This window comes from Tripterygium wilfordii, chromosome 15 (assembly GCF_013401445.1).
Source record: "Tripterygium wilfordii isolate XIE 37 chromosome 15, ASM1340144v1, whole genome shotgun sequence".
Taxonomy (NCBI): domain Eukaryota; kingdom Viridiplantae; phylum Streptophyta; class Magnoliopsida; order Celastrales; family Celastraceae; genus Tripterygium; species Tripterygium wilfordii.
In genome coordinates, this window is record NC_052246.1 from 7,493,564 (window position 1) to 7,565,652 (window position 72,089).

Genomic DNA, 72,089 nt, shown 5'->3' on the forward strand with positions numbered 1-72,089 from the left:
GCTTGGTTTTCAAGATCTCTTCGAGATTGAGGTAGGATTTCCATGGATTTCAAGCTAGGGTTTATGGGTTTTGTGGGATTTCGTGAAATTGGAGGTTTTGGGGTAAAAGTTTGTTGTTTAATCAAAATTTATGGATATTGATACTAGATTTGAGCTTGGATTGAAGTGTGGAGGTAGGAGGAGAAGGGATTGAGCAAGGGTTTGAAGAATTGACTAAGGTAAGTGTCTTTATTGTGAATGTATGTGTTGAAATTGATATTGATGGAAGGGAAATGATTGTAAATGTTATAAATTAGGTTACTTGAACTTGGAGAAGTGGTTGCTAGAGTTGTAGTGAGGTTTTTGCTCAAACGAGGTAGGGATTTTCTTATCCTCAATTTCGAACACTTCGGCTACCCGAATTATGGTTAATTTCATTAGTTTCCATCTTTTTGTTCAAGGGGAAACAAACCTTGGATTGTGTGCTATTGAGAACTCAAATTGCTATATTGTGTGTTCAATGTTGAATGCATTACCCGTGGACACTCGGTCATCTATCGAGTAGTCGATACTCTTGAGCACATGTTTTAGTGAATTTGCGCGGAAATAAATTTAATTGCATAACATTAATGTGTGATGTTGCATTGTGCGTGGTGAAAATGGAGAATTGGATTGTGGCATGTACGTCAACGTGTCCTAGTGGTTCCGGTTATTTGGCTTTAGTGACACGGTTGATGGTACTTGTACGAACATGCACTAGTGGTTCCGGTTAATTGGCTCTAGTGGCATGGTATGGAGTAATTGTGAGAGCATGTGCTAGTGGTTCCGGCTAATTGGCTCTAGCGACATGTCTCGGTTAGATGTAAGAATTGCATTTGTTTGATGACATGGCATTTTGTTGCATTGTGTTACTTTTTAAAGGATTTCGGCCTTATTCCTTATTTTATGCTCCTATTCGATATCCCTACTGAGCCTCCTGCTCACCGTTTTACTTTTCCCCTCCTCAGGTGATATAGGAACTAGCGCTAGTGCTCCGACTACGGATCAGCAGGGAGGAGCGTGACGCGGATGGCCTGGACTTGGGGTGGTTTGTGGTTTTATTTTGTGTGGTGCTTGATTAGTCTTTGGCTTAAGTGTATATTGGGATATATACGTAATGTGTGGGATGAATGATGATTTTGGATGGTTAGGCTTGATGCCTTGATATGTATGTGTGTATGATGATTTATGTTGGGATGATATGGCCGGAGGCCCTGGATATTTAGTTTGGTGTTATGGGAATTGTGTGTTTTAAATTGCTATGTTTTATGCAGGAGGCATTCTCCGATATACGGGGAGGTGCTGCAGAATTTTTGTTTAAAATTTGTGTTGGTATAATGGTGAGCTAATGGTATTGGGTCCTTGTTTTAGGTGGCGGCACGTGGGTGCACACACGTGTTGCCAATAAGTCACGTTCCTGGGACGGGGCGTGGCAGGAGCAATTCAGGTACCATATGAATGTTCTACTACTGCTTTAGTTTTGCCAGTTGTTTGGCAGGCTAAAAAGCACATAAAGGAAAATCAAATGCTAAAGCTTGACCGGCTAGGGAAGGGCGATCAACCTTTCAGTTTAGTGACGGTGTAGATAGTGGATGAAGAAACCCCCAAAACGGTTATCTTGGAGAAACCTTCAATCCAAATGTCACAGCACATCAAGCCACTGTATGTCAGAGCAAGGATGAATGGCAAAATGAATGACAGAGTCTTAGTGGACAACGATTCTGCAGTCAATACCATCCCACGATCAGTTCTCAGGCTACTAGGTAAGAAAGAAGATGATTTAATTCCAACTGAATTGACTATGACAGGCTTTACAGGTGAAGTTACTAAGGCAGTTCGTATACTGCCAGTGGAGCTGACTGTCGGGCAAAACTCTTCCATGACTGCCTTCTTTGTCATTGACAGTCAGGCCAAATATCAAGCTTTATTAGGAAGAGATTGGATTCATTCCAATTGGTGCATTCCATCTTCACTACATCAGCTTTTGGTGTGCTGGAGAGGAAACGATGTGGAAATCATTTGGGCGGACAACCAGCCATTCAAGACTACATCAGACCAGGTGGAAGCTCACTATTACCATGCCCAATGTGGACCAATCCAGTTCGAAACCAAGAAAGAACAGATGCAGAAAATTGCAAGACAATTATTGCAACCAACGACCATTGTTCCTTATAGGCCGAGGACGTCAGAACAAATCATTGAAGAAGTCCCATGATGTGGTCGAAGGATGAAGAGAGGATAGTGTCGGCTGCAATAAATAAGATTGTAGTACAAGCTGCCATTGACAGAGTTGTAACAGAAGAAATTAGTGAAAAAGATATGATAATAGAAGATGATGACTGTTTAGCCACTAATAATAAAGAGGAGTTGAATTGGAATGATTTGCAAATAGCACCGGCCAAATTCGATGATTTGAAGGCCGAAACCCAAGATCCTTTGGAAGAAGTGAACTTAGGGGGCCAAGAAGAGTCCAGAGTTACCTCCATAAGTTCTACCTTGGATTCATCTATCAAGGTAAAACTAATAGCTTTACTTCACGAGTTTCGTGATTGTTTTGCTTGGGATTACCAGGAAATGACAGGATTCAATAGAAAGGTGGTAGAACACAGACTGCCTATCAAGCCGGGATACAAACCATACCAGCAACCATCTAGAAGAATGTCTTCAGAGGTGGAGTTTCGTGTGAAAGAAGAAATACAGAAGTTGGTTAAGGCCTGCTTCATACGACTAACCAGGTATGCTGAATGGTTATCCAATATTGTACCGATAGTTAAGAAAAATGGCAAAATTCGTATCTGTGTTGATTTTCATGATTTAAACACTGCTACACCTAAAGATGTGTATGTTATGCCAATTGCTGATATGTGGATAGATAGTGTGTCTCAACATGAGTTACTATCTATGATGGATGGTTACTCTGGATACAACCAGATATTTATTGCAGAAGAAGATGTTTCAAAAATGGCATTTCGATGTCCAGGAGCATTAGGGACATATGAATGGGTAATGATGCCCTTTGGCCTAAAAAATGCCGGAGCCACTTACCAATGAGCAATGAATGCTATCTTTCATGAGATGGTAGGCAGGAAACTGGAAGTTTATATTGATGATATCACTGTCAAGTCAGTCAAGGCCAATGACCATGTGGCGATCTCAGACTTGCATTTGAAAGGATAAGGCAGTACCAACTAAAGCTCAATCCTTTGAAATGCGCATTTAGAGTTAAAGCTGGAAATTTCCTGGGGTTTTTGGTTCACCAAAGAGGCATGGAGGTTGACCAAAACAAAGCTAAAGCCATATGTCAAGCTCAACCACCGAAGAACTAACAACAACTCCAAAGCTTCCTTGGTCAGGTAAATTACCTTAGAAGATTTATTTCTAATCTTGCAGGTAATACCAAGGTGTTCTCAGAATTATTGAAGTTAAAGAAGGAGGAGGCATTCAGATGGGAGTCAAGACATGAAGAGGCCTTTCAAACCATCAAGGCCTACCTAAGCAAACCTCCAGTTCTCATGCCACCTACCAGGCATAAACCATTGAAGTTGTATATATCAGCAACTGATGATTCCATTGGGTGCCTACTAGCCCAGGATGACGATGTTGGAAGAGAAATAGCAGTCTACTACCTGAGCAGATTGTTGACAAATACTGAAAGATGATATTCTGCGGTGGAGAAGCTCCGCCTTGCATTATATTTTGCATGTACCAAGTTGAGGCACTACTTGCTTCAAACTAAGGTGTACGTGATCTCAAAGATGGATTTGATCAAGCATATGTTGACCAAGCCATTGCTAATAGAAAGGATAGGTCAATGGTCATTGGCCTTGATAGAATTCAACCTCAAATGAAGACCACAACAGGTAGTCAAAGGGCAAGCACTTGTTGATTTCCTTGCTGACCACCCATGTCTGGAAATTCCTGAGACCTTACAAGGCATGATAGATACGCACACTACACCAACCTTTGAAGATGAAGGTGAATGGGTGCTAAAATTCGATGGGTCTAGCACTGAGATGGCTGCTGGAGCTATAGTAGTCATTCAATCCCCAAGAGGTACAAAGACCACCTTAGCTTTTAATTTGGATTTTGATTGTACTAACAACTAGGCAGAATATGAATCACTCATCATTGGCTTGGAGATTTTGCTTGAATTAAAAGCCAAAAATATTCTGGTGGTTGGAGACTCTCAATTGGTGCTAAAACAACTGGCTGGAGAATACAAATGTGTTAGTTTTACATTGGCACCATACTATACTACAGCCTTGCAATTGCTTGATGATTTTCAGGAGGTAGAGTTGAAGTACATTCCACGAGATCAAAATCATGAGGCCAACGGATTGGCCTAATTACCTTCTGGTTTAATACTTCCAGAAAGTTTGATACAACAAATCATCACGGTGGAAGGCGATCTCATCCATCTATCAGGGAAAGAGGCATGGCACTTGAATGCCTAGCTCTTGACAATCAGATGGAAGATTGGAGGAGAGATATCATTAACCATCTGTCATATCCCAATAATCCAACATCCAGGAAGATCAAAGTGATGGCAAAAAACTATGTAATGATCGAGGATGAACTCTTCAGAAAAGGAATTGATGGTTCGTTACTTCGATGTCCTAGTTTTATTGAAAGTATGAAAATAATGCAACAGGTACATGAAGGTATCTGTGGTGCACATCAAGCCAGTCCGAAGATGAGATGGTTGATAAGAAGACACGGTTATTATTGGCTGAATATCCTGAAGGATTGCATTAAATATGCAAAAGGCTATCAACAATGCCAGAAGTTTGGCAACATTCAAAAAGCACCAGCAACAAACATGCAGCCTATCATTAAACCATGGCCATTCAGAGGGTGGGCGCTTGATATCATTGGAAAGATCTTTCCTGTCTCATCTAAAGGTCATCATTTTATTATGGTGGCTACTGACTATTTTACAAAATGGGTAGAGGCAATACCCCTTAAGAAGGTCGAACAAGCAGAGGTGGTAGATTTCATCAAAGAACAACTCATTTTTAGATTTGGCATTCCAGAAATCATCACAACTGACCAGGGGACAATGTTCACTGGATGGGAGGTCAAAGCATTTCTGGAAGATTATGGAGTCAAATTACTCACATCTACTCTATACTATGCTTAGGCCAATGGGCAGGCAGAGGCTTCAAATAAGGTAATCATTTCTATTTTACAGAAAACTATCGAGGATAATCCTAGAGCATGGCACAAGATACTACAAGAGACATTATGGGCTTACCGCATATCCAAAAGAACAACTACTACAACTAGTCCTTTTGCTCTCACTTATGGGCATGATGCAGTACTACCTATGGAGTTGGTAGTTCCATCTTTGAGGATCATGAAACAATATGTTCTATCTACTGGAGAATATTCAGAAGCCATGAACATGGAGCTGGAACAGTTGGATGAAAGAAGGATGAAGGCTCTGAACAGAATGATAGTCCAAAAGAAGAAGATTGCAAAGGCCTACAACAAGAAAGTGAAGATGAAAGTATTCCATGAAGACCAAATGGTGTGGAAGGTGATCCTACCACCAGGAATCAAGGATAGAGAGTTGGGTAAATGGTCTCCAAATTGGGAAGGACCCTTCAAGGTGCATAGAATCCTCGAAGGCAATGCATACTGGTTGGCAGACCTAGATGGTCAACCACATAAGAGATTTATCAATGGTAAATACTTACAGCCATATTTCCCAAGCATTTGGGAATCTATATATGTAATGGCATAAAGAATGTAGAAGCAGGCCATTTAGCCGCAGTCATGAGTTGGCCTTAGCGGCCGCATATTATAAATAAAAATATTAGATGGCCATAGGCCACACAAAAGAAAATGTGGGAGCTTTCTCAAACTACTGTAGGAATGAAAAAGCGTGCGGGAATGGGAGAAGCCCTGGAAGAAGCAGCTGATCAAATTAAGTGAGGTAAGAGAAGAGTTTGAATTTTAAATGGATTTTATTTGGTGGTAACTGACATTTGAGATGGAGGCACGACAAATAAGCTTGAAATCCAACTTTGAACAGTTGAAATTCAAGCTGGGGGGCAATTGTTGGCACCAAAAATATGTTGAGCCTAATGGGTTTAGAACATGTGCAAGGCCCATTGTGCTACCTATTATGATTTGGATTGTTATGGCTCATAAGCCCATATTATTGAGGAAGAGAAGCCCAATTGTAGTAACTGCCCAGGTGCAGTTGTGCTGAGAGTGGTCCACGAAAAGTGTAGGAAGTTATGACAGTTACCACAAGGTGGTCCAGGTGGCAGTACATGAGAGAAATGAGGAAAATTGTTGTAAGAAGATGGCAGCAACTTCCAACTTACAGAACATGGAGTAAATCAAAGATAACTGCAGTAGGATCATGGTTTATGGAGGAGATTTTCGTGCAAGACAGGAGGTATATAAGATGGTAGACAGACAAACGGAAGACACACACAACCAATCAAATAGACAAACTACTCAAGCCCAAAGGCAATTTCAACTTTCAAGCTTCCTAGCATCTTAGCATTTCAATTACATTCACAAATTCATGTCAATTTTGAGCAAACATTATGTCGTTCATTCCAAATTTTCTTGTATTTATTTCCTGTCAAGTTTCAATGCCAACCATCGTTGTGTACATTGTTCTTGGTGTCTGTTTATGTTTCTTCATTCTCATTTTCAATAAAGCGCACTTCAGTGGAGTTGGGGAACCTAGAGCTATTGAGGTCCCAAGATAGTTCGTTCAATCGTCTAGATAGAAGTCATATTTACATTTGGTGCATTTTATTCATATTAGTATTGGAAACTATAATCCTTGGCACACCCGCAAATCATCATCACCTTGGGCCACATTTTGGTGACAACAGGTCCAAAGATAGCTCTTGGTGTGTTTGGTGTTTCAGTGCTCTAGTAAACCTTACCACAAAGTCCATGAGGGTATTTTTCTTTGACATATATGATTTGAAAAATGAATGACAATTTTCAGTTCTTTGACTACTTGATATACCTGAATTAATAAAATATGTAAAGGCACTAATAATGTATTAAGACAACAACAAATATCTATTTAAGAAAGATAGAATACCTACAGAAAACGTATCATTAACAAACGCATGAATCCACTTGAAACGGACGTCGTATATTGATTTTAACCACTCATTTGTAGACAATCCACTATGCTCGATAACCTCAGCCCATGTAACCTCAAACTCTTCTGGACCTTATGAATTCCATATGCATTTTTGGGATTGCGGATAATGATCTCTCCACTTGATTGTATCTAACTTCTCTGAAAATTTATTCATGACATGCCACATGCAATATCTATGCACACTATTTGGAAAGCATGCAACTATAGCTTTGGCCATTGCAGGATCTTGATAAGTGATAATCATATTGGGTGGACCTAATGGCATAGCCGACAAAAACTATTTCAAAAGCCCGACGAACGAATCACTCGTCTCATCGCTTAAGAATGCACAACCAAATAGGGTAGTTTGATAATCATGGTTGACTCCGACAAATGGTGCAAAGATCATACTATAACGATTCGTGTTAGACGTGGTATCAAATACTACTACATCCCCAAAAGCTTCATATGCTTTTCTACGTTCTACATCCAGAAGCAATGGGTAATCCTGTTCTCTGTGTCCATTTCAATTGCAAAATAGAATTCCAGACTTTTTTTTCTTTTTCAACTTGAAAGTACTCATACAACATTTGTGCATCATGTTCAGTATACAATCTAATCTCATCTTGGCGAGCATTATAGAAAGATGAACATTATTTGTACCCCGTTTTTTACTAAGTATACCCCATTAACCTTTTAAAAACACACTAGAATGGGGTGTACTCAGTAAAAAATGGGGTGTAAATAATGTTCATCTATAGAAATCCTTCTCTATACACCCAATATTTTTTAGTCCCTCTACTCCTAACTCCATAATACTAATTTGCTGGTGAATTGGCACATTAGCTGAACTAAGTTGTTGTGTCAATGACTTCTTCGCCGAAGACATTGAACGGTGAGACCGTAGCAAATGTACCTTTCTTGGTGTTGTAAGAACATGATTATCTGCTTCGTAAAAATTCAACACAATGAAACTATTTTTTTCACTCTTTGTAAGAGCTATCTTTGCCCTACATCCTTCTCTAGTAAGACCACGTTTTCGAGCAGGAACATAATTTAATTTATCCGCATCTCGGATCCCTTGTTTGTAGCAAACAAATTCCTTCCTAATAATTTCCTTGCTCGTGTTTTGTTTAGCACTCCACATTCAAATACTAAACCCAGCAGCCCGTGCATATTCATTGTAAAAATTATGGGCTTCAACTAATGAATCAAACTCTTGCCCAATTTTCGGAACTAGTTCAACCCTTACTTGAGGAACATAGTTAAAGTCATTAGACGACGACGAACCCATATCCGTTTGTGATTCTGCATTACATCCAGCACTAATACCATCCATAATTGGACAAAAAATCAACAACAAGTAGCACAACATCACAATAAGAATAAGAAAATCATGTCAATAAACATAAATCCCCAACTTTCACATATTGAAATCATCAACAGTCCAATATAATGGTTGTAAACATGATTGCCAACACGAATTCCCAACATCAATTCCCAAAATTAATCCCTAACTCAATCATTATTTGTTCATAACCTAACATCCAATTTTTGCCCAAAATCCATTTATTTTTTCAAAGATTCGTATTAGATATACAAAATAATAAGATGCATAGGATTCATGATTACCTTTAGACAACTTGAAGATGAGAGAGTGTGAGCCTATTGTTCCGCGTCGACGGTTTTGTCAGTTCGAGCAAGACAGGTTTCTCTCTGGCTGGGTCTTTGAGTGAGAGAAGCAAGAGATCGCCTGGGTGATTTCTAGAAGAATTATGGTTAATTTCGGGAAGAGAAGGACTGGAAAGGCCAACTGTCCCAGGCTGGTCTCGCGACAGAGAGAGAACGAGAGATTCACGACAGAGAGAGAGAGAACGAGAGAAGAAGACGCGCATGGGAGTGAATGAATAGGGTTTAATCTTGAGATATAATATGGTCTTTTGGTTTGATCCAATGGGTATTAAGCTTGTACTTATTTTGAGTCCTTGTAAGAGAAAACATATATATATATATATCTCACAAGAAGTTCTGAACGGATCTGTTGATGATTGCTCATTATTTGGTGCGTCAAAACTGCTGTCCGTTGTTAGTTTCACTGCACCAAACAAGTTATAAATGTTTTCTTTTTATGCGATTTGCGTAAAATTTAAAATCATAAACGAAAAAAAGATTACACCATAGAGTTTTAGTGTACTATAGCCCCTCCTATTTTAATCAATTCTCCAAAAAGCCCATTAAAAATTGTCATACAAACTTGTATATTAGGATATTTCTAGCCTTGAAAATTTTATAAAGTTGACTTGGCCATTTGGAATTTGAATCTATACCATAGGAAAAAAAAACACAAAAATCTACTGTAGAGGAATATTTTGGTCAATAGATGTACGACGGCAACTCAAAATATAGCCGTTGCATTATTGCGTACCATAATCCAAACCATAGGAAGAAAAAATAGAGGGACATTTTGGTCAATCAGATGTACAACGGCTACTCCGAAATATAGCCGTTGTGTACCCAGATTTGTACAAAACAAAAATTCCTTTTTTACATACAGAATTATAAAGACCGCACCAATTCGTCTCTACAATCACCAATCAGCTCTCTCGAACATCAACAACGAAACCCTAGAACGCGCTCTCTCTCTCTCTGCCTTTCGCTCTCTCTGCTCCGACTCTCTAATTTCGTTTTGCAGTTTTGGTCTATTCTGTTTTATTACTCTGTTTCTGCAGGATCGTAGTTAATTCTACTTATTGTGAAGGTTTTCTTTTCCTTATATATTTTTGCATATAGTGTCTATATTTGTTTTCTTGTTTGTTTCTGTTTGGTATATAACGATGGATGCAGGGTCATCGAGTTCTTCATCAAATTTGAAGGGACAATCTCGTTGCCCTCTCCAAGAACAGTTCCTTCAGAAGAGGAATTCTAAAGAGAACGTAAGTGCCTTGGACTTGGAAATTTATTTTCTGTTTTTTTTTAAGAATTTTATGTTGTGATTTGAGTCCCTCCGAATTCTCCTTCATCTTTGTTTTTGTTTTTTTGAAAAAAAACATTTATGTGCTAAATTTGCTTTGGGTTTCTGTACTGCTTCTTCGATTGGGGCTTTTATTCCGTTTTTAGGGTTTCTGTTGATCCATTCGGCTAAGTTATTTTGATTGATGAAAATTTGGGGCTTTTGGTTTTGTTGCCGTTTGTGGGAAAGATGAAAATTGCTTCAGATCTGATTTTTTTTCCCTTTCAAGAACTTAAAAACATTTTTTTATTTCAAGCTGGGTTTTGCTCTTGTCTGTTCTTCTGAATGCATCATATGTGTATACCGATTTCTTGATTGAAGTTTATTTCCTGGCTGCAGTTGGATAGGTTTATACCAAACCGTTCGGCAATGGACTTCGACTATGCTCATTACATGTTAACCGAAGGCAGAAAAGGTAAGGAGAACCCGGCAGTGAGCTCGCCATCCAGAGACGCCTACAGGAAGCAACTTGCGGAGACTTTCAACATGAACCGGACTCGGATCCTAGCTTTCAAGAACAAGCCACCCACCCCTGTTGAGTTGATCCCGCATGAGATTTCCACTTCTGCTCACCACCAAGCCAAACCCACTAAACCACGCAGACACATCTCTCAGGTGGGTAATCAAAAACATAATTTACCTGTAACAATGATTTTGTATATCAGATTGTGTTTGGTCCTTATCTAATTTTTTTTCATTTGTTTATGCTAGACTTCCGAAAGGACATTAGATGCCCCTGACATTGTGGATGATTTCTACCTTAATCTACTGGACTGGGGAAGTGCCAATGTCCTTGCAATTGCTCTTGAAAACACAGTGTACTTGTGGGATGCATCGACTGGTTCTACCTCCGAACTAGCCACAATTGATGATGAAAATGGCCCTGTAACCAGCGTTAATTGGGCTCCTGACGGAAGGCACATTGCTATTGGCTTAAACAATTCTGAAGTGCAATTGTGGGATTCTGCCTCTAACCGACTGGTTTGTCACATCTCATCCTTTGTTTTTTGGGTTGTTTTTATTAGCTGGCCAGTTCGCTTATGATGTTTTATCTTTCTGCAGTTGCGAACTTTGAAAGGTGGCCACCGATCACGAGTTGGATCCTTGGCATGGAACAATCATGTCCTCACAACTGGAGGAATGGATGGCCTGATTGTTAACAATGATGTAAGAATAAGATCTCATATCGTTGAAACCTACAGAGGGCACCAACAAGAGGTTTGTGGGCTAAAATGGTCAGGTTCTGGCCAGCAATTAGCAAGTGGAGGGAATGATAATCTTCTTCACATATGGGATAGATCCATGGCGTCTTCGAATTCTGCAACACAGTGGCTTCACAGGCTTGAGGACCATACTTCTGCAGTGAAAGCTCTTGCCTGGTGTCCTTTCCAGAGCAATCTGCTGGCTTCTGGAGGAGGCGGAGGGGACAGATGCATAAAGTTTTGGAACACTCACACAGGCAGCTGCTTGAACTCTGTAGACACAGGCTCTCAGGTCTGCTCTTTGCTCTGGAACAAGAATGAACGAGAACTACTTAGTTCTCATGGTTTTACTCAGAATCAGCTCACTCTTTGGAAATACCCATCAATGGTGAAGATGGCAGAGCTCACAGGTCACACCTCCAGAGTTCTCTTCATGGCTCAGGTACTGATGTCAACAAATTAACCCCTAAAAAGTAGATATACCATATTTTCATTTGGAAGCTTCTTTAAGGGTAAGGGTTTGTTGCTAAATATCCTGAAAATCCCCTGCTTTCCTTTTTCAGAGTCCAGATGGTTGCACAGTGGCGTCTGCAGCAGGTGATGAGACATTGAGATTTTGGAATGTCTTTGGGGTTCCAGAGGTAGCTAAACCTGCTCCAAAGACCAACCCAGAACCATTTGCTCAGTTGAATCGCATCCGTTAATGATGATTTGAAGGAAGTATGGATTTGATTTGAAGTTTCGCATTAGGAGAAGGCAGAAGTTGAAACAACGGCTTGTTGTGTCGGTTGCTGTTCTCTCTGTCTCAGAATGTATGTTTTATGCGATTACAAAGGTGTGATGTGTGTAATATGTTGAAAATAAGGAAGAATAGACCACTCGCTCCTATGGTCGTAGGCAAATTGCCGAACCACGTAAACCTTTGTGTTGAGTTCTCTTACACTTACTTACTCACTTGTTATCATCATATCACAAGAACAACACTAACACAAGTAGGCAAATTGCCGAACCACGTAAACCTTTGTGTTGAGTTCTCTTACACTTACTCACTCAAGAACAACACTAACACAAGTAGCTTATTATGTTTGCTGGAGGAATAAATACTACTGCATTCTTTTTTGTTTCTGGAACTTGCGCTCATCAAAAGCATGCCAGTGTCATTACATTTGTAACTTAAATTTAACTCTGCAAGGTTAACCGCCTTTGAAGACTACAGCAGCTTGAATTAGGGATCTGAAATCTCTTCCTCTTGCTGGAAGAATTTCATAGAAAAAAGACCGTCGATTGTGTGCGAGCTTGAGTACTTAGGGATCTGCCTGCAATCTCTTCGGCTTGCTGGACGGAGTGGAAAAGAGCGAAAGAAGAGTCAAGAAGTTCAATATTGTTCTCATGGAAAAAAAAAAAAAGCATAGTAAAGTACTTTGTGCCCCCAATTTTCCTACCGTCATTTTAACCCTCATTCATTCGTAAAATGGTGTGCAATTTTTAAAACTCTGTAGAAATTTTCCAAGAACATATATATATATTGCAGGATTTAGTCATAGTAAGAAATATCTACACTTTTTTCTCCAAGCATGAGGGGCATATATATATTGCAGGATTTAGTCATAGTAAGAAATATCTACACTTTTTTCTCCAAGCATGAGGGGCTCTGTAACGGTTTCGATTGCTCAGGTGCAGAAATTGTTTGAATTTCTCACTTCACTGTCAATGTGCAAAAGAAATGAACTTTTGTAAGATAACATTTTCGAATGATTATGACTTCGAACTGGACTTAGAACAGGGAAACGAGATATATAAACCAAGTAGCAACACTTGCCTGAATGAGGCAGCAGTTCTACCAAAAACAGATAAAGTGTATATTCTGGATACTGTCTTCATTACTCTTATCTTCCTTTTCTCTTCTTCTGGTTTTTTCAATTCCATTGCCTTTGGATGTATGTTGGCTTACTCAATTGAGTGCCCTGTTATGTATATATATGTATATATGAGAGATGTACACTTATGTATTTACGTGTATGTCTTTCATAGCAAACTGCTTGGATAAAGTAGCAACAAAGGTGTGGAGAACTGTAGAGTGACAATAAGAATGTCATTGACATACAACAATAATGGGTCCGTTTGGGAATGTTTTGTATTTTGATGTTTTGTGGTGTTGTGAGGTGAGTTCTGCTAACAAAAAACCTTTCGTGTGTCACAAAAAAATTGTAGTGAAGTGAGTTGATGTCTACTTTAACGTTTGGATGTTCAAAATTGTGGTGAGGTAAAGTGGATTGTTAACTGAATTTTGTCTAATTTTAATTGTAACATATCCTAATAAATTATTTTAAATATTATTTAAATTTATTATTTTATATTTTATGGTGAATAAATTATTTTATATTGACAGAGTGAATATTAATTTCTTTAAATCTGATATTAAAAAAATAAATTTGTTAGGAAAGCTATGAGATTTGTGGGGTTTTATTTGGAAGGTTTTGTTTTTAGGAGTTGATGAGAAGAAGCTCATTCTGGCAATTACATGGCGATAGCATGATGGATCGACGGAGAGGAGGGCCAGAGGCGAGGGGGGGGATGTGTGTGTGCGATCTAGGGATTTCTCTCAATTCATGCGATATGAGGCGAAATCAATCTAAGGATTTCTGGAATTGGGATCAATCTAGGGATTTTTGGTGAAGAAGATAACAGAATGATAACGAAAATGAGTGAGATTAGAGTGCAAATCCTACCTGAGTCTTCCACCAGAGAGAAGCAGCGCAGTGAGAGTTTTTGAGAAGGACAAAGTTGGTATTAATTAAAAAATTTGAGGGTAAGTGGGTAAATAAACCACGTGCGTATATTTACGGAACAGAGTTTGGACGAACTGCTTTCAACGACGAAGTAGCTCTCCTCTGCTTTCACTTGCACCGGGATTTGTTGTGGAGTGACCCCACCGAGACGGACAACCAAACAGATAAACGGACAATGCGTCGGGATAATTGGAGACGCGGCATGAACTTTTGGTCCCAAACGGAGAGCCAAACATATAGGACTTGTGTTGAGCATGAGGGACCAGGTCAGTTGGGGGGGTTAGCTTGGGATTGTATTGGACGTGTCTTGGGCATGTGTTGAACATGAGGGTACACAACTCGTTTGGGGAGTGGCTTGGGATATGTGTTGAACATGGTGGATCACAAGTGTAGACGTGAATGTTAGTGGAATTGGTGGAAGGGAAAGAAAGCTGAATGAAGGTATGAGATGCGGGTTAGTACCATATTGAGGAGATAACGATTGTGGGTATCCAAGGGATATGGTAGTAAGATGATGAGCTGAGATAGGTAAAGAGGGGATCATTGGCTAAGGAAGCAGCAGTAGAGCCGTCGGTGGCTGTGATATATAATATCATATATATATATATCATATGAGAGACATGTACATTTATGTATTTACATATGTCCCTTGGTATACATATACACTAATAGGACATCTGAAACAATATGGGGTATGACTTCGTGCAACCGCCATCACAAAATCGCACAGTAACACAAATGAGGACATCTACCAAAAATCCAGTGTCTCCTTCGTCTCGTCTTACTACTCCAGTTGGCCGTGTGAATATGATGCTCCTGCGACGGTTGCACAATCTCCTAAAGAGGTTACTAATCTTTCGCTTGGTGGTTGCAACCGCCATTTACATATGGTTACTCACACTATTGCAGTTTATGGTGTAAGTAACTACTCAAAGGAGGTTAAATCAAATGGAGTTTATGGTGTCGACAGACAATTGCAGTCCAAGTAGTTTTATCTTGATGGTTGACTATGTTTAATTGTGCTGTTTTATGTGGTCTTATAATCTCTTTAGAGAATGGTGAGTGCTATTAGTGAACAAGCTGTGTTCACTAGGCACATTGTAATGGATTATTCCTGGTTCAATTAGGGTCCATACCCCTTTCAAAAAAAAAAAAAAAACTTACACACTAATAGGGACAACAATGGATGAGTTTGGCCATTCTATTCCCTAAAAAGAAAAAAAAAATTAGGAAAAAAGAAACTAAACATTCTCTCAATTAGGGCATTGAAAATTCACTTGCACAAGGTTATAGGCATAGTATGAGGCATGTTAAATTAGCAAATGTGCTATAAAAATCAGACACTAAAAAACCAAAAGTTTTGTAAATAGCATTCTCAAGGATTTGATATATCAGAGAAATAACTTTGAACCTTCTTCCCAAGATATAGTTATTTCTTCTTAACCATGCTGGTAAAGCAACTGGAATGGTATAATCATTGAAGTTTTAAACTCTATAAACACCAAATGCTTTCAAATGCGTTAAATAATCTGTGTTTTTTGTGAGAAAAATTAAAATCTTTTATACATGCCAATGATGATGATTTAGTTACTCTGCCCTGCCAATTTTGGTAATTTATTCTTGTGCATCAAGAATGACAATACTTTTAACCGGATCATTAAAAATTGTTGGACAACATCTGATCAGAAACACGAGCTCGTATGGTACTTACAATTTCTTCAAGACTCAGAGTAGCATCGACCTTAAAAATCCCTTCAGAATCATCTATCTGAAGCAAGTTTATCTGAGACTGCAAAAGTGTTGCTGACATGAAATGATTCCCTTCTGCGGCTCTTTTCTCTAAGCGAGCAGCAATTACCTCAGCAGCAGCATCCAACAAAACAAACTTTAATGCACTGTCATAGCTCCCCAGCTTGTAGTTAGGATCTGCACATCTTAGGATTTCTCTGTATCGCTTTTGCAGAGAGGAACATCCGAGTACCGCAATTTTCCCATTGATTAAGCTCTCTCTAAGAGTATCACGTAGAACTTCCAGCCAAGGAATTCGGTCTTCTTCTGAAAGAGGAACTCCTCGAGTCATCTTTTCTGCAGATTTGACCAACAGCAATTTTCAAAGAAATGAAATATTCATGCTCATCATGGATGCTCATTTTTCTTGTGGAATTTCGAATCCCATATGTAAATGAAATAAATTTACCTTTGTTTGATTGAGGATGGAAATCATCGGCATCAAGAAAGGTACAACTCAAAACTTTAGCCAGCATCTTCCCTATTGTCCTATTGCATCACATATTCAAGATTTGTAAGAACAGGTAATCAAGAACTGAGATGTTACCTAGAAAGAAGATGGAAATGCAAAAATAGCACAAGTAGACCATAGCAGCAGAATCAAAGTCAGGATTTGTGCTTGATACCATGTTAAATCGCCATTTCATGTCAACAGGTTAAACTGTTGGATGAGGATTGATTCAATACTTTTGGACATATTCCAACAAGTACAAGTGAACCAAATTGTCTGTCCAAGCCAAAGTAAAGAGACCCTTTTTGCAGGTGGCTACATAACTACCTATTATTGTACAAGGTGCTAACCTCTTATTTATGTTGCTGAAGGATAACAGACGCTTGCTTGATACAGAAGTCAGGGGATTAAGGTCGCCTAGAATATATCCATATTACTATCTCCACAGAATGGTGTAGTAAGAAACGTAGAGACTCAATTGTGGCCTGCACTCCTGTTTCTCGAGGAGTACATCCATATCAAGGTTCCAGTTATTTATCAGATCCTGCATCTAAACGGATCCCTATCAAAAGTTTCAAACCATGATCAATATCAAATTTTCATTTAGCCAACAAACCAGCATTCTCTTGGACTCCTGCCTATCACTTTAATCTATCTATTATGCAGGCTTGACTCCCAAGGCTTAGAAAGGTGATGAGCCACCTTAATATATGAAGAGTTTTTCGTATCTTGAAGGTTTTGGCAGTTGTCTAAACTGGAGAGTGGACTCTGTTATTTGGGATATGAACCAATCCACGAGCTTAGGGGGTCTGCTTCTATACTGTCAAAGAGCATCAATGGAACCTCTAGCTTGATTGCCTCAAGCAGAACATTCCCATTGTGTTCTCTACCTTAGAAAGGGATCTTATTGGCAAATATACTCGTTTTATGCAGATCATTCTCTGTCATCACTGCCATCTCAAATCCAGTTTCTTTCTATCGTGTCCACTTCTTTCAAACTACGTTATATCCCTTCCTGCTCAAGCCTCAAATCATTTAAGACAGTTCCTTAAGAAGAAGTAATAGGAAACATTGGTTCACTGCCTACTGTAATATCCTACAGTGATAACAACTTATATTCTGTTAAACAGTTCCTTAAGAAGAAGTAATAGGAAACATTTGTTCTACTCACTATGACTGTACAACATATGTCTAGCACCTTCCTATTGTTTTTAGCTTTACTTCTCTTTTACATTATAATTCCACTGCTTTTTGTTGCTTCCTTCATCTTATTCAGGTATGGAGTACTAGAGTAGAAACCGTATAGGGAGTAAAGGACTCCGGATCTAAGTTCACAACTGTAATTCACTTTGTTGCTTCACTGAAATTCAGAGATCAAATAAGTAGGAAGGTATGGTAAAAGCTGAAGATTTCCATTCTCAAAATGTATCCTTTCTAATGGAACCCAAAGAGATGAGACATCAAAAATCCCAGTGCTAGGGAGGAACCTGGGGCAAGGGAAAAACAGAAGAAAACAAGACTTTAGATCACCACCAATACAGTCTTCGTAAATGGCTAATGCACTGTTCTAAAGTAATGGCATCCGATTTCTTCATATTTGTGAACTATTAACATTTGAAATTTACAGAAGTAGCAACCTGCCAACTTCCATAGTACGTGATATACTGCTTCAGCACCCACGATAAAAAGAATTCCACCAGGACAATGCTGTATATATGCACAGCAGGCATAGCTATTACTATTTCAAGAAGAAATTAAGAACAGAACCAAGAGCAATGATAAGGACCAGGTATGTATAGCACTCTCTAAGTAAGCATGTAGGTAGCTGCAGAAATCATCCATTCATTGCTTTTTTCCCCTATGTATGGCTGCGAGACCTCCATCTATGTTGCAGCCATCAGTTTTCCTTAGCTGCAGTTTTCAAATGAAGATCACAGTGTGGGAGAATTAGGTGAGGGCAGTAAGGATAATCAAATGAACTGAAACTATATTCTATGTTTCAGTAAGGTATTTGGCAAGATTGTTTTGTCAAAAGTGAACTGCTCTTCAACAAGATGGATCAGAAAACCCAAAATGTTGGAGTCAGTTGAGCCACAAACTACCCTCAAGTGCCCTAGAAATTCTGAAGCTTCTTAAGAAAAAGGATGACCGGAAATTCTGGTTATAGGGATCAGCCAGTATAGCTGATAATTTTTGCCATAAAACTTCAAGCTCCCATCGATATGATTGCTGTTTAGCAATCTTATTCTTAAGATTGTAATGCAGCTTTCGGGATTCCAACCTTAATTGGGAGACGCTTCAATGTTGATATAGTTTAATGGATTTTTCTTACCTTCAGCCCTAATAGGAGAAGAAGAACAGAAATTAATCATGAACAAAAAAAAAACCCTTTTATATTGTAGACTTCCCTTGATGTGCTAGATATTAGAAGAATAACATCGAACAACAATAATGACATATAATAAAGTGTTGGATGAGTTTCAATGGCTTGTAGATTCTTAGCACAGCAAAAAAGCGGAGGATGAAAGTTAAAACTTACGATTTTCCAGCACCACTAACACCCATTAGTACAATAGCTCTCCCTGTGAAGAGAAATATATGTAAAAAAAAAAAATAAAATCAGATACTTGAAATAAGAAAATTGATGACAATAAGCCACAGAGTAGCACAGAATTAGGAAAAAAAGGGGGGGGGGGGGGGGGGGGGGAATGTTAGTTTGTCTCAGACACACTAGTGAATCTCAACTCGAATGCGGACATAAAGGATGAAACAGACAAGTGATTAGTTTACCTCTTTGATCGGAAGCCATTTTTGGTCAAATTTCAGGTAATCCAATGAAGCCTCACCCAAAACAAGATCAATGCCTCTGCAATTCAACCCCACAAGAAAATTTTACAACTAACACCAAATTCGAGCTGAAGCAACACTAGGCATCAAAAGATTAGCTGTTGCTGCACCCACAAAACAATCATCAAAGTTGCTGACACTGCTTATAACTAATATATATATATATATATATATATATATATGATGATCCAATTGACACCAAGATGAACATAACCCATATTAATAAAGAATCAAATCTGTCGATTCATAAGCTTACTTACGCAGATAGATGATATTGAGATTCATATGATTTTGATCCACTGTATAAAATATACCAAATCAATCAAAAACCGAAACAAACATCAAGCGTACCAGTATCAGCAGATTCTGAGTTGCACAGCAAAAGCAGGCCAATTCCAAACACAAAATAGTCGTCCACATTTGTGGCTTTTTCCATCTGTAACCGAAAGCCTTGTGCATTACACGGCGAGTATGACGGCTGTAGCATAGCTAAGTCAATCACGCAATTTAAAATCATGAGAAGATAAATTTCACTATGCCCCCTAAAATATTGTTTATTTTCACTTCATCGCCCCTATATTTTTTTTAATGAATAATGAATGGTTGGAAATGAGGTTTTAAATATGGGTGGCCCATGAGGGTTTGACTCAATCCAACCCATATTAGATGGGTTGTTGAGTAGTTGTCTTCAAGACAACTACTGGTAACCTACGTCAGTTACGAAGATGTAATTGACGTTGAGAACACTGTACAGAGATATAACTCTCTGTCAAATTTTTCATACATTTTGATTTTGGAGAACTAAAAGCTCACAAGCAAACAAAGGTATTCGTACTGTGGAATCATTCGTGGTTCTAACAATCAAGTTAGAAACCGATCTTTGTTTACTCGTACCAATAAAGAAATTAGTAAGTTTTCGATTTCTCCTTTGATACACTATATTGGTATCGGAGCATAGGTTGTTTCTATAATGTTGAATCTGATTTGCATGATTAGAACATATATATATATATATCCAGTTGACTTTGCCCAGTCAACTGATCGGGTCAAATAGTTGGTCGGACAGACGGGTTACGGATCGGGTTTGACCCGCGATCCATAACAGTGTTGCTATAATATTGAATATGATTTGCATGATTAAAACATATATACATGGCTGAAAATTGTGTAAATTAGGTTTATGTTTTTCAAAATTCATGAATAGAACCGAAACTTTGAGTTCAAAATCGAGTATCATATATAATTTTGCTATGAACGAGTTTGATATGGTTGGAAAGCTCTTGAAACAAGCTTTCTAACGGATATTTTTGTGAAATGTTTGGAGAACAATGTGAATTAATATGATTTTTCAAAGATTAAAATCAAAACTGGTTTCAATTTTCTGGTTTTAAGTTCTTAATAATGAATTACCGTCGCAAGTTTAGAGTTTGAATGTCAAACACAAATTTAAAAGACTCTAATGGTAAATCTAAGACTGAAAATGATATCGGGAGGTCCAAATGGCTCTGATCGGGAAATTTTTTCACCCAAAAACGCTGCCAAAGGCAGCGCGTGTGGCTTATGCGCCTGGCGGAGCTCTGATGCGTTGGTGTTCTACCCAATCGATTGACCGAGTCAAATAGAGGATGTGGGTCGAGCGGATATGGGTCAGGTTTGACCCGCGTCCTATAACAGATTATGCTGCATCTGTTTCACGCGCGCCAGTGGCACGTGTAATGCACCTCCGATCATCAGACCATTCAACTTGTGGTGGCGGGTGAGAGCGCGTGCACCGTCCAATTTTCATTCTATTTTTTTCCAGATTAATTAAAATAATAATTTATATTTTTGTATTATTTTTCTGGATTTTTTTGGTAACCGGAAAATCATTACATATGATAATTAAATAGATAAAAGTTTAATTGTTAATGTGATTTAATTATTTGTGTTTGTAGTGGCTACAAGAGCACAAATAATACATTTATTGGGATATAGAAAAAAAAATCCTAGTCACACCATGCATCTACACATATATCATATGTATAATTGGATGAAAATTTTGTGGATTCGGGATGCTCATGAGTTCTACATCAAGCAACAAATTCAGATTATTCTTGATTCTCTACCGGAAGAGTGGAACATGGTTTGAGACTCATTGAAGCAAAGGTCGAGTACGTTGAGTTTTGAAACTCTTGCGGATGAGCTGCTGCTAGAGAGGGAACGTCAGTATGCTAATATGGGTATACGACGCACTGGTCGTAGCGCAAATCATTTGGATTCTGATGCTCAATTTGTTCCATGGTATGAGAAGTACGAACTTGGTGGACATAACGAAGAAGATGAAGATGACATGAAAAAGGATCCTGATTATGTTTCTAAAATGTGATTTATGTTGTATTTATTTTATTTGTACATCTTTCTTATGTATATACATATTTATGTATTTGATGTACATATTGGATATTTTCATTAATGACATGTTTATTTTCTGTAATTTCTTTGTTTAATTACAATAAATGCGCATGAATAGAAATGTCATTAAATATTGAGAGTTATTAGATGAACTAATAACTAGAATATTTTGCACTTGTTTGAATCAAAAATACTAATTGGACTATGCTAATGGGAATTGATTGAATGTTTACATTGTTATTCGTTTCTGTGGCATACGTTAGATTAATATTATTGATTTGAAACGAAAATGTCAGCAATTTTGTCTGTATAGTTGAAATGGCTGCAACAAAAAGCATTGTCATTGACTTGAACCAAGGAGACAAACTGAATGAAAAGAACTATGATGTTTGGCATCGTAAGATTTAGTATCTCCTAGAAGAGCAAGACATGCTGGAAATAATCACTCAACCAATGGCTGAACCTGAGCATGGGAACACTACTCAACATAGGCATGATATGAAAGCATATCAAGCCTATAAGCGTAAAGATCGTGTGGCTCGCATATTGATGTTGAGCAACATGAATAATGACATAATGTTGCGCTTTGAGATGCACCTTCAGCTCAAGCAGTTTGGGATGTTGTGAAGGTTCAATATGGGGAACCTCAACTACTAGACTTCGTCAATTAACCCTCACATTTGATGGTTATAAGAAGCGCCAGAATCACATGATGAGGTTGCATCTAACGGTCATGTCCAACATGATTAGTGAATCGAGGGTGGCTAGGCATGAAATGACTAACGAGCAACAAGTCCAAGCTGTTATTCGCTCTTTACCGAGTACTTGGGAACACATGCATGTTAACCTTACCCGCAACGACAACATTAAGACATTTGATGAGGTCGCTTGCCATGTTGAGCTTGAAGAAGATCGTCTTCTTACTGAAAAACCTATTGAAGAGGTTTTTATTGCTGATTCGCGAAGAGCATCAAACTCTGGTCGCAAAAAGGGAAAAGGTAAAGGTCCCAATAAAGGAAAAGGGGAATGAAGCTAGTTTTAGTGGACACAAGAGCAAGCGTGGGAAACGCGCCGACAAGAAAGGCAAAAACAACAAATGTTTCAATTGTGGCAAACCAGGTCACTGTGCTTGTGATTGCACTGAGCCAAAGGTAATGTTTAACCACTTTACTCTCTCTAACTTGTATGTTAGTAGTTGCTCAATGCTTGCTGAATCTGTGTTTTATTGGACTGTAGACTCAGCAGCAACCGACCACATAGCAAGGTACCGAACAGCTTTTGTAGATTTTCATCAAATTCCGAAGGGGAGTATATGCATATACATGGGGAACAATGCTTCCGCTGATGTGCACTTTATCTCCATGATGTGCTCTATGATCCAGAAGTTCGACGAAATCTAGTTTCTGTTCTTGTGTTGCTAGAACTAGATTTTCATCTTGTTTTTAATAAAGGTTGTGTGAAAATATGTCTAGACAACGTATATTATTGTTCTGGCTATGTGTTGGATGATTTTATGATGTTAGACACCGTTAATATTGTACTTAATGACAATGCGTCTATCTTTTTTGTTGGAAATTACAGTTATGTTCCCAATACTGATAGTGTATTATGGCATGCTAGATTAGGACACATTAGGCAAGACCAATTAAATAGATTGGCTCGAGCAGGTCTCTTAGGATCTCTCGCCAAAGTAGAATTACCCACTTGTGAGCATTGCCTAGCTGGAAAAACAACTAGATTTCCATTTGGCAAAGCCAAGAGAGCTGATAGTCCATTACCACTTATTCATTTTGACATATGTGGACCAATGAATGTAAGGGCTAGGCATGGTGCCGTATATTTCATCACTTTTATAGATGATTTCACACATTTTGGTCATGTTTATCTAATTTCACACAAGTCTGAAGCATAGGACTGCTTCAAACAATACACCAATTTGGTGTAGAATCAATTAAACACAAAGATCAAAGCTTTAAGGACCGATCGAGGTCGTGAATATCTGTCTGACCAATTCAAAAAATTTTGTGACGAAAAGGGTATAGCTCGACAGCTAACTATTCCTTATACTCCGCAACAAAATGGCGTAGCAGAAAGAAGGAATAAGACCCTATTAGACATGGTTAGCTAAATGATGGCGCAAGCCAATTTATCAATTTCCTTTTGGGGAGATGCAATATTGACTGCTGCATACATTCTTAACCGTGTGCCCTCTAAATTTGTCCTCTCCACCCCATATGAGTTATGGAATAGTGAAAAACCTAATTTAGGAAATTTGCATCCTTGGGGGTGTGTAGCTTATGTTCACAATAATTCCCATCACCACGAGAAACTTGGTCCTAGAGGGATAAAGTGTATCTTTATTCGATACTGTTCTCACTCTAAAGGATTCGTATTTATTGGTGAAGAAGCTGATGGGAATGTGACACAAATTGAGTCTCGTGATGTTGTATTCTTAGAAGAGGACTTTCCTGTGAGAGGTGAGATTGACAAAGATTTCCAATTTTACAAAATGGAAAGTCCAGAATATGGCGCCCTTATACCAACAGAGGAATTAGAGGAAATTCTTAATCCTTTTGGGAAAAGTGGGAGCGACATAGTGCCTGATCAAATTCCCATGGAGCAAGATTATGAGCAATCTCAACCTGGTCGAAGTATTCGTGAACGAATCCCACGTCGTCGATTTGAGATTGAGGGGGAAATATTCATGATTACTCCATAGGATGATGAAGAGCCTAAAACAGTCAATGAGGCTTTATCTGGTCATAAAGCTAAGGAATGGATTAAAGTTATAGAAGAAGAGATGGAGTCTATGAAAACTAATCAAGTCTGAGACTTGGTTGATTTACCGCTAGGTCGAAAATCCATTGGAAATAAATGGATTCTAAAAATTAAACGAAAGGTGGATGGGTCAATAGAACGATATAAGGCTTGGTTAGTAGCAAAAGGATACACTCAAGAAGAGGGAATTGATTATGAAGATACTTTCTCACCAGTTGTGAGAATAACTTCAGTTCGTCTTGTCCTAGCAATAGTCGCACACATGGATTTAGAATTATACCAGATGGACGTGAAAACTGCATTTCTCAATGGAGAACTAGATAAGGAAATCTATATGGATCAACCTTTATGCTTTGAGTCTAAAGGACAAGAGCGCAAAGTTTGCAAGCTAAATAGATTCATAGATGGTCTTAAACAAGCATCTAGGCAATGGAACATCAAGTTTCATCAAGCAATCCAAAGAGATGGCTTTACAATGATGGAAGAAGACCATTGTATGTATTTAAAATGTTCAAGTAGTGGTTATCATATGCAAGATGGCAAGCCGAACCCCTATTGATAAGAACTTGAGCCTAAGTTGTGAAATGTGTCCCAAGACTCTAAAAGAAATAGAAAAAAAATGTTCAAAGTATCATATGCTAGTGTTGTCGGTAGTTTGATGTATGCAATGATGTGTACATGTCCCGACATATGTTATGTTGTTGGGTTAGTTAGTCGATGTCAATTGAACCCTGGTCAAAAGCAATGGATAGCAATCAAAACGATTTTGCGATATCTGAAAGGGACTTCAGATTACATGCTATATTACCAAGGAAAAGAGGATTTGCGACTAGTCGATTATTCTGATGCTGATTGGGGAGGAGAAATAGATCAGTCTAAATCAACTTCAGGATACACTTTCTTGCTTAATGGTAGTGCAATATTATGGAGTAGCAAGAAGCAATCCTGTGTAGCCTTGTCCATGATGGAGGTTGAGTATGTAGTTTGGTTAAGGAGTTTCCTGTAGCATTTAGAAGTTGGCAAATCAGCGTCAGAACCTGTGATAATTTTCTGCGATAACACTGTAGCATTGGCTGTAGCCAAGGATGCCAAATGCCATGGAAAGACCAAACACATCAGGATGAGATATCACTACATTAGAGATGCAATTGCTGAACAGGAAGTGGTCCTCAAACACATTTCTACACATGATATGGTGGCTGACCCACTTACCAAACCAATAGCTAGGGATGCATTTGTTAAACATGTGGATCCCTTGGCTTACGTAGAATGTGATTTAGAATGTTATATGTTTTGTGGACCATATAAGTACTTGCAACTGTTGAATAATACTTGAATGTCATTAAATTATTCAACATTTATTTATGGCATACACTATGAGTATTGATAGTACAATTTATGAAGTGTGTCAATAGACATGGATTGGCTCACTTATATGAGCAATCGCCTCTAGCGCTAGGAGGGCGAGTAGAGATGAGACTATTTGAATTAGAACGCTCAGAATGCGACTTGGGCGCAGTGGGAGCGAGTATAATTCAATATTATTGAAGATGGGGTCGCCTTGGTTAGGGCCAAGACGAGTTTCTTAGAACAAGAAGAACCGACATGAATAAATCCTCACTATTCATGAGTCTATTTGTAGAATGCCGAGTGTGAACACTACAATAAAAAATGTGTTTAGCTGTGATTTTTTACCTGCGGTCAAACACTGATCGCAGGTCTAACTTTTTATCCACCTGCGGTTTAGAAAAACGCAGGTGTATATATATGATGTATACCTGCACTTTTTTTGGTCTCAGATATGTGGTACATTAGGGTTGCGCTTTGAGATATGTGGTCAAGATATTATCGCGGATAAAATATTTTTTTAACTCAACGACGTCGCTACTCTTGTTAGCGTGAACCCAAAAATATAGGTGCGATCCTTCTATTTTCTTCTAACCTCGTTACTTTCTCTCTCTCTCTCTCTCTAAACCTAATTTCAGTTCACAAGGGTTTCTTCTAAACTTAGTTTCTCTCAGTATTCTGCAAGCGGTGATTTCGAAACAACATCATACGGTAATTTTGCTTCTCGTAATGAATCGATCTCTATTTTAGATCTTCTTTCTTCAAAACTGAGATTTTTCTTTTCTGGTAAAACATGGGTTACTCTTGCGTGCAGCATTTGGAGGGTGCTAGGTGTTTGAGAAAGCTTATATTTGTGAAGAGCGCGTACAAACTCTTTAGGTAAGATTTTACTCTTTAGGTTTTGTTTTCAATTTTACATTAATTTCTTTAGTTGACAATTTTGCATTAATTTTTGAGCTGTTGAACTCAATATCTACAGCATCATGAATGTCATTATGCACAATCTATTTTGGTTGAATTAGCATATATATATTATGTGGATACAGTTTAAGATCAAAATTATAACTATTAATTTGAATAATTTTTTTAATGTTTTTAGTTTTGTCAATTTAGATGATCTGTAGATTATATGTATTAGTAATTATTAAATTGTTACTATAAGAGAAAAAATCAAAAAATTAATATTACAACTCCACCTGCGATTAAAAAATCAGTTTCCTACGGTTTTTAAAAAGGCTAGATCCGCAACAGTTAAAATGAAAAACTCTACTTGCGGTTAGATTAAAGTTATACCCGCATTTTCTTGCAAATGATTTTAGAATCAGTTCATGCGGATAGCTGCGGTTAATAGATGTTTATAGCCACGTTTTACTATCGCAGGTACTAGAGGGAATCTGCCCGCATGCCTTTTATACTATACCTGCGCTTAGTAAAACCGCAGGTATCTCTCTTGTGACGCCTACTCCCCCAACGGTTTGTCCAACGCATGTAAATTTTTTATCTGCGGTTTGTTGGTCATGTAGCTACGGTTTTGACCGCAGCTAAACACTTTTTTGTTGTAGTGGAAATTAGTCATCTAACACTGTTGATAGTGAGTAGATGAGAAATTTCACGTTTGACACCTGTGAATTGGTGACAAGACTCAGACTTGTATGGTGTATTCCTTATTACAAGGAGAGCAATGACATACGTTCTTTATCTAAGGATAAGCAAAGAGAAATTCCACCAAAGCATGTATTTCATACTACATGTGCAAGCGACCATTCAGGAAGTAAAGAATGGATCCCTGCTACTTTACTGTGTGAGTCCTAGAGATCTTAAATAGATCTCAAATTTTTATTACCCTTTGCAACTTTTGACTATGTCATGATGTGATGAATTAATATTTGCTAGTTTAAGAGTGTCAACTATGGTCATGGAATGATTTGACATAAAGGAACACTCCTAGGAAAGCATGTTGATTCAAATCTGAGTGATATGAGGGTGAAAAGAAAAGTATTTGTTGGCTTTACACCTGTTACTGGTATTCACCGGCCGGAATCATCTCATTCAAAAGAGTTTGATTTTATTTAGAATACTTGTAATTGTAAGGATGGATTGAGTATAGAATTCGTGAGGGATTGGATAATACTCAATCATGTGTAGCTGAAAATACTTGGGGTATATAGGTACATATTCGGGAGTAATAATTTCTCAAAGAGGTTGATGTCTCCAATATGGCCTATGGAAGGTTTCTATATTAGAGCTCCCATTGTTCGTGTACTTTAGGTCGCATGGTCCGTTCACTTGTATGAATTTGCTTGTACAAATTTGAAATATACATTAAAAGGGGCTCAACCCTACATGGGCAAGTGGGAGATGTTGGAAATTGGGTTTTAAATATGGACCCGCCCATGAGGGCTTGACCCAACCCAACCCAACCCATATTAGGTGGGTTATTGAGCAGTTGTCTCCAAGACAATTGCTGGTAACCTACGTCAGTTACAAAGATGTAACTAACGTTGTTCTCTGTTTAAAAGAGAGAACACAATACAGAGATATAACTCTCTGTAAAATATTTCATACCTTTTGATTTTGGAGAACTAAAAGCTCACAAGCAAACAAAGGTGTTCGTACTGTGGAATCATTCTTGGTTCTAATAATCAAGTTAGAAACCGATCCTCATTTACTCATACCGATCAGGAAATCGGTAAGTTTTCAATTTCTCCTTTGAAACACTACATGAATAAAATTGTGTAATAATGATATAAGTTACATGAATACTTTCTTGTAATATTGACAGAAGCGCTCAGAAGTGAGCCACTGGTTGAACGATAATCACGTTGCATGTAAGGGATCACCCACCCATTAGGGTATGGGTTCAAATCTTACCCGTCCTCAAACCTCTATTTCAAAAAATATATATATTGATAGAAGCACTCGTACAATTCTTTGAAGAAAACCAACACACATAAAGACTCTTCAAATTTTTGGATGCTTTACAATGAGAAAGAGCATCCATTACATAGACATACATAGGAAGGGTGCTTTGGTAAAGGCGCCTACACAGTGGGTGGCATCGTCACTTTACAAAAGTAGATTCCTGACAAAAGTAAAAGGCCTAACAAAGAAAATAGCTGACAAACTAAAATACAAAATGACAATTGAAAGGACAATTACAATAATGACAATGATAGACCATGATAATGTCTCTCCTTCTTCCTCTTCATGATTAACTTCCCAAGTGGCTTATAAAGTCAGCCATGACATCATCACCGTAGTCTGCATAAGGGTCTTGGGATTCTTGATAAAGAGCATTAATGGGAGAAGGATTTGAACGAACTTCATCTTCATTGAAAACTTCCAAAAGTGTTTGCTTTAGAATATCCTTAGAGATGGTAAGGACAAAAGATCCTTCAATAATTTGGAAAGCCCTTTGCCGAGTTAGCTTTTTAGCTCCTATCCCTATCAAGAAGCAGGATCCATTATGTTATGTAAATAACTTCAGAGGTCTTTGAGACTGCTGAGTATTGCAATTATGGGATGGTTCTAATGCAGGGGAAATCAACTATTTTTATAAACATTAAACTCTTTCTACCATTTAATCAAAGTTCTTCAACAAAGCCAAGGAACTTCAACCTAATTGCCAAACTTATTAGTTTATGATTTTTTTATAAGGTAATCCCATTTCATGATCCGTGGAATTTGATTTATCCGAACGAAGCCCAAAAAGGATCTTATTTCACATAAATGGATATTCTAGATCTTATATTGCCTAAATATGGCTTCTGAGGGTCATCTGAAGGGAAAATTGATGGATCGTACTTAACACAAGAGGGGGGGTGAATTGTGTCCCCAAATTCCGATAGGAATCTCTTTTTATAATTTAAAAGGAAATCAATGTCAATTAACAATTATCACACAAATTTGAACTCTAATGATTATCCTAATCAATATTCATTTCAATGCAAGATGTGATACAATATGGTGAATGATCAATTATCAAATAATCAAGGAATTGCAAAAACAGATTTTTTTTTTTTCAAACAACACACTGCACACAGATTTTACAACTCAAATTTCACCTAGCAAATCAAGTCAGAATTCAATGAAATTTGGTATGCAGTATCACAACATCCTAATGAATACTATATCAAAAATTCAGATTAAAATTCAAAGTTTAGCTATGTGAACAGTGCACGGACAGACTAGTGGTTCAGAAAATTCTGCAATCAAAACACTTAATCAATCAACAAGCAAGCAATGCAATCAAGAAAATCCACACAGCAATTTATAGTAGTTCGGAGACTCTTCTCCTACATCTACTACCTAGGTTCACCAACCTAGGATTTTTCAACCTCCACTAAGGATGTGGTTTTCTCAAGAGCTCCACAAAACTCACAAGGGTTTTTAGGTCACCCTTAAAACTGAAGATTTCAAGATAATCTTCAAACTTTACAACCAAGGGTTTCAAGCACTCCCTTAAACTCAACCTCAACAAGGTTTTTGCCCAATGAAGGGACTTTTACAAGTGTTCGGTATAAATGGTTCACTCAAGGTTTGCACTAAGCAAATGGGGTTGAGGAACACTCAAGAATCACAATATCACCTCACGGGTTGGATAGAAAATGAAGAATAATGAGGATTTTCGAATCTGAAAATAAGAAGCCAAATGAGAAGCACTCCCTCTCTGCAAAAGCAAAATAGTGAGGAAGCCTTTAGAGTGGCTTGGGTAGAAGCTTGGATTCAATGGCATAAACTAGCTTGGAAGCTTTGAGAACAAGAATTTCTTCAATGTAATTTTGGCTTCTCCAAGTTGGAATGAGGAAGAACCCCTCTTTATAATTTACCAAGCTCTTGTGATTTCCACCATTGGATCTTTTTCTATCTTCAAATCTCGACCTTCAATTACATGTGCAAATCTTGGCCATTGAATGAATAGATCATTAAATCTTGACCTTACAATATGTAGCCGTTGCACTTGCATTATTTTCCAAGTCTAGCTTTCCAAGATTTGAGTTGTCATGTGCACTTGCAGCCATCTTTGACAATTTGATCAAACTTGCACCAAATCTTGACCTTGGTATCTCCAACAATTTTGTCATCTTTGACCATTTGATCAAACTTACACCAAATCTTGGCCTTGGTATCTCCAATGATTTCCTACAAAATGTGTAGCAACTTGCAACCATCTTTGACTCCAAAAATCAAGTAAGATCTTCTTTTAAGTCAAAAATTGCAAGCAAGAATATGGTCTTATGCACAACCATTGGATTCACCTTTTAAATGGTCATCTTAACCCTTCAAGTCTTGTTGTAATCTGATCCATTCATAATTCAAAACAATTCAATCTCGGCCATAGATTAGTGTACCGTTGGAGCTTGTAGTCTTCAAGAATATCTTCATAATCTAAGTCTTGTCTAGTTGCAAAGTATACTTTCTCATCTCTTACAAATTTCAACCATTGCATTTGTCCTTTAGCTTCATCAATTTTCTTCTCACAAAAATCTTATCATTGACCTCAATAAAGGAAGCATGTGCAAGATCTTGTTTGATGAAGATAAGAGATCCTTCACATGACCAAACATGTCCCTCCAATCTTGACTTCAAACTCTGAATTTGGCAGCACCAATATATCCATATTATACAGCCCTAAGGCTAGTTCCAATCATCAATCAAAATGCCTTAGTGGAAGGTTGATGAACATAGGTTTTTCTTGGTTTTCTAGAGATCCAAGCTCATACTTGAAAACCGGACTTCAATTCACTTGAGCAAACTGAATTCTGAGTGATATAACATCCTCATGATGATTAACCTACAAAGAAATAGGAGGTAGAACTCCCCAATTGCATGTAAGCTCAAAGAGCTTCATATAGAGCGCATAGGTTAATTACATTAGAAAAACAACCCAGAAAATTCGTATTACTGCATGATAAATCATTTTATATATATTAGAATGTCCACATAAAATTTCATAACAATCGGAAATCGTTTGGTCACTCAACCAAGCAAATAAGTCACTAATAGTGAAACCGATAAATTCTAAGTGTAAATTCAATGTTATTTTGCAAACTCAGTGTAAATGACATTTTCTCTTGAACTTTACTAAGTCAAATATGTTCATAGTGATGAAACTAAGATGCACACGAAATTTCATTTAAATCGGAGTTCATTTGGTTCACTACGTTCACAAAGAACACATATGCACAAAATTAGGTAAAACCTAGTTTTGGCGGAATTTAAGCATATGACCAAATATATATGTGATGCACTTAATTTCTCATGATTATAGTCCTAGAACATATATTAAACCTTCATGTGCATGTGGTTCAAGTTTCAAGTAATTTGGACCTAAGTAAGATAAATTATGATCATTAGAAGATTAATACCCTAACTTAGTCCATGTATATTTATTTTCAAAACTTAATTTGCAGCACTATCTCAAAAATATATAGATACCAAATTCACATAGAGATATGCATAAGCCTTCATTTGTATATGCACAATTAAGATATTAAACAATTAACCAAATAACCATTTAAGCATGTTTTCTAGCATTTTAGGATATGTTCAAGTCAAGCATGCTCACACACATTTTAGTATACAATCATACACAATCATCAAAAACACAATGTTGACTAGACACTAAGTCTTGGTCCAACAATCTCCCCCTTTTTGATGATTCCAAAATGTGCAATGTAGTTTTCTAAAGATGTACCATTTTTTCCAAGAACTACAATCTTTATCCAAAAACTATATTCTTTCTCCCCCCTTTTTGTAATTATCAAAAAGATCTTAAGGTTTAATTGAAATTCTCATTTTATACTCAAATACTTAATTGTTTTCAATCATGCAAATGAAGTGAGCTATAGATCGAGTACAAGGTAATGTTCATATTAGCTCCCCCTCACTTCAAGTATAGTAGCATACATACTTCTCACCAAAACATGCCAAATGCACTCCCCCTTAAACTTTGGTCTATAAACCATTTCATATGTCAGTTCAAGTACTAGTTTAAGGATGCACCATGCTTGATACAAGATAAGTATGTTTTGTCAAGAAAAGCTCAAATACTTAATATTGCATGAAAGTATATCAATTTAGAATATGTCATTTTAATGCATCTTTTCTAATCATTATCTCTTCCCTATAATGTAGTCAATCAAGAGGGAATAGGGAGAGGAGTTGACACCAACCAAATACATGCATTCATGAATTTAATAAAAGCACACCAGAAGTCATGTATTCCACATATTGCTTCCAAATTATAGAGATGCAACAAGTTCACTTAAGAAACTTAGCATGCATTCTATCTTTTTCAATTAATGATAAAACATGAATTCCTAGACTTAGGGCATGCTCCCCCTTCAATCATGCATACCAATGAATATTTGAGAACATATGCATACCACATATAATCAATGTATTCCAATCCAATTAAAAACAACAAGAGATACCAATTAAGCAAATATGCACCCATGATGCTTCAGTCAAACTTAATGCACGTATCATCATCATTTAATCATGTCTAAAGCATATATCATCTAAAATCAAACATTCCAAATGCAATTGAGTTAAATTTAAGCATCTAACAAAAATAATGCAAAGGAGTTTAAAGGTTTAAGAAATGACCGTCGAAACCCTCCTAGCTTTTTGTTTGAGCATCTTGATGATATTCCTTTAATATTTGTTCGTTCCTTAGAGTGTTTGTGCTTGTCCATGTTTTGAATATATTTTCCTTGATTTAAAGTTGCTCCCCCAAGGGTTGCACACTTTCTTCACCAATTGGTGTTGCTTCATCATTTGAGATCTTTATCTTCTTTTGAGCTCTTCACCAATGGTGCATCCTCATCCAAGATAAGTACCCCACGGGTACCATTTGAGATTAACTCCTTGGGATGTCCAAGGTCCTTCAAATCTGAAAATTATTTCTCTACAAGCACATTGACCTCAAGTGTGGTTATATCATAAAAATTAACACAAACACTTTCCTTAACCATTCTATGCTTAGCATCAAAAGCATTGTGTGCACTAGAAAGAGATAAGTAATCAAGAAGCATACAAATATCACTTTTATCATCAAACTTCTCCAGATTTTCTTTTGTATTCAAGAAAAAACATCTTTAAATTAAAACTCCTAAAGTGGATAACTTTAGGTTTTCTTGTCATACAAAAATTACAAAAATAATTTGTTCAATGATTTTCTCATATTCAACCTTTGTCATACATATCATGCATTTCATGCTTAATTTGCAATCTTTTTCAATAAAGATTAAAAATAGTATAAATGCATAACTCTCATACAACAACCAAGCATCATATAACCTAATAAAATCGTTTTCAATGACAATCATTAAAAATCATATTTGGGCAGCCCCTTCATTTAGGTTCTAGCATTCAATCAATTTTATTTTATTTTTATTTTTATTATTTTTATTTTATTTATTTTTTTTTTTAAAAGAAACAAATCAATAAAGCCTAGTATCCCAAACTAATGCATAGCACATCTAAATAAAGTGTGATCAAGATGCTTTAGGTATCCAAACCTTGGATCCTTTAGGGTTAGTGGCCACAATTGCATATGCATTAATATTAAAAGAATTCTTCACATATGCTTTCACATCAATATCACACAAACCCTTTGGCACCCACAACCTCCTTAGGTGAACTCTCCTTAGTCTAGGATGAGTTTCCCTAGAGGTACTAGTCTCACCCATGGAATAAGCTAGCTTGGTTTTGCCTTTTGAAGGCTTGGCAATGGTACCAACACTACTCAAGGTTTCTTTGAGTTTCGTAGGATCAAATCCAAGTCCACTCTTATCAAGGTAGTGTCTTTGAGAGACAAGCAACTCATCAAGCTTTGATGAACTCATAGAGAATTTAGAAAATTGAATTTCTAACATCCTATACTTTTCTTTCACATCATCAAGCTCAAGTTGCAAAGAAGTAGAGTTGTTCAAAATTATACATTCATGCTCATCCCATGTTCTCAACTCTTGTTCTAACTCATTCACTCTAGCATGCAAGACATCCAAATCATGAATCTTTGAAGTATTACAATTTGTCATGTTACTACTAGAAGTGTGCATAGATAATTGCTTTCTAAGATTTTCATTTTCTTTCATCAAAGCATCAAGAGATAAATATATATTATCATGCTTTGCATTTAGATCAACATACTTATCATTCAAGTCATTAATCTCATCCACATGTGATTTCTCAATTTTCACAAGCCTAGATATTTCTTTTGTAGCATGCTTGTATTTAGAAATTAAGTCACCATGAGCATCACATAATTCATCATACACATCACTCAATTCATCATAAGTGGGTAGTGTAGAATCATTTACCATATCATCCGGAATGGATGATAACTCTTCTTCCTTTGCCACCGAGCAAAGGTTGGCCTTGATTTCATCCTCTTTATCACTAGAGGTCTCCTCCACTTTGGTCACTAGACACACATCGCCATTTGACCTTTCATACTTTCTTTCCATCATTTCCCAAATTTGCTTTGCATTTGTACATCCGGAAATGAGGTCAAGTCCACACCTACTAAGAGAGATATGAAAGAGATTAATAGCATAAACATTTAAGCACATTAATTCAATGTCCTTATTTGTCCATTCATCTCCTCTACACCTACTAGGACAATGAGGACCATCCTTTACTACCCTCCATACGTCTATGCCTCTAGATTTAATAAATATTCTCATTCTATTCTTCCAAAATGGATAGTCACCATCAAAGATAGGTGGAATATCCATAGAAAGGCTTTCGGCCTCAACATGCAAATTTGTGTAAGTCATAAAAATGCTAATAAGGGTGTTAATCCTATGTTTTAGCAAACCTGCTCCGATACCAATTGATGGATCGTACTTAACACAAGAGGGGGGGTGAATTGTGTCCCCAAATTCCGATAGGAATCTCTTTTTATAATTTAAAAGGAAATCAATGTCAATTAACAATTATCACACAAATTTGAACTCTAATGATTATCCTAATCAATATTCATTTCAATGCAAGATGTGATACAATATGGTGAATGATCAATTATCAAATAATCAAGGAATTGCAAAAACAGATTTTTTTTTCAAACAACACACTGCACACATATTTTACAACTCAAATTTCACCTAGCAAATCAAGTCAGAATTCAATGAAATTTGGTATGCAGTATCACAACATCCTAATGAATACTATATCAAAAATTCAGATTAAAATTCAAAGTTTAGCTATGTGAACAGTGCACGGACAGACTAGTGGTTCAGAAAATTCTGCAATCAAAACACTTAATCAATCAACAAGCAAGCAATGCAATCAAGAAAATCCACACAGCAATTTATAGTAGTTCGGAGACTCTTCTCCTACATCTACTACCTAGGTTCACCAACCTAGGATTTTTCAACCTCCACTAAGGATGTGGTTTTCTCAAGAGCTCCACAAAACTCACAAGGGTTTTTAGGTCACCCTTAAAACTGAAGATTTCAAGATAATCTTCAAACTTTACAACCAAGGGTTTCAAGCACTCCCTTAAACTCAACCTCAACAAGGTTTTTGCCCAATGAAGGGACTTTTACAAGTGTTCGGTATAAATGGTTCACTCAAGGTTTGCACTAAGCAAATGGGGTTGAGGAACACTCAAGAATCACAATATCACCTCACGGGTTGGATAGAAAATGAAGAATAATGAGGATTTTCGAATCTGAAAATAAGAAGCCAAATGAGAAGCACTCCCTCTCTGCAAAAGCAAAATAGTGAGGAAGCCTTTAGAGTGGCTTGGGTAGAAGCTTGGATTCAATGGCACAAACTAGCTTGGAAGCTTTGAGAACAAGAATTTCTTCAATGTAATTTTGGCTTCTCCAAGTTGGAATGAGGAAGAACCCCTCTTTATAATTTACCAAGCTCTTGTGATTTCCACCATTGGATCTTTTTCTATCTTCAAATCTCGACCTTCAATTACATGTGCAAATCTTGGCCATTGAATGAATAGATCATTAAATCTTGACCTTACAAAATGTAGCCGTTGCACTTGCATTATTTTCCAAGTCTAGCTTTCCAAGATTTGAGTTGTCATGTGCACTTGCAGCCATCTTTGACAATTTGATCAAACTTGCACCAAATCTTGACCTTGGTATCTCCAACAATTTTGTCATCTTTGACCATTTGATCAAACTTACACCAAATCTTGGCCTTGGTATCTCCAATGATTTCCTACAAAATGTGTAGCAACTTGCAACCATCTTTGACTCCAAAAATCAAGTAAGATCTTCTTTTAAGTCAAAAATTGCAAGCAAGAATATGGTCTTATGCACAACCATTGGATTCACCTTTTAAATGGTCATCTTAACCCTTCAAGTCTTGTTGTAATCTGATCCATTCATAATTCAAAACAATTCAATCTCGGCCATAGATTAGTGTACCGTTGGAGCTTGTAGTCTTCAAGAATATCTTCATAATCTAAGTCTTGTCTAGTTGCAAAGTATACTTTCTCATCTCTTACAAATTTCAACCATTGCATTTGTCCTTTAGCTTCATCAATTTTCTTCTCACAAAAATCTTATCATTGACCTCAATAAAGGAAGCATGTGCAAGATCTTGTTTGATGAAGATAAGAGATCCTTCACATGACCAAACATGTCCCTCCAATCTTGACTTCAAACTCTGAATTTGGCAGCACCAATATATCCATATTATACAGCCCTAAGGCTAGTTCCAATCATCAATCAAAATGCCTTAGTGGAAGGTTGATGAACATAAGTTTTTCTTGGTTGTCTAGAGATCCAAGCTCATACTTGAAAACCGGACTTCAATTCACTTGAGCAAACTGAATTCTGAGTGATATAACATCCTCATGATGATTAACCTACAAAGAAATAGGAGGTAGAACTCCCCAATTGCATGTAAGCTCAAAGAGCTTCATATAGAGCGCATAGGTTAATTACATTAGAAAAACAACCCAGAAAATTCGTATTACTGCATGATAAATCATTTTATATATATTAGAATGTCCACATAAAATTTCATAACAATCGGAAATCGTTTGGTCACTCAACCAAGCAAATAAGTCACTAATAGTGAAACCGATAAATTCTAAGTGTAAATTCAATGTTATTTTGCAAACTCAGTGTAAATGACATTTTCTCTTGAACTTTACTAAGTCAAATATGTTCATAGTGATGAAACTAAGATGCACACGAAATTTCATTTAAATCGGAGTTCATTTGGTTCACTACGTTCACAAAGAACACATATGCACAAAATTAGGTAAAACCTAGTTTTGGCGGAATTTAAGCATATGACCAAATATATATGTGATGCACTTAATTTCTCATGATTATAGTCCTAGAACATATATTAAACCTTCATGTGCATGTGGTTCAAGTTTCAAGTAATTTGGACCTAAGTAAGATAAATTATGATCATTAGAAGATTAATACCATAACTTAGTCCATGTATATTTATTTTCAAAACTTAATTTCCAGCACTATCTCAAAAATATATAGATACCAAATTCACATAGAGATATGCATAAGCCTTCATTTGTATATGCACAATTAAGATATTAAACAATTAACCAAATAACCATTTAAGCATGTTTTCTAACATTTTAGGATATGTTCAAGTCAAGCATGCTCACACACATTTTAGTATACAATCATACACAATCATCAAAAACACAATGTTGACTAGACACTAAGTCTTGGTCCAACAAAAATATTCTCCAATTTATATACCACTGACCAAACCACTCAGGGGAGGATAAGATTTTTATCTTTAAGCTGGAATTGAATGAACCAACCGTGTTTTCTAGCCTTGTTTTCATAAAGAATAGCACCTACCCATGCTTGCATGTAATCGAAGTAATTGAATGATCTAGGGTAGTAATGCAGGTTGATAAAGAAAGGAAAAGGAAAACACAAATCAAACCAACGTTTCATCGAAAGAACACGGGAATCCACCCAAAACTTGAGAGAAACTCTTGGGTTTTTTGATATATTGAAGAACTAATGTTGAGATGACAATCCTCAATCCCAATAAAATCAATATGGTGTACCTTGGAATTTGTTTGCAAATCCACATAATCTTGGAACACGTCTTCTCCCTGATCTCCAACAAAGCTGTCAAGATCTTCATTCGCAGGAATATGATTTTCAAGAATACTTTCAACAACTTCAACCTCAATATATTGTTCGATAATTTCTTCATGAATTTGGACTTCACTCACATCTATTTTGTTCTTCAAATTTGAATATTCTAGCACAAGAGTTTGATGAGGACAAACATGAACATGGTGACCAAAGTTCGGTATACCACGATCTCCACCAAAAATAGATCTAGGCGCACGTTCCCCTGGGCTAACTCCTCAACAAGAAGTTGACGCTTAACCTGTCCCCTAAGAAAATTTAATAAAAAAAAAATTAAAAACTTGGCCTCCAAGTAAACTAGATGGGTCTCCTAACATTGTGGGCTTAATTAATGGACCTTAAACAATGGGCCTTCTTATTCTACTTGTTCTATATCAGATAGCATGATTTAAGCATATGACGATTTACATGGAAATCAATTCCTCATTGCTTTGGGGTGATCACATCTGTGATGATGAGCTTTGAATAAACCCATTCTTCTCTTGTCATTAGGAGGCAAGAAGTTACCTAGTAGCATATGAGCTACTTGGACAGGTGGTAACTCTTTTAAATATGCTTTGATCATGATAAGCTCCATTAATGAACTCTGAATGTGGGGAAATTTTCCTTTATTAGCATCGTCTTTATAGGCTAGAGCATAAGCCTATTCCCTTATTCCTTTTAGCATTTGGAGATCTCTTGAATTCTGAGGACTGTTGGATGCATTTCAACCTGCGATCCCTGCAAGAATTCGCTTGTTAAAAAATTTGGTAGTGAATTTAATTCTCCCTTTATATATTCAATATCAAATTCAAAGATTGATAAGATGGCTTGCCATCTAGCAAAGATTTGTTTAGAAGCAATATTCTTGACATCTTTAGTCAAAACTTCTTTCGCTGCTATACAATCAATTTTCAATAAGAATTTATGATTAATCATATCACTCTCAAATTTAGTGATACAAGAGAAAATTGCTAGAATATCCTTTTTAATTATAGAATAGTTCTTTTGGGCAAAACTCCAAAATCCTTAGGCCAATGTCACGAGTTTTTCTTTAGAATTATCCTTTCGCTTTAAAATTCCTCCATAACCTAATTCAGAAGCATTTGTTTCAACAATCTTGAAAGATGCTAGATTATCAAGCAACTATCTTGAAAGCCGCTAGATTATCAAGCTATAAACAGAGCAATTCTTTAACTATACTCTTAATCTTTTGAACTACTCTTGTGTGCTCCTGATTCCAAGGGATGAGATTCTTTTTAGCCTCTGGAATAAAGGCTTATAGTCTATCGCTAGATTTTTATAAAAATCGGCGATATACTTTAAACTTCTCAAAAACGTCTACAGTTGAGTTTTTTCTTTTCCAACACGATCAATAGGAATGATCCTAATGAGATGTTATGTCCCAAAAACCTAATTGAGGTTTGGAATCATTTTAACTTCTTAGCCGATATGGCTAACCTTGCCCTTTAAACAGTCTTAACAAATATGTTAAGATGTTTGAAGTGCTGAACTAAAGAGTTAGAATAGACTAACACATCAACGATATAAACTATAGTAAAATCCATATAAGGATTAAATATATCGTTCATTATTCTCTAGATTTCAGAGGGCGCACTTTTTAATCCAAATGGCATCACATTCCATTCATATTGTCCAAATGGAACAGTAAATGCAATTTTATAACGATCTTTTTCTTCGATCTAAATATGTCAATATCCAGATTTCATATCGAATTTTGAGAAGATTTTAGCATGATTAAGCCGATCTAGCAAATCCCTCTTATTAGGGATAGGATACATTATCCACCGTAAAGCCTTATTTAAGGGCTTATAATTGATAACCAATCTAGGAACTCCTCGTTCTAATTCTACTGCCTTTTCAACATAGAAAGCAGGACAGTTCCAAGGACTAGAACTTTGTCTGTAAGACTTTTGTCCATAAGTTCTTGAATTTCCTTTTTAGATATTTCTAATTTACATATTTCTAAATGCCTATGATTCATGGCTATTGGAAGGGCTTTAGTAGAAATAATTTTTTTTCAAAAAAATTTGGCTCATAAGGCAGATTGACAACGTGTTGCTTTCTATCCCAAAAGGCATTTGGAATATCTGCACAAACTTCCTTCTCTATCCAAAGCTGATAGCGTTTCATTTTTTCTAAAAACTTAGGCTTCTTTAGGTTTTCTTCTAAATTTTTTTTCTTTGTGACCTATGAGATCTTTTATCAAATTCATTTAATGAGCTTGGGGGTCAGTAATAAAGAGAAGCTTGATGGGGTTTCCCCAATGGATGCCTCCATTCATGTTTCATCAATTTTTGTTATAGGAAAGAGAGTATGAAGAAAAGGATTCCTAAGTATAATTGGGTGTGCAAGACATTTTATCAATATGAAAGGAACTTGAAAACAAGTATTTCCTTGACAGATAGCTGCGTTGGAAAGCTTGTATTGAATTCTTAACGGAGTATGATCCGTTGTAGACATTGACTGAGTAGTCTTTTCAAAGTATTTGGAAGGAACTAGTCCTTCTCTAATGCAATTGATGTAGAAAATCCCACGATGGCACAACCCAGAGCCAGCCTCCCCACCATCTCAGCCCATTGGGCCGTGGCAGTTCCCAGCCCACCTTCCTGGAAAAGGCTGGACTGTTGGTTGAAGACTTGGGCAAGCTTATAAACTAGACACCAAGCCCCTCAACAATCGATGTGGGATTTTTATCCCTTTAACACCTTTTCAACAATTGAAATTTCTCCAGAGTCTATAAGAACTACTTACGGAGATGAATGAGAACTCTTTGTTAATAAAATGAGTTAATTTAACCACTTTTGAGTGGCAAACATATTTATCTTCGCTACCCAATTCATCTGGGCCATTTGTGTCAATATACTACGACTCTTATTAGAGCTTTCTCCTTTTTCATTAATAAGTTGTTTGATAGGGAATATCTTTTGTACAAAAGGACAAAGACTCTTAATCTTTATTAGTGTCAACTTCATGGTCTGAGTCATTCATTCCACTCGTCACCAAAGAAGCTTATGCTTTTCGAAATCCCCTTTAAGACATTTAAGGTCAGCTTCAATAATATTAATCTCAGCTTTCAGTTCAGAGATCGTTGGTTCTCGCTGCCTGTAGGAGGAATCCAATCATTTTGATATTTCTTTTCGAGAATATGATTCTTGTTGTTTCTCATTAGAAAAAGAGACCTGAAAATTATCGTCTTGTATTAAAGATAGATATTTCTCCAGAGCTTGCCTTTTTCTGAATAGGATCGTTAATTTTATCAATCAAATCTAACACATAATTTTCTTTGACGGTTAAAAACATTTAAGCTTAACTCGAAACTTGCATGATCCTGAGCATTCTTCATTAGAATGTTCTGAATCGGTTTCTGAATTAGAAACATCCTCCTCTTCTGTACCTGCTTGTTCATTTTTAAGTATTGAGACTATCAAGTCTTCCCCTTTGGAATCAGAATTTAAAAATATTTGACATAAAGATTTTTTAAGACCTTCGTCAACTGGTAAAGCATTTAGCCTTTTCTTGACGTTACACTTGTTAGAGTAATGACCAAGATTTCCACATATATAACATAAAACTTTAGTGGAACCCTTTTGTGAACTCTTTCTTGCCTCTATAAGGCTTTGAAAATAATTTCTTTTCTTTCTTTTTCATAAAGGTATTGGTTTTACTCCAAACCTTTTGGTGAGGATTATTGATCTTTTTTTGGTGAGGATTATTTTTAGGTTGGACGAAACGGCTTTGGTAGGCCGAATTGGCCTAAGTGGGACACTTCGGTCCTGGTAGGCTGAACTGGCTTAAGTGGGACACTTCGATCCTGATTTGGATTTGGAATTTTCATAAGTTTTTTGGGCTGAACTGACCTAAGTGGGACACTTCAGTCCTGATTTGGACTTGGAATTTTTCCCAAGTCTTTTGGGCTAAATTGGCCTAAGTGGGACACTTTGGTCCTGATGGACCGAACTAGCCTAAGTGGGACACTTCGATCCTAATTTAGACTTGAAAATTTCCCAAGTCTTTTGGGTTGGTCTGAGTGGGACACTTTGGTCCTGGTGTGCCAAACTGGCCTAAGTGGGACACTTGGGTCCCGATTTGGACTTGAAATTTTCGCAAGTCTTTTGGACCGTACTGGGACACTTTGGTCCTGGTGGGCCGAACTAGCCTAAGTGGGACACTTCGATCCTAATTTGAATTTGGAATTTTTCTCAAGTCTTTTGGGCCGAACTGGGACACTTTGGCAGGACCTATTTGGTCCTTTGATTCATACTTGAAGTGTAGTGTGTTCCACACATATGCTCCCCAGACCGAGAAAGAGTATGCCTGCTCCGGTTCTATGTTGGTAAGAGAAGTCATATGTTGCCAAGGAGGATTCCTTGTTGAGTAAGATTCTTTGCCGAGGAGGTCTCCTTCCTTCTGTCTAGCAATTGAAAGGCCGTATTGGAGCAAGTTAAACCGCGAGGATGAACTAGTTCGTGCTATACCGGGTGGGGGGCTGAACTAATGCGTGCTCTATTGGGTGGCTGAAATAGTGTGTGTTCAACTGGTATGTGCTCTACCAGATGGCCAAACTGGTGCGTGTTAAACTAGTAGGACGAACTGGTTCGTGCTCTACCGGGTGGCCGAACTAGTGAGCGTTGAACTAGTAGGCCAAAGTAGTGTGTGCTATACTAGGTGGCTGAACTAGTAAACTTCCCGAAAGATACTTACAAAGGTCAAACCAAGAAAAAAAATGCTACCTCAAAAGCAGGAAAACCTACTCGGAAAAGAAGGTCTCCGTTTTAAGTGCAGGAGTTAGAATGCTTACCTGAGAGTGGAGGTCCCCTTTTTATATGTGCCTGAGCAGTTTGAGTTGTAGTAGGAGTCGGACTCTCCCTCATTGGTTTGCTAGAGGGTTTTTCAGAGGGCAAATTCTCTATGTATCCCTCTCTAAAGGAGAGTAAGACTTTGCTTAGGAGTTAGTGTTCTGAAAGAACCCTTAAACCAAAAATCACCAAGAGCCTGTTTTCCAAATAGCTTATGCTTTTCAAGGTACTTGCGAAGTCTAAGATCATTACATAAGGTAAGGCCTTCCATTACAACCTCTGAGGCCAATTCTCCAAAAGTATAATCCTGATAAGGAATTGTTCCTCCATGTCTCTCCTTTAGTCGCAACCTTGGTTTTTTTTCAGCAAAAAGATGAGGGAGACTCTCTATAAATCTTTCCTTCCAAAAGATTGAGTTACAGTCAGATCGTAACATTACCTCTGAAAGAAATATGCCATTGTACCACTTAAAATCTGATAATGTTCTACACCTTAAGTTAGTCAGCTGATCTTTTGTTCGATTCATTAATGTGCTAGTTGAACCAATAAAGTGATTAGCAATAGTATAGAGTAAAGTATTTACCGCATGAGACGATGGTGAGTGGCTGGAACCTTCAGCATTAACTTGTAATGCATTTATAATTCGATCTCTCATTTCTTGGGATAAATAAAAATCCCACCATCCTTGAAGTTGGCCTGAGAATGTAGACGTTATGACTATTGCAATGTCCCTATCGTCAGCAGTTTTCTTCAGTCGAGCTGCTTGGGCAAACATGAGCATATGTTTGAGAAGCCGTTTAATTTGATGCTCGAAATATCCATCAGTGTTCCATTCAACAATATAGTCGCCTGAAAAGGCCGCTCCGTCAAATGTGTTTGCCTCCTCATGCAGTAAGTCTACTGGAGAAGGGCTAGAATAATAAGGCTTCTAACTATTCCCAATTTTATTGAGAAAATAGATTCTTATTAGACTCTTTGGATATTACTGATAAGTGCAAAAAATGTACACTTTTAATAATGAATTATTAAGGCATTTGTTAGATAATTAGGGCTTAAAGTGAGTATTACACCATTAAAATGCAAATTTCATTCTCACTCACTTTATATTTGTTTTTTATATTTTCAGGCCCAATTCATACCAACCCATGTTCAACATTTGCTGGCCCATTTCGTGAAGAACCCATTTGCTTGTGTCCACTACCATCTCGACCCATTTCTTTGATTATCATTTGAAAGCCCACCACATGATTTGTCAAAACCATTACCATTTACACCTATACATATATACACATATATGTATATCTCTCTTGACATCATTCCTTGCATCACCATCATTTTTATAATACAAATTGGCCATGTGCAACACTATTTTTCAATGGTGGTGACATCTCTTACTTTGACATGGTTGGTCATTCAACATTTTTGGTTTGAAAATTCTCAATGAATGGATAGCCATGTACAACACTCTATTTTTCAATGGTGGTGACATCTCTTCCTTTGACATATTTGGTCATTCAACATTTTTGGTTTGAAAATTCTCAATGGATGGATAGCTCCTAATTTCCTATAAATAGAGAGCTAGGGAGAGAAGAGGAAAGGGGAGAAAGGAGAGGAAGGAATGCAAGACAACATTGAAGGAGGGGAGAAAGAGGCAAGAGGAGAAGAAAAATCAAGGAGTGAGTTCTTAAGTTTTATTTTCTCTTTTACAGCAATTTTCTCACATATTCTTTCTAGAATTTTGTGAGATCAATTGTTGGTTGTGTAAACCTAGTATGAGGAATTAATCCTCTTACTAGGGTGATGATGGATCCACTCTATTGTATCTAAATAAATTTGGTTTGATTAATTATTAGTTTATTTATGCTATGTCAAGTGTTAATTAGCTATTCTTTATTGATAATTAAATCTTGATACTTAGCTACCATCTAGGTTTGATTACCATGATGCAAATTGAGGCAAATGCCCATGTCCAATTTGAGACAAGCTTCTTGCAATTAATACCGGAGTTACCTAGACATAAATGCCATATGCTAGGATATTTGTGATCGCTACATAAGTTACCATAAATCCTAATGCATTCTTGATTGTCCTAGCCAATCCAAATGCCCATGGATGGTTGCAATTGAGAATAGACGTGGTAAGTCAAATGCCCATGACTATTACATAAATTAGGGGACTTGATATTTGCATGCATAAATGAAATGATAATTATTGGCTAAATAATTTAAATACAATAGAGTTGGTGTAATCGGATCGCTAGTGTTTGTTTATTTGTGTTAATCCTTATTTATTTTGTTTCCATTGATAATTACAAGAGTTGGAATTGCAGATATTTAATATTCAGTCCCTGTGGGTACGACACTCGTATTTACCACTTCTATACTACAATTGATTCGTGCACTTGCGAGTATAATTTGGGTTTAGAATCGCTATATTTTTAGCGGGTACTAAAGCCCACATCAATCACACTGAGAGTATTATCAAAAATTTGAACTTTATTAAGCCTTTCAATGAGTTCAACCATAAACTCACCATTATCTGTCTTAATTTTGAATTTTTCTATTTTTGATAGGGGGTGGAGGATAGAATATAACTGGCTCTTTTTCTCTTTTCTTTTCTACATCATTAGTATAATTATTTTGAGATCATTTTTCTTCAATATGTGACGTATGCTGGCTTATGTCTTTTAAGCATAGATTCGTGAAGTTATTTTGCCGGATGTTATGGGTAATGGCTTTAGCAGAGTTGTCTTTAACATCAACCTTATAAGGTGCTATAGATGCCTTTTTGTCCCCTTTAGACAAGTCAAGAGTTCTTCTTGAAAATCATGCCAATGCTTAAACATTCGTTTAAGCCAGGTAAAGAAATTTATAATTTCTCCAGTTTTTTTGGAACAATTCTTGATACCATTTGAGGTAAGAAGTTCTCCTATTAGGTGAGAGCATCTGTATAAACTAGATTCTTTTAAAATTATTCTTTTCAAACAAAGGATTCACAAACCCTTTTATAAGAGAAAACATCTCTCTACTAAGAATGACAATAATATTGCAACTCATATCTGACATAGTCGGTGAGTCAGGTCTTTTAGAACTATTTGCTTCTGATAGTGGACTGTCAACTTGATATTCAGGGTGAGTTCACTTGATCATCGTCTCTAGTTGTTCCTTTAACTTTATTAGTTGGAGCAGATGAGGTGAAATTGCGAGACGCAAAACTTGTTTCTGATTTCTTTATTGGAATAGAAGAAGTAGATCTTCGCACAGATAAGTTACCAAAAGAGTCTCCAAGAAACAATCGTACCTTATGATGCTGAGAGAATTTAATCTCTACATCTCCATCCATATATTGAATTAGTTGCTTAATCTTCCTAGTTTCCTCCTTGTGAGGGGGAGTGACTTCTTGTAGTTTCCAAGTTTCAGGAAGAGTAACCTGGTTCCATTTAATAGTTTTAGGTACTACTACGTTAGATTTAGTGATGTCTAATAAGAACAATGTGGTTTCTCCCTTCTTATCGATAGGTAACCGATGAAGATTAGGGACCAAAGTATTCATTACTGTGTAGCAAATCCTATAAATAAGGGCTCAATTCTCAGACCCTTGCATCATATCAAATCCAAAAGTTTTTATATTTAGTTTTAATGCATGCAAGATGTTTGGATCTGATAATGAAATGGAAAAGCTATGAAAGAAACTGAAATAAATTGGTCAATCACATAATGTGGACTCAACGATTTCTAATAAGAAATCATCAAATCTGTTGTGACGAATATCACGTAGTAAGCTTAGTGCCAAGGTATTTAAACCTACCCTTTTTAAAGGCTTAAGGGCAACTTGTACCATTCCCAGATAGAGGTACTTGTACTTCTGCTTATGAGTAGAGATTAGCGTCTAAGATAAGAGCTCAAAGCTATCATGTCCCTCTTTAATAGGTATAACTTCTTCCACAGTTTTAATTATATGATCTGAGAGTAGATTGAATGCTACTTTCTTGTAGATCTTAGAACTAGAAGTAGAAGGTAGATTCCAGTTTTGTAAAAACAAATTCTATATTTTTATAAATAGAAAAAAATTTCTTTGTTTTTCTCATGAAGTGATGAAGAAGAGCTAGAAGCTCTAGAAAAAGATTTAGATAATCTATCCATTTACTTTAGATTGATCACACCTTTCCTCCACGGATGAGATGGTAAATGATCATTCTTTACCCTTATATGATAAATTATATGATGCTCATAGTGCTTTGATTTCAAAATTTAAGCATGCTAGGAAAGAGGTTTCTAGACTTGCTAAGGTTGAGCAAATGCATGTGAGTGAAACTGATTGCTCGAATGCCAATTATGTGGATATAAATGGTGCCAGGGCTTCTAATCCAAGGCAAAGGGTTGAGAAATGATGAAAATTTTCAAAAATGCCAAATATATTTTGAATGTACATGCATATGCTATTGTTGCATCTAACCCAAAAGGATCCAAAATTCAGATACCTAAGGTATCTTGAATGTATCTTATCAGTGTGCTTAAAGACTAAGTCCAAACCATAGAAGCTTGGCATCTACTTCCTCCGTCGTCAGTATGAGGCTTCCCAAGAATGCGAGCTATTGTTCTTCTAAGGTGACGACATTGGTCTCGAGTTTTGACTATTCTTCGACCATTCGAACTAGCTTTTCTTCTGCTTCCTCAGAGACTGGAGTGATACCTTTCAGAAGAGACAATTGTTGTTCTCCTAGTACTGAGGCGTCTTCCTTAAGTTTTTATATGGATTCTTTCTGTCTAAGTTATCACATACTTGGAGTGCGAGGGTGTTCCTTTTGGAGGCATAGTTTTGAGAGTGGGAGAGTTTGAGAATATTTTTTATTTTTGAGGCAGAGGCTAGCGAGTACTTCGTGATACGGTGGGGAATCCTATTGCAGGTAGAGACCTTTTATAAGTGCTCGATTAATAAATGGTCTTGGGTGAAGGGCCTCATTGTGGCCTTTAGATTCATTTCGTTGATTCTGGAAGCACAGTTCTTCGTATGCCATCATGATGTCCTCTGAATTCTAAAGGCGATTCCTTATTAATAAACTCAATTATTTATTCTTTCATTCTCCACCTTTGTGCCTTCTTCTTAGCTTTTCTCATTATTGGGCTTAAGGAATGGGCCCTTGAGCCAAGCAAAGTCAATAAGTGAGGAAAGACTAATAAGGATAGAGGTTGGAACCACAACTACGCTAATCCCTAGAGCTATGCCTGAGTCTAAGCGATGAATCGACTGTAGCTACAACAAGTATATACATGAAAATTGTATGCACATATGGGCGTGTAGATGCAAAGGTGTATACGCGTGATGGTACTTGGTCTCTGTTAAGAGCATCTCTCGTTCACGCGCTGGGCATCAAGACTGGTATCCTAGTAAAGCTCCTTTTGACTTTACAACTTTTTTTGTCATTTGTCTCAAGATCTTATGGTAGTTATTAGCGCATTGGATCTTTAGAAAGGATAAAGGTTGGCTTTCTCGTAGATCTTCTGACTGAGAGTTACTCCTACTTTTTGAACCCGCACTAGTAAACTTGCGAGCAACGTTCTTGTCACTTATGTTCATTTCAATAATAATGAACTTGGAGTAGTTGCCATGCTTCTAATGTCGCTCAAATTTGAATGACCATGACATTTACTTGAGAAGAATGACTCAAGAATGAATTTTGGAGGGTATTTTTGGAGAGGGGACCCGATAAGAAAGATGAGAAAATGAGAGTAGGAACTTATTTGGAGCCAGGGATCATGGTTGAGAGCTAACTTCCGACCGAACTTTCTGACCATTGCCCCAATTTTCTTAATGCGATCGTGTAAAGAGACCTATGGCATGTTAATTGGTAGGATTCATGGCCATACTTGAGCCTTCGTCAATTGAAATTTGCTTGGACAACACTTTGATCTCATTGTAGCATCCGTGCTTTCACCATAGGGTTTATTGCACTCAGTCGTTTGGGATTCACCCATTGGACCTATCGGGCTAATTAATCCTTCATCTTCTGTCTCTGAGCAACATTTTTGAAACAAGCATGAGATGTTTTGACTTGACCTAGTGCAACTCGGAGACTACCCCCATTAGTCGGTGGCTTTCATACGGGTCTCGATGAGCCGAAATTGAACTCTTTAGCAATCGCCTAGGTTCCTTTATTATCTGCTAAGGTCAATTTACTTACCATATCCTTTTTGCGAAGGGTAAGCTTTTTGGACGTATTCGAGATTCGCCAACTCTCATCTCGGGGCCATCTCTTGAATGATGGTCCTCCACTTCTAGGAGTGACTGCCTAATTCTGACAATGTTGTCCCTAGCATTGGACGATCATCAATCCCTGTCATGAATGTGTTAAGGTCTAGTTCACTAGTCCGATCATGTTGAACTTGTTCTCTCCTAGTCAAATCACAGTCTTCGAGAGTTGAATCTAAAAACATCCATATGACTAACAGGCTTTGGTCTTGCCCCCTAATTTTCTAAATGATACAGGATTTCGTCGAAGTCCCCCATAACTACCCAAGGATCTGACCCTACCCTTGCGAGCGACCTCAAAAGTTCACAATATGCATAACTTAAGTGAGTTTCCGAATGTCCATAAAAACTTGTGAAACGCCAAGATGTCCCAAATAGCTTCCAATAAATAGAGACATCATTATCCAGCTCAGAGTAATTATTGAGAGTAAAAGCAGCTCCAACGTAGCTGATAAACTCATAATTTACATTGTTTTATACCTATAATTGCATTTATTTTTGTTTCGTTTGGGTTAAATTGAACTACCATATTGCCTAAAGTTTGCATTTTATCTGAATTTCAAGTTTGGAGTGAAAAGATATGTTTTATGCAACAAGAAAATTTAGACAGATTGCCCTTCTTGGAGGCTCTTCCACAAGGAAGGGCGTGACTTTTAGCAAAAATTTAAATTCACATTTGAAGAAAGAAAAGAGACTAGGGGCAAAAACGTCAAAGACTTATAAAGAATGGTTTGCAACAAAACAAAGAATCAATTTTGGATTAGGAAAGAGGGCTAGACTATTTAAATAAAAACACTTAATTGTTTTAGGGTTAGACAGAGACGGAGAGACTTACACCAAAGTAGAGGGAAGTTGGAGGCGCAATCCGTCGCAATTGTTTTCTCACTATTTTTAATGTTTGTTTTCTCTAAACTCATGGATTTTTTTAGATTGATTTTTTTTTTTGATTGTATGATGAGAAACTAATACTCATGGTTAGGGCTCTAATGTAGCCTAAACATGAATATTCTATGCGTTTAATTAATGTTAATTTACAATTATTATTTCATGATTGAGTGTCTATTGGTGTTCTTAATGATTTTGAATATCTAACCAATATTTGAATGTCGTGATGCTAAACTAAGACTAAAAGATGATGTTTAGGAATTTGCATATATCAATATATATCATAAGTTGCATGCTTCACAGACATATAGAAGTATGACTTGTAGGGCTCAGCATCGAACCGGGTAGAGCCGGCCCAGCAATATGAGGCCTAGGCCCGGGCCCAATTTTGAGAATCGGGTTTCGGGTCAGGCTTGGCTCTCAAAATGAGGCCCAGGCCCGGCCTGACTTTTTGACTATATAATATTTATATATGTATTTTTTTGGGGAAACGTATTATATATATATATAAATGTGTAATATATATGCGTTATATATATATGTATATGTATTATGTATATATATATACACATACGTTACAATAATACATATATACAAATATATATGTATATATTACAAATATTAGGAATTCTCCTATAAGTATACAAACTAAGGACATAAAATAAGTATAACTTTTTGACCATTGATTTAAGTTAAATGACTAGTGGGGTCCACTATTTTGAGTCACACATGTTTTAAATCAATGGTGAAAACATATGTACTTATTTTACGTCTTTATTTTGTGTACATATAGGAGAATTACTCTTATGTATATATATATAAATATATATAAATATAGACAGTGCACATTGCATTGTCTGTGTATGTATGTATGTATGTATGTATGTATGTATGTATATATATGTGTATATATAATATATGTAAATATATACATATTATATATATATAAATAATGTATGTTGCCTAGTCGGGCTTGGGCCGGACTCGGGCTCTGGCTGGACCAAAATTGACCCAAGGTGTCGGACTTCGGGCTAAGCTCGGTCTAATTTCTGACCGGGCAGGACCTAGGCTCGTAAGCAAAATGATGACCCCTAATGACTTATGTGGTTTTTGCTGTTTTGATTCAAAAATTAGACATAACAGGAATCGATAGCTTGAATACTTTTGATATCTGCTAGACATGGAGTATTGAATATGTTAGGAAAATTGGCTGTCAACATAGATAATAATTGTGATTGACATATTGACATACCAAAGGCTTCAAATATGATTGGTTATAATAAAATAAGGTGTTCTAATGCTTTTTTACTTGGAATTAATTAACTATCATCTGTTTATTCTGTTCTAGTTAATAGTTTAATTTACCTTAGTTTACTTAACAAAAATTTCAATTTCAATTGTTCAAATAACATTAGAATTATTGGTACATAACAATTTCAAACAATCCTCGCGGATCAATACTCCATTCATCATTATATTATGTGTATTATACATACACTTATGAACTTTACGTAACAGTAACCCCATAATGGGAAAAATCTCATTTTGGGGACTCCCTTTCAAAAAGGACTGCTCCGCTCCAACCAATCCCTCAAATCATTCCCAAAATGTTCAACCAACCCCACCGTCCTCCATACCTGGAGACTGGAGAGCTTCCACCGTCACCCAAAACATTAAAATCAATAGTTTATACAAACTGTTTTTCCCTCTCCTCTCCATGGCGCCAAGATCATCTCCGTGGAACAGTGGCGAATAACCTAACATGCGACGTAAAAAACTTGAAAGGCAACATTTGCTGCGTCTTCCTTCAAGTTTATCCGCAAAACTAGTCTTCTGCAACTTTTCTACACGACATCTGAAGAACAAAGGATCAAGCTCAGAAGTACCCCAAAAGTATACAACATACAGGTGAAGATCTCACCCAAAAGTATCCTTCTTCAAGGAGTTCAGAATTTGCATATCATGTAAAATAATCATCAATGCTCTTCCGAGACATTATTTTATGCGCTCAAAAGCAACAGGCTGCAACTCTTGCATAGCTAACTGAATTACAAATTTTAAAAGACCGTTCAAGTCGATGCCTATCACCCGTATTCCCTTACCTTTGAGTCCCACTGTATATACTTTACATTAGTATTTAAAGCAAAAAGAAGGCTTGAAATACAGAAACACATATAGCAAAAAAAAAAAAGAAATATACATCAATCTACTTCAATGCCAAACTACTCACCCACAATTTTTTTCCTGCCTAAGTATAGCTTCTTGCAATTGTTTAAATTCTTCCTCTACCACAACACATTCGAGTATAGTCTCTTCCCTGGCGTAAGATTATTCCAGAAAGAACGCAGGGTCTCATCCTGGCTATGCTGTCAATGTGTGCACAGGCTTCCACAGATAACTATTGTCAGAAAAAGTAAAGTAGCAACAATTGTTGCATTAACAGGATTGGTATTCCTATATAATAATGTACAGGTATCCTATGACGTTTGTCTCTCTGCATCATTATTTGAAAAAACCACCTTACTAGCTGCTTTCGATGGTGGCCTATTGATCTTTTCAAGTAACCGACTAAATACTAACTTAACAGGAATGCAAGCCACTGTAGGGGGACCAGATGATTCTGGCTTAAGCAGTCCATCCATTTGACAATTACTGCTACCATGTATTGGCTTACCAAGATATTGCTCAGTAGCAATTGACGACAGAGTTCTTGTTTTCTGACTAGAAGATATATTAACTTTCTTCGTCGGCTTTTTTGCTATCTTCCTATCTGCTGGAGGCCGGGAAATATGAGGAAGTGTCTTCACAAACAGGTTACTGTTTTCATTAAAACTCCCAGCATTTGATTTCTTTAATTGGGGTCTGCTTTCACCATCAGCAGCATCTCCACAATCCAACGATGATGATAGAGGGCGTGGGACCCGGGAGTTAGTCCTTCTAGCAGTCCTCCATGCTTGGGGAAGTACTGTATTTCCATCATGCTCAGTTGTTCCATTGCCAAAATGAGCAGTCGTAGAAAGGAGATTTTCTGTAGAGCCATTTTCTAGAACCTCAATTTGGATTGGGTGACCTATTATTGCCTTTCCATTTAATTTGCTCATGAGAGACACAATAGGGACATGTTCTTTTTGATAGCTTGCTTGCACCTTCAAATCAACATCAAATAAGATGGATCTTGTCCTTCTACCTAAATGATGATGACCAATAAATGTTGCACCAAAATCCATGCTGTCCTCCCATTGACCTTGCCTAGGTGAATGATCCTCCCAAGTCTTATTGTTCCAATCAACCATAGTACGACCCATACTATTTCGTCTCGCGGGGACAGACATCGATGCATAGGAATAACCCCTATTATACATGCCTACCATTTGGTCCCCAAAAACCTTCTCATCAAAATCAACCTCGTCATTACCATCATCAAAATAATCGCTTCCTTGGAATCTCAAACTCTGCCCATACGCTCGTCGCCTGAAATTGGTTTGGTTCATCCCATAAGTTGTTCCATGAAAGGATCCATTAAACCCTTTTCCACCAGCAACATCCAAAGACTTCTTTGTAAAATTGCGAAGGTTCCTCTTCCCCTTCAATTGCCATTTGGACACAGCTTCATTAGCAAGAAAAATGTCATCCGGATATAGCTGAGACATGTCACCTGAAAGTTCCAACTCACCAGGCTCCTCACTACTTGTGCCTCCATGCTCTCCTGGTGCTTCAGGTAGTCCCAGAGAGTGCAATTCTGCTACTGCTGGTGCAGCAGAACCTGCACAGCCATTAAATAACAGGAAATGAGTAAGAAATTTTGGAAATGTTGGGCACAAGCTAAGAAAGGGCTGTATGACACTTAGATGAATCATCGTCCATAGCAGCGTATAACAATATTTGCAAACAAAATCAACCTAAACCCAAAGACATTACTAAAGAAAGAAAATGACAGGTATGAAAATTCAATCCCTTGGTTACGATAAACAGAAATAAAGATAAGGCTTCACTCCTTTCATTATGCATATAGGCTTAAAAACTTGTAACTTGTTTCATCGTCCAAATGCTTCGGCTGAGTATTGAAGCACAAAAATCTAAAATGAGGGGAAAAGAGACGCTATACTTATTTCTGGTACGAAGAAATTAATAAACCTATCCGGATCTAAGTTCTTTACATCCAAGGTGTGTGCCTCCCATAATATGAATTAGGTTATCCCCCAGAAAACAATAAGAATAAACATACATGCTGTCACTGTGTCCCAGAAAAATTCGATCTAGGAGTGCCAGAATGAAAGCAAGGCGTTGGGGCCTTGGGGGTTAATTCCTGACCTCATGGTGTGCCCGTTGTTGTATCTAAAGTTATCTAGGAGTATAAAGCAGTTTTATGTCTCTCTTTTAAGTCCTGATAGTTCACGAGTGCAGGAAATAGATGTCCTACAAGACTTTTCTGCCATTTGTTAGACTTGGAAAAGATGAAAGTCTATATACGACCTTTACTCCTCACTTGTTATCAATAACCTTTGAATATAAAAATTGAGTCTCAGTTAAGATGACCCTTTTCAATCATTCCTTTCTTTGATTGGTAGTGCAATCAATCCCTAACAGTGATGAACTGAAGATGCCAAGCAACCTAGGGGTAATGTTTAGAAATCTAACTTTCTTGCAATAATAACTTTTTCTATGGAATAGTGCGAAGTGTATAAGTATTGAGTTCTTCAAAAAAGGAATTTGATACCAAGCAATGAAGAGAATGACAAAAGGCAGAAGATAAAACATAATTTCTGCACAGAGATTGAAATAATTTAATTGCAACAAGAAACTAGTTCTCACCTAAAATTTAGAAGATTCTGTTATCACTATAAAAAATTACTTAAACCTAAAGCATGACAGATACTCGGTCAGGATGAAAATAACAAATATTTCATGTATTTAAAGGATTGAAAAGCGATAAGGTAAAATTCTAACCTGAATGGACAGACATCTCATTGATATCCAGTTCAGTCTCAGAAGAATCATTCTCAGATTCAAAGGTATCAGATTCTGTAGAATCAGATTCAACATTTTCCAATAATTGTGAACCGTTCTTCTCAGCCAATAAATCAGGAGTAGGACGACCATCATCATCTCCGAGTTGGGAAGCTAGCATCCCAATGTGGCCAGGAGGAACTTCCTTAGAGTCCAAAGAATCACTAGATGAGTCCGGTAAGTAAGAACTCTTGCTTCTTTTTGCCCGAAAGCTGGCTTGTGTTTGATCCATTCCTGTAATAGAAAACAAACTAGTGTCACGTTGCAGTAAAGGTGGCAACATACGAGGGATATCTAATTTTGTACCACTCTGCAAAAATAGAACAAGAAGATGCTTTCTATTATATTTCTTTACCATGCATATGAAGTGTTCCTTTTCATCTAAAGAAATTTTACCATTTGCAGTATCTGTTCTGCCCATGTTAGAAGCCCCAGAAGGGGATTGAGTGTGATCATCAGCTGGACGCTTCTGAGAGGCTTCCGAAGAAACAGAATGAGAAAGTTTTCACTTCAAAGTGGCAGTCCTAAGCCCAAAGTCCTGCAAGCCTCGCATTCGAGGTGTGATTTCAGTATGATCATCTTCCCATGATGGTAGATTTCCATCTTTCGCTTTTTGAGGAAAGGAAAGGTTTCTGATAATCTCATCCTTGACAGCTGTCTCCACTCTGGGGTTGCTAATAATCTCATCCTTGACAACTGTCTCCACTCTTTGGATGCTGATAATCTCATCCTTGACAGTTGTCTCCACTCTTTTTGAAATATGAGTAGATTTAGAACTCCCAGGTTTTCCACTGCTATTTCTCAAACATTCTGAAGATGTGGTTGACTCCTTGACAGAACCAGATGTTTTGCTTCTTGTGTTCTCAGAAGCTAAATCTAATTTTCCTTGTTTTCTCAATTGTTGCTTCTCAAGTTCAAGTGCATGAAGAATTGCATCTTCACGCCGTGCATATTTCTCCCTTTTCTTGATTGGCATGCCATGGGAGGATTCAGCCCTTTCAATACAATCATCAAACTCACCACATCGAAATGCCTTCACACGCTTAGATTTCTCTAGATTGTACCAATCCCTGTGAAGACATGCCACAAACGACATCTTACAAATGAAACAGAGAAAATTAGCCACTCTATATGTATAATTGATAAATGAACAGGAGTACATTGTAGAGAGAACTTCTAGTAGCAGTACAACTGATGGCCATATATGGAAAAACTAACTTCAAAAAGAAATGGGCCACTTGGCTTCTTTTTTTATACTCCAGCTTTGAGTAGATGCAGATTAGACATGTAACAATATAATTCAGGATGATATAAGCCTATAATATGACTGATACTGAGTTGAAGGCAACAAAAGAAGAGCAGCAATCCAACTTCTTCTCAATAAAAAATGTCACCGGTTAAAAGCAAGGAGCAAATCCCAACGCGACAAGAAAGTCAACCAAGTTTTATACAACCGCCAACAAACGGAACGAAATTGCTCGCATAGCTTTAAAGCCATTGTTCTACGACAAAATTTAGAAAATGGCCGGATAATGGGCAGCTAGCACCGTCATCGCATCTTGTAGATGTGAAGATGATGACAGTTACAAGATAAAGGTATAACCTTCTTTTCTAACAGCTCTCCATCAAACACTCTATCTATATTAGATAAATCAGTACTTATAGGCAGCTGCAAGTATAAATTTCACCATACAAGTCTTGAGTGCTTGGTGGAAACATAAGGCTTAGGTCCTTGCCTCCTTGGAAATGCCATTGTCATGACAGTAATCCTACAATTCTGGCACGCTGTCACTCTTCAGACCTGTTTCACAAAGTGCAGGTCATAATTTCCAAATACCATGTTGAACAAGTTCCAGGTTGGGGTGGCATTGCAGGGCTTATCAAGTCAAACCATCACTTTATACGGACAACTGAACAATTTCCATCACTTCTGCCATAGTCCACTACAATAATTCAAGCGAACAGCTCTGACAAGCATTGGCCACTCAGGCAGAAGTCATTCTTAAAATTAGACCCTTATTGTCTTTCAAGCATTATGGTGGCAGATGTGACACAAGCCTTCACATTTCCCATTACCCATTATATGAAACAGTGAAAAAACTTCACTGATCTGACCAGAATAACATTGGACCAGTTCCACCAATGCCATAATTCTCAATCGAAACAAAATATGATTTTTTTCATTAGTAGTCAACATAGAACATCTTTTTTGATAAATAAATGTTATCTAAGAGTGTTTTTACTTGCCATGGACTTCCAAATCCAAAAAAGAACACACTTCTTAATTTTAACCAATGAGTCATAAGTAATCATTCCTATTTGCAGCTAACAGTAAGCTCGAAGGTGACAATCCTATTCACTAATATGATGCTTTGCAGATACTTATTTTATTCACTACATGTCAAAAAGGTATTGAGAGAAACTACAATTAGTCAGTCAAGCTAGTTTTCAACCAACCTTTGCACATCAATAACTGAATATATTGAGTCCTGAAATGAAAAGTCATTAGTAAACAAATATTTATATGAGAGGAGGTGGCCATAATCAAGAACTGGAGATCAAATGACAAACTAACACATTAAAGCAGCACCACAAAGAGCCACTATGAATCGGAAACAACTTATACATCCTTGCAAATCCACATGAAATGTCCATCCGCTGGAAAAAGGAACTATCATCATGACTTTGTAGAGCTACGCAAATGCATTGCACATACAAAGAAAGCAAATTAAGAAACTGCAAAACCAATAAAGAGAGCATACCAGAAAAGAAAAGGAAAGTGGAGCAGCAAACCAGACACCAAATGAAAAACAAAGTCTTTGGGCAAATTAAACCAACAACATGGACTAAATGCTCACTCAAAAAACTATCCTTGGGAACAAACTTTAAAGGGCACCATCAACCAAGATATTTAGATGTCTCTAAAGAAACATACAAGCTAACAATGCTTCTAAATCGTAACCTTCCAAAGCTTGAACAAATTGAAACAAATAAAAGACGGCATAAATTTGAAACTAAAACAGACTTACACGCTAGCATCTTCCCTTCCAAGAAGCTTGACCGGAGTCCCTGATCGTGGCGACGTGAGATGGCAAGACTCGAGCTCGTCGGCACCAAGTATCTTCCCCGGCCACCACGACCCGTTCCTCCGCCTCACCCAAACGATCGATCCCACGCCACAATCCGATGCACCCGATCCAGAACTATCCATCTCCCTGATCCCGGTCTCTCCCTTCCCCTCTCTCTCTCTCTATCTTTCTAACAAGTAACCGTCCAAAAAAACAAAAATATAGAACAAACGGAAGTCGCTCTGTCACTTCGTATGCGTGTGGCTCAGCCCCCGGAGAAGAATAGGGAGAAGCGGAGGATCCGAAAGCAGGCGTAATTGGACGATCCGACGGGACGGAATTGGGTTTGGGGCGGGTTTTCCATTCAAATTAGGGGAATGCTCATGATATCCCCGGCTTTTCTAGGGTTTGCTAATCGATTTGTTTACGTCTCTCGAAAACTCAGTCAGTGGTGGTGGTCGGAGTAGCAGTTGTATGAATAGCGGTTTTGGTTTTAAAAAACACACGAACCAGAGACTCAGAGAGCTCAAGAGTCCAGGACCAGTAGTGGCGATGGTGGTACGATACAGGTGTTGAGTGGTGTGGCTCACTGATTTACACGCGGTGACTCGCACGAGTCACACAACGCGTGGTGCACGTGCCTCGGGCTCTCGTACGTATGGATGGCAACGGGTCGGGTACCCTTCCAATTAGTGAATACCAAAACCGTTTCCATTTAAGGTACACAATACCAAAACCGTTCCAAAACCGTTAACCATTTAAATTTCCAAAACCGGAACCGTTCCATAACCATTTACCATCGGGTACCCGTTTACCATTTAACTTTTAAAATTTTTTTTTATTTTTCTATAAATGTATAATTCAATTTCTTAAAAAATAATATGACTTATCATGTTGTTCAAGTTTGAATGTATAATCTATAATTTTATTTAATATGCTTGATCATGTTAAATTTATCATCCTAATAATATATATTTACATATATGATTTATAATGTTATTACTATAATTCACTTTTTTAATTAAACGGTTCGGGTACCCTAAACCCGGCATCAAAAACCAAACCCGACCCTAAACCGTAACGGGTTTGAAAATCAAAACCAAAACCGTTTCCAAACCCTATAGGATCGGTTTTCGGATTTTAAATGGACCGGGTATCCTATGGATAATGTTCGGATCGGTTTTTTTTGCCATCCCTACTCGTACGGGCCTCGAGTTTGGGCTAAAGTAGAACCATTGTGCTACTCAAACTCCTCTCTAAATTGGATCGTAGAATCATGTATGGTACTGATATATAACCATCTTTATAGTAGGGTTGTGCAAAGGAAATCGGATCGGTAACCTGATCAGTCGGTCCATTGTGAATAGGTTGGTTGATTGAGTTTGCTCAAACGATTTTAGAAATCGAACCAAACCAAGATAAACTGGTCCGGTCAGTGGTTTAAAATTTTTTGGAACCACTTATTAACCAAACTTATATATAAAATTCTCACATAACGGTCTAATATAAGGGTGTAAAATAAGGGTTACGTTTTAATGGTGTGGGTGAATGAGATGATAAGTGGGGTCCACTGTTTTGGGCTTTCAACTCAATGGTGTAAATATATACCCTTATTTTATAATCTTACATTACACCCTTATATGTCTTTTAATATAAACTATTGATATGTAACATATACTATTACATGAGTTTATTTGCCGTTAGATTAAAATCAAACATGTTCAGTAATCAGGTTCAGTTCAATCTAATAGTCAATACTCAATATTTAAATAGTTAAATTATTCAACTAGAAAATAGAATAATAAAAAGTAAAATGATAACCACTTAACAATTAACAAGTTCATTTCGATTTTCGAAGCCCTAGCTTTATGCCTTTATGACTTCATGAAGAGATGGGGAATGATTTTCATTTCGAAGCATGAAAGCAGCCTTCTACGACTCTATAGCACAGTATTCGTGTCTTCGATTCTTCGACGGAGTTTAATCATCGACAACAATGCTTCGTCTTCAAACCACAGCTCCTTCCGATCTTGTTCAATAGGAGGACGAGATGTAGAAAAGTTTTGAATCATTGATGGATGACTATAATAGTGAATCTTTGATACTTGTTCAATGGGTCTTGATTTTTTTTTTTACTTTTGTTCTTAGGTCAGCCTTGAGGCCCAACCTTGATGACCCTAAAACCGTAACTGGACCAAAGCCGAATCGCAATATTGGTTAATTGTAGTTACCGGTTTTGGTGGTTATGATTTCAAAATATGTAAAATCATTGCTTTCGGTCGGGTTAATGGTTTGACCTTAATGGTTCGGTTAATTGAACCGTGCGCACCCCTACTTTATACCGTCTCTATAAACTTCATTGCTTATATCCCAGTAAAAAGTATTCTAGGAACGTCTTAGCAGTGACATGTCATTTATCAAGCATGTGACATGTAAATTAATTATGTCTTTGTTTAAATTTTTTTTTCCCACTCACGCTGACTTCATATGATGACATCATTATTTTTTTATTTTTTGAAACGAAATTTGAAAACATTTTATCTCTCAAAATATATATTATATTTTTAAAAAAATTGAAATCAGTATGTAAAATAATTCCCGTCTTAGCTCTTTCGATTATCTACAGGTATGGGGCACATGTAAGAGAATTAGCCTATTATATAAGGAGCATTTATAAAATCAAATGTATCATAATCTCAGACATTTCAATTGAATTCACCAAAATTCACAAAATCCAAATAATTTCGAAGTAGCAACATAAATCAATGAGATTTTTTGAAAAGAGCTATAATATCAATGACATTGAAATTTCAATAAATACTTCTCTTGCCTATATTTTTAATCATAATCCGCAATTGGATTCTCATCATCCCCTACCTACAGCTTCCCCTAGTTTCATCAATCCGATTAGTAGGACGGGGATAATCATCCATATGCCTTCTCGTCAGAAGGATCATGGGTATTCAAGCATAATCAGTGTGTGGGAGTATAATCGCTTCGACCACACACAACCTAGTTACACTCTAGGACTAAAGTAAATGGTTTGTTGGAGAGTAATTGGGGAAATTCAAAATTTGAGGATAAAGTGCCCAAATTCAAATTCAAAACCAAACCAAATCCAAAATTTTCTCCTTAGATACGAAGAAGATTTACGAGGGACATTGTTTGTACCAAATATAATCTCTAGTCATATGCTAACACGTGGCGGCATGGGGACCTCCTTTGGAAACTCTCAACAAATCACCAGGCGACATGTGACAAAAGCGATGAGATTTTGTGCTAATCATTTGTTCATTTTGCAAGGATTATGGTCCTATCTAGGATGAGATTCAAGATTATGTTGCTGAAAATTAGGATGTCTAAAGGTGCATTGTCCAAAATAGCTAAACTCTGGAGATTTATCATTAGAGTCCTTTTCTTCTACTAAAAGCAATCTATTAACAAATTTATGCGATTTTAGTTGGATAAATACAAAGGAATTCATAAGATCAATGAACTTGATGCTGTTACATTTCTAGTTTTTCTCATACATGTTTTTAGCTACTACATATCAACTAAAGACTAGAATTCACTAATTTTTATACTTTGACAATCAAACCACTTTTTCACAACCATCCACCAAGAGCAACCAATGATGATAACCATCGACTTCACTTCATCAACACTATCCAAGAAGCCTACTTCTTAGGGGAGTAGTGTGAGATACATGTTTTTTGTGTGACCTCCTTGAATGAAGACCACAATCTAGATCCATTACCATTGATCCACCCACTTTGAAGACATAAAAGTTACAACGGAATCTAGGCAAGTAATGTAAGCAGCAAATTAGCAAGCACTACCCCATGATCAACCACGTCATGTTGTGTCAAGATTTTGCCTAGAAGATAGGAGCAGATGACCACTATCAATAATTAGGAAGACTATAAGAAGGAGCATAAGTAGAAATTGAAACTACCTTGCGTCAAACACATATTGCACATCTACAAATTTGATAGCTTTCTTAGCATATTTAAGCCCAGTTTATCTTTATTCAAACCTCCATGGTTGTAGCCTCCGCGACTATATCTTATGTTTTAACTTATAAAGCACACATAACCATACGTTCCAACAACAAATTTCCAATGAAAACTCTAGTACATTTCAATAGTGGCGAATCAGAAAATAAATTGAAGGAGGGCTTGGTTAGTGGTGGAGCTAAAACTTTATAAGAGGGGTGTTAAAGGTGGATGGGCTTCTGAAATTTTTTTTAGAGCTATTTATTAAAAAGTGATCAAGAGTAAGTAAATACTTATATAGTCATTAAATTACATTGAGTATAAATCATATATCATCGTGTATGAGTGTGCATCAATTAATAACTATAATTTTTATGTTAAGCGTACATATTATATAGGAACTATTAAATATACATATTTTTGATAATATATATATGTAATGAAAATTTTTCAAAAATTCAAGGAGCTAGTGAGAAGAAATGCATGTATCTTTTAAAAAATATTGTTTAAATCAAATTACAAATATTTTCATCATTACAAATATTTTCATCATTATGGTATTTGTCTTCTATCTCATGTTTTCTTGTGTGTCACTCAATAAATTTTAAGACATTTTTCAGCAAGACACTATCGAACTAACAATTTTGTGTTTTCAAATTGCACACAATTTGTCTGGTAAAATGTTTGATTAGTACGTGCAATCCCTTATCAATTCTTTAGATTGACGCAAAGTCTTGGTAGGCTCCCGCATACAAGCTGATCGCATCATAAACATCTATTTGATCTCCTGGAAGAAGTCAACAGTATGCCGATTGCCTATCTCCTTGTAAAATCCATGCATGTGCCATTATCATCTTTATTATTGCTATTATATTTTTTAAAACCAAATGACTTATTTCCCTCCTCCATGTACACCGATCAAACTGGGATTTCGGATCGTCATACGTATTTTTCTACATATATGTATACATGTAAATGCATACCTCTAATTTATCATTCCTCAAATCTTTTTTAATTATTTAACATGTTAAATTTTACACGTGTCCAAAGTGTAGGCAACTTACTCGGTTAGCGAGGAAAAAAGGGTTCCAAAGAAGAAAAATAAGTAGATAACAGACTACCGAATTGAAGGATACGCCAGAGACACTCAAACTCAAGCATGCATATTCTTGATGCAAGCAAAAATTCAGTTTCGTTGTGAAATAGAGATAACTTAACAACTACTTGAAACCAGTATGACGGTAGGGTCGGGGTTAGGGAAACATAATAAGCCGATACTTCTGCATATTTATTTCATCTCATTGTCTTATGTTCAACACTTCCATGAACCCATATATGACGCCAACAACCACCTGACATTTACCATGATGGTTGGAGTTGAAATGTTGCATTTTTTTTTCTATCATCTCGCTCCATGCATCTTTTCCCTTAGTCACGATACTTTCAATCATGAGTTATACAAAAGCCATGGGAAACCTTTACATGAAAAGGATGGTGACTATGTTCATATTATCAAAACCTTTTCATTCAAAATAGACAATTTTTCACGGTTAAATCCCTACTCGTGTCCCATGGACTCTTTCTCCATCAAAATAGGTATTGTTTCACAGGTGAATCCCTACTCGTGTCCCCTGAACTCTTTCTCCATCAAAATAGGCACTATTTCACGAGTAAATCCCTATTCATATCCCCTAAACTCTTTCTCCATCAAAATAGGTATTGTTTCGCGAGTAAATCTCTACTTGTGCCCCTAGACTCTTTCTCCATAAAAATAGGCAGTGTTTCATGAGTAAATGTCTACTTACATTCTATAGTATTTTTCATCAATATAGGCAGTGTTTCAAGAGTAAATTTCCATAGGTTCAGGAGTCATTTACTCGTATAATATTTTAGTGATTTTGGAACTCGAATTTAGTCCTTATATATCCTTAGATGGTAAATGTCCTTCAAGACAAATGTTTTGGGGTGCCTAACACCTCCTCACACATAAATGACCCCCGAACTTGTAGAAATCTCTAGATCATAGACCATGTCTTATCCCAAGATGTCTGATTGTGTTTATAAATTTTAATTGATGGAGACTTCAAAAGTATCCTCTGCTCTCCCGAGTGCGCCTCCTTGTCGTCATCCCAATTATGACAATTGGTGACTTCACTAGAGAGATTTCGAGAACAAATTAACATATTGTCTCGAGAGAGAGTTTAGCCCTCCCATCTGGAAAGGGGATTTGAGTTTCATTATCACTCTATATTGTCATTGTTAATATGTGTTACCTTGTGTAGTGTTTGTCTTGTTCGAATACATTTGTATCCATCCACTCATAACTCAGTCACAATTTCACCCAAGAGAGCCATTCTCCCTCATCCCTAAACCAGATCGCAACTACAAGTCATGAAAGATCATAGCAAAATCCAAGAGGAAGATCCTGAGCAGACATGACAATCACAAGAGACTTAGAATAGAGATTTGGCCAAAATGAAAGAATAGATGGCCATATTCACACAACATATGTCAATACTACTGAAAGGAAAAATGATTGTAGTAGACACTGGGGAAGTTCCAATCGTAATTCAACCAGTTGAAAGTGACTCTCTGACTCGAGTAGCACAAGTAGCCCTAAAGTCAAGTTCTCTACTCAGATCCCAAAAAAACATAACCAACCAATTCTACCAAGTACGCGAAGAGCATGGAGAATATATGTCATCTGAGACCTAGAGAGTTTTGAGTACCGTTAATGCTATAAAAGATATTTATATTCATATTCACAGCATAAAATACATAAAAGAAATAGGTTAGGATTGGTCGGACCGCATATACCAGTAACGATCTATGCAATGTTATGGAGAAAGTGCATGCAACCTACGAGTGGTGGCATAAAGCCTTATTTTTGGGGGAATAATATGATTTATGGTAGAACTACAAATGAAAGGATGTATGATGTGTGGGCGAAGCAGGAGACATGGGTTGATGTAGACAAGTGATGCTCTATCTATTTTTGAGTGACTAATAATGGACACGTATGATGCATTGCACGTGACACACTACCTACTATGATTCGAATGAATAAAGGACACGGACAACTGTGTGACACGTGACTATTATGAATGAAAGGTACGTAGGGTTTGGAGATTTATCATGCATGGGCTGAATGAAATGAATGACATTTATGCAGAAAAGCTGAAAAAAAAGTTTCGAGAATAGGGATGGCAATTTGTCCCCTCCCCGCCCCGTGCTGATTTTTCCCGACCCGAAGCTTGTGCGGGGCGGGGACGGGGTAAAAAATCTCAACCCTCTGCGGGGTGAGGCGGGGGCGGGTATGTCTCCCAACCCGCCCCGCACCCCACCCCGCTTTAAATATTCACATATATGTATATAACATAATATAAAAAAATACTTATTTGTCTAAACATATTTTAATTTGATATTATTATTAAAATCAAAGTAACACCTAAACCCTAAGTCCCTAAACATAATATTATCATACTCTTAATTAGGTTGAATAAATATTGATAAAAGCTTACCCTAAACCCTAAGTTAAATATGACTCTCTGGTCTCTATTCCTCAATCAATTAATTGATCTTGATAAAATATAGGACCCTAAATCTTAAGTTAAATATGACCATATACTCCTAAATCCTAAACTCTAAAACCCTAAAGGCCCTAAACCCTAAACCCCAAAACCCCAAAGACCCTAAACCATAAAGGTCCTAAACCCTAAACCCTAAACCCTAAACCTAAGCACTAAACCCTAAAGCCATAATATGACCCTCTACTCATAAATGTTGATAAAATCTTAAGACCCTAAGAATTTATAAAATAAAGTATAAAATTAAATAATTTAAAATTATAGATGTGTATAATATAAAATTTAACATCAATACCCATTAAGTAAAACTAAAATTATTTAATTGTGTTAAAAATATAATAGGTGGTATGTAAAGATAATAATTTAATTAGATGACAAGTGTAACATGAAAGTAGTTTTGGCTTGTTGGTTAGTTCATTACTCTCCCACCTAGAAGTCTCAGGTTCGTATTCTAGGACGTACAATTTAATTTTACAATTTTCAATGATGTTGAATAGGGGCGGGGTACGGGGATCCGTGGGGTAGGGCGGGGAGGGGACAGGGCGTAAAAGTGGGCCCGACATGATCCGTGGGGTGGGGCGGGGTGGGGCGCGGGGCACCACCTGGAGGTGCGGGGGGGGGGGGGGGGGGGGGGGAGGGACGACCATGATCCACCCCCGTCCCGCCCCGTTGCCATCCCTATTGAAGAATATTTCTAACTCCCACTTTTATGATAATATCTAGTGGTCGTCGGAATATTCCCCCTATTAATATCTTAGAAAAGACTGCATTTTTTCAACTCAAAAATATACCTAACTATGGAGGCGTTTGGTGCGGTAGTTCTGAAGTCTTTTTTGGCCTCTCTGTTTAGCGATGCTCAACTCTAAGGAATTCCCCTACCCAAGTCTCCCCTCCAAGGTAACTCCAAAAGTCGGTTCCAAAAATAGGTCCTCTTTTTATTGGGCAAATCCTTTTGTTTATATGCACCTCTGGGTTGTCTTGTCACCTTTTATTTTTCCCTTTTTATTTGGGCTTGTTGTTCCTTACATTTTCTCCTTTTATCCAACTATGTCTCAACACCTATCATTTTTAAGCCCAAAGACATCCATTTTGCACTCTACTACAATACTCTTTATCAAATAGCTGCCTAAATCAAGATGTTGCCAATAAAATATGCGGGAAGTCTTGCTTTGCTCTAAAGGAATGGGAAGTAGTTAGGCCTGATTCTTAATGGTCTGCACTTGGATTTGACAAGTAATGGGCCATACACAATCAAGAAGTTTGCGCTCAGTTAGTTAGCTTAATCAAAAGGTCAACAAAAAGTATCATAGCCTTTTCCAGTCTCATTTAAGAGTCTTTTTTCTAGAAGCGTGGAGAAGACGAAGAGTTTATTGACGACCCTTCGCTATGCTGAATTCAAATTAATGTCAAATGGCCTGTAAAAGTCATATGTAATTTCGTATTAGATCAATGAAAATTTACAATTTGAATTTAGTTTGATCTCTGTTCAATAATATTGATCTAAGTATGAATCCTTGAATTATGAATTCAATGATCATAGGGGTAGGAACTTACTCATACGAGATTACTCATGTACTACTTCGAGGCTTCCACTTGTATAGCCATCACTCAGGCTGGGCCGAAATGGGATATTACAGTTATCCCCTTTGCTTGTCTGTTTTGAAAACATAAGCAATCAAAGGAGTAGTTTGAGTTTTGGGACGAATTCCGAACCAAATATGGACATGTTATGTTTGATGGTCGAAGATATCATTGGGTATTTCAAATCGTTTAATGGACAAGTGTTGGTGATACAGGAATTTACAGAGCTAACATTGGGGGATACAGATTTGAAATCTTATCGAGTAGTGCACTGTCTGAGAGATGAGTGAGGAGGACAGGGATGAGACTCGTGATACACTTACCAGATTGGATTGTGTTTAGGGATACAAGTAAGAATTTTATCGAGTAATGCACTGCCCAAGAGATGAGTGAATGGGACACAAGTGAGACATATGATGCACTTCCCATATTTGATTATCTTGGGGGATACTGATAAGAAATTTTATCGAGTAACTTGATGCACGAGAGATAAGTGAAGTGGCCACGAGTGAGACTCGTGATGCACTTCCCAGATTTGATTATGTTGGGGGATACTTGTAAAGAGTCTTACCAAGTAATGAACTATATGTGAGATGAGTGAGGGAGACATGAGTAAGACTGGGGATGCACTTCCCATATTTGATTATATTGAGGGATACCGATAAGGAATTTTATCGAGTTTACTGCTGATAGGTGAGTGAAAAGAACACCTATGAGACTCGTGACGCACTTCCCATATTTGATTGTGTTGGGAGATACTGATAAGGAATTTTACCGCTTAATGTATTGCCTGATAGATGAGTGAGGGGGAACACGATTGAGACTCGTGATGCACTTCCTAAATTTGATTGTCTTGGGGGATACTGGTAAGGAATTTTATCAAGTAATGCACTGCCTAAGAGATTAGTGAGGGGACACAAGTAAGATTCGTGATTCATTTTCTAATTTTGTTGAGTGTTTGAACTCAGAGGTTTTGAAAGGAATACAAGGAACAGAAGTCAAAGTCATGATGCACTACTTGGACACTCATTAAATTCGAACTGGGATGATTTTTGAAAGGAGTTCAATTTGGACGATAAGTGTTGGAGAGAATTTAGTGGTGAATTACCTTATGAAAGTCTAGACGTCAATTGAATTCCATCAAGAGAAAGAAAAGAGAAATCAATGATAGCCAAAAAAGGGACATTTTTAATATTACAGATTAAGAGGGGTATCTAAAGCCTCGAGTGGAAAGCTACCCCTTAAGTTGATGATTGGTTTTTCGACGGGACAAGAGGATATCAAAGTCAAACTTAAAACGGTCTCTGGAGGTATTGAGTGGGATCCGAGATCTTAAAGTTGTTCTTCTTCTCCTAAGTTCTCTTCCAGGTCTGGTGGGAACTCAAAAACATGTAGTTTTTCATTTTTTATCATTGTAGTATTCAACTCTGAGTGTAGAGCATGAATCCAATCAAACATATTCTATCTTCCCTTCTAGAAGGCCTTAGCGTCTATAGGTTTGGATGACTTCTTGTTTGTGGACTCCAAGTTGGACAGTGGCCATTTCTTTTTCATCAGCTAGTTTGCTAACCTTTTGAGCCAAGTCATCCTTTTCTACTTGTAGACTTAAAATAGGGCTTTTGCTTGTTGTAGATTTGTTTCCAACCCCTCTTTTTTCGGCTTCATATTGTTTTTGATCTTTGAGGGCATGTACCTCTCTATCCAGCTTGAGTTCTAGTTCTTCTGCTAGTGTGTCATCAACTTCTTTGAGCTCCCTTGCTTGTTGTGCGACATGATTTTCTTACTCCTACACCCTCTGGGTCAGGCCCACTTCTCGAGTTTTGGATTCTTCAAGCTACTACATCAATTGGGGTTCTTTGGACATCTTAACCTTGCCTTCTAAGACCCCAATTTGGTACTGCAGCTCTCGGGCTTCTTTGTTATGCAACTTCTTCATTTCTACTTGTTGAGCCTCCCGCTACTACTCTTTCGGCCTTTTGCTTCCACCATAAGAGAGGTTAGGACTCTATTATCTCTGGACAACTCGTGGTTTAACTTTTGAAGCTTCAGGACTGTGTCTTGAAAGCATGTTACACGCTCCAAGATTAATGCATTTACCTTGTAGATATTTGCAATTTTGTGCAAATCGCGATCCATTCCTTTAGTATTTCATAAGGTTGTTGCGTACTTTGTTGGTTCCTAAAACTAATTTTAGACATGCAGTGGAAGCTTCCTAGGACTAGCTTAGTGACCGACACCAAATAGTGCACGTGTGTACTTAACCCAAGTGTAGGGTATTGACAAGTAATAAACCGGTGAGTTCGGTATCGATCCACGAGGAAGCAATGCAAATTTGGTGGTGAATGAAATGCAAATGACTAGCTAACACTAATAAACACAATGAATATCTAATAAAAACGAGTAAATGAAATGGGTCGAATGACTTGGAAGCATGAGTGATTTTGTAATCAAAGCAAACACGAATTGGATTTAAAACAATTAATTAAAACCTAGTCTCTAATCCGTCCCAGTGGCTACTCGGTTCTCATACTCAAGGTATTATTGCAAACACACACAACCATACACAATGCATTGTGTGATACTATCAATCATGCATATGCAAAGAGAATTGGGATATAAGACTTCAATTCATACATGTAGGCCATCGGGTCTCCTAATTTACGATGAACACAAAGGGAGAAGTACCTAATATTATGGATTAATGTTCCCCCTTAGGGCTCGGCTTGGCTAACACCCTAGTTTCACACTCAAAGATTAATTAACCATAACTCTCTCATGCACATTCCTAAATTAACCCAAAACCCCATCATCAATACACATAATTAATAGCTATGCAATGGAAAACTCAATTAGTTAAGTAAATCATGCAATGGATTTAACAATTCTCAATCGAACACATTAGATGCAATCTCTAGACTAGTCAATCCAAGAATACAATCAAATATGTCATTCTCATATATCCAATCACACAACTATCATGAAATTAGAAGCGAGAAATCAAAGCTATGATTGAGTATACCTTGAGTAATCGAAACCTTGCACCCATTGTTCGTGACTAGAAACTAGAAAAGGAACTTAGCCACTCATTATAATGAGAATAAACATCAATTTATAGAAGAAAACCAATGTTTACAATTAGATCACAAGAACTAAGCAAAACCCTAGAGAGAGAAAGAAAGAGAAATACTATGGAGGCTTTTTTTTCCAAGAGTGAATCCTTGAGGTAGCCAAACAAATCTTAGGGTTTTTCTCTCTTTTTATAATGAAAAATACCTAATTACCCTTACAATATCAATCCCCAGTGGTTATAATTAAGAAATACCTGAAAAACCCTTAAAATCTATGTTGTAGCTATTGGTTCGCGACATGGTGTCCGGACAGGTTCAGAAGGTGTCCAGACACCTAGGCTTTATCAAGTATTCGTTATAGGCTCTGTTTCATTTTTCAAAGGAAGTGTCCGGATACCTAATGTGGGTGTCTAGACACCTTGGGAGGTGTCCCGACACCTCACAACAAAAAATATCCAAAAAATGCCCGGATACCTAATGTGGGTGTCTAGACACCTTGGGAGGTGTCCCGACACCTCACAACAAAAAATATCCAAAAAATGCTCCAACTTGCCCAAACAAGGTCCGATTCCTACAAAACCAAGAGGAAACATTTGTAAGTGTAAAACTAAGCTAAAATGCAATAAAATACATTAGCTAAGTGCTAGAACATCCTAATTAGAGGACATTGGAACCTCAAACTAGAAGCTGAATCACACCCTCCAACTTAGACATTGCTAGTCCCTAGTAATGCAACCACTACCTAAAATTAAAATCCACTAAATAAAATTCTAACTCACTTATGTACGCATCACGGTTGCATTTAGCGCATGCAACAAGCCTTTAAACCCCTAGGTCACCCTAGTGGACGAGTTGTAGTCTCGTTAAGGCTTATCAGAGCGATACCCACAAACACTTGCCAAGGGATCCACTATTATCTTGAAAGCGCCATATATGATTCTTAAGTTCTCACATGCAAGAAATAAAGCTAATCGCCCAA

At 37.2% G+C, this 72,089-nt stretch overlaps 2 protein-coding genes, 1 long non-coding RNA gene and 1 pseudogene across 7 annotated transcripts in view; 2 read left to right on the forward strand and 2 right to left on the reverse strand.

The window, feature by feature from the left end:
- Positions 1-367, forward strand: part of LOC120015999 — a 475-nt gene extending 108 nt beyond the window's left edge. Inside the window, exons 1-3 of the long non-coding RNA XR_005471876.1 lie at positions 1-31; positions 148-218; positions 297-367. The exon at positions 1-31 is cut by the window's left edge and continues 108 nt beyond it. This is a non-coding gene — a long non-coding RNA (uncharacterized LOC120015999). The remainder of the gene's footprint in view (positions 32-147; positions 219-296) is intronic.
- A 9,348-nt stretch (positions 368-9,715) lies between these two features.
- Positions 9,716-12,260, forward strand: LOC120016311 (cell division cycle 20.2, cofactor of APC complex-like). The gene is made up of 5 exons (XM_038869026.1): positions 9,716-10,074; positions 10,491-10,766; positions 10,863-11,132; positions 11,214-11,795; positions 11,917-12,260. The coding sequence occupies exons 1-5, from the start codon at positions 9,976-9,978 to the stop codon at positions 12,055-12,057; spliced, it is 1,368 nt and encodes a 455-aa protein (XP_038724954.1). The 5' UTR covers positions 9,716-9,975; the 3' UTR covers positions 12,058-12,260.
- Positions 12,261-15,225: 2,965 nt separating this feature from the next.
- On the reverse strand, positions 15,226-19,736 carry LOC120015944 (gluconokinase). Of its 5 annotated transcripts, none has more exons than XM_038868470.1 (6): positions 19,580-19,715; positions 19,172-19,247; positions 18,921-18,963; positions 16,340-16,419; positions 15,854-16,227; positions 15,226-15,256 (listed from the first exon to the last, which is right to left on the reverse strand). In XM_038868470.1, the coding sequence occupies exons 2-6, from the start codon at positions 19,188-19,190 to the stop codon at positions 15,251-15,253; spliced, it is 522 nt and encodes a 173-aa protein (XP_038724398.1). In that variant the 5' UTR covers positions 19,191-19,247; positions 19,580-19,715; the 3' UTR covers positions 15,226-15,250. The 5 variants fall into 5 exon arrangements, with proteins under 5 accessions (XP_038724398.1, XP_038724399.1, XP_038724397.1 ...); XM_038868471.1 differs by lacking the exon at positions 15,226-15,256 and adding an exon at positions 18,714-18,721 and having other exon boundaries at positions 15,609-16,227; positions 19,172-19,332; positions 19,580-19,736; XM_038868469.1 differs by lacking the exon at positions 15,226-15,256 and having other exon boundaries at positions 15,609-16,227; positions 19,172-19,332; positions 19,580-19,736.
- Positions 19,737-52,740: 33,004 nt separating this feature from the next.
- On the reverse strand, positions 52,741-59,511 carry LOC119979840 (annotated as a pseudogene).
- Positions 59,512-72,089: the final 12,578 nt, after the last annotated feature.

Coding starts and splice junctions, on each gene's coding strand:
- LOC120016311 (XM_038869026.1), top strand. CDS start 9,976: ATGGATGCAGGGTCATCGAGTTCTTCATCAAATTTGAAGGGACAATCT. Junction 11,133..11,213: donor ATTCTGCCTCTAACCGACTG/GTTTGTCACATC, acceptor ATCTTTCTGCAG/TTGCGAACTTTGAAAGGTGG. Junction 11,796..11,916: donor GAGTTCTCTTCATGGCTCAG/GTACTGATGTCA, acceptor TTCCTTTTTCAG/AGTCCAGATGGTTGCACAGT.
- LOC120015944 (XM_038868469.1), bottom strand. Junction 16,420..18,920: donor GTTAGTGGTGCTGGAAAATC/GTAAGTTTTAAC, acceptor GTGATGCAATAG/GACAATAGGGAAGATGCTGG. Junction 16,228..16,339: donor CCATCCTCAATCAAACAAAG/GTAAATTTATTT, acceptor TCAAATCTGCAG/AAAAGATGACTCGAGGAGTT.